Raw genomic sequence first — 72,089 nt, 5'->3', positions numbered from 1 at the left:
CCTGCTCTAATCGCGTCAATGTTTCGCGAGATCGTCCAGGATGGACGCTGATTGCGTCCTACCTCCGCCCGGACAGGGCTCTGTGGGGCCCACAGTGATGTAAATGTTTTATCCATGCCATTGATAGATATTTTCAGATCATTTTGAAGTAAAATCCAAAAAAGAGGAGATACAAGGCTTAAGTGGACCACAAAGTAGGGATTGAACTTCCATCATTCAAAACTTCTTAGGAGCTGGAGAAGTTTCGGATCAAAGCTTATATCTGTGTTTTCACTTCATCCACGTCCACATGACCTTATTCGAATAGGTCTGATCGTAAACAAACATCACGGTGGCCTTTAGAAAGGTTTCAACGGTGGGTGTCATTATCGCTGCATCTTACTTTGATGTGGTACACTTTGACATGACTCATTTTTAGGAAAATATCTTAAAATAATCCGAGAAAAGTGATGGACGGCGCGGATAAAATAATTACATCGCGGTATGCCCCACAGAGCCCTGCCACGGATTACGGTACGGGCGGGGGTAGGACGGATTCCGCGTCCGTCTAAGATACGAAGGGCGGGGATTAGGTACAGGCGGAGCTAGGCCTGACACAGTGATGTACAGTCCGTACATTATATTCGTATCATTTTAGATTACTGTACCAAAAATAAGACAGATGCAAGGGTCGAGTGTACCACTCCATAGGAACAACCGGTGCTAAGGACGCTCACCATTGAAACCTTCTTAGGGATCACCGTGTCGTTTATTTTCCGTACAATCTGTTGATATATTCATATACACCTGGATCAAGTATAAAAACAAGTATCATCTTGATCCAAAACTTATGTGATCTTTAAGAAATTTTCAACGGTAGGAATTTAATCCCCACTGTGTGGTCTATTTAAGCATTGGATATTTTCTACAAAAAATTTATAATAACTTAGAATGATATAAAAAAAATAGATGGACAGTGTGGATAAATTCCATACATCACGGTGGCCCATCAGTGACCATCGGAGCCTCCGCCCATCCCGAACTCCGACTAGGCGGGGGCAGTACCTAATGAAATCGCTGTACGCTCTTATTGTACTGAGTGAACTCTGTTGTGCCCACAGTGAATGTATATGGTTAATCCACACCGTTCATCCGTTTTTTCAGCTCATTTAAGGGGTTGAGACCAAAATTAAAATATATAAAAAAACTCAAGTAAACCATATCACAGGAAACAGTGTGAATAATGATTTGCACCATTGAAATATTTTTAGGCCCCCACAGTGATGTTTATTTGTCATCCAACCTGTTAATAAGATTAAAAAAATATGGATGAAGGGGAAACACAAATATAAGCTTGATCAAAAACTTTGGTGGTCTTCAAGAAATTTTCAACAGTAAATTTCCAATTCACACCGTTTCCCGTCGTGTGGTCCATTTAAGATTTGTATATGCTTCTTTTTGGGATAAAGCTCTAAAATTATCTGGTAAATGAATTGAAGGAGTAAATAAAATATATAAATTACAGTGGACCCCACAGGGTTTACTCAGTACGCAATCCATTTCCGTAACTAATCCGCGCCGAGAAAAGAATAAAAAGACGTTCCTATAAATGGGCGCAGTTTGGCTAGTGACCCTAGCACCAGCCAGCCAGCTGATGTCAAAGCTCCGTGGCCACCCCAAGATGTATGCGTTTTATCCACGCCGTTCATCTATTTTTCCTTCTCATTTTAGGCATGAGATCAAGAACTAGGCAGATACAGATACAGATCCCAGGTGAACCACACCACAGGAAACAGTGAGAGTTGAGCCTGCCTCATTTTGGGATCATGCCCTAAATGAGCTGTAAAAAAAAACGGATGGACGGCATGGATAAGAGACATTCACGGTGGAGCCGTAAAGCTTTTCCAGCACTGACCAGTACCGGGCTAGGTAGTGGATGGGTCACTACTGAAGCCGAGTCCGTTTGGTATACGAAAGCGGGGATGATACGCACATATGCGTAAGCATTGTAATTACACTCACCCGAGTTCAAATTACATACGCAGGTGGTCTCCGTGCCAAACTGGCACACGTACGAAGTATCAATGCTACATGTAAGGAGAGGCCCACCTTTTACATGTGTTGGCGTAGAAATCAGGTTAGTACATCAATTGGGCCTTATACGTACTAAAAATGGACGGTCGAAAACAGACTGGACAGACGTTTCACTTTTTGTAGCCGTCAGATCAGAGAGCTGACCTATTTTTGGCTTACGCCATCCACGTGGTGCAGACTATCTGATAAGAGGCTTTGATCTGCTACACGTGTGCGTAATTGGCACGTGGGAGTCATGAATTCCTTGCAAACCGCAGTCGCCTAGAACCCTGTGTTAGGTCAGCACCATTAGACACGCCTGGCCCAGCCCATTGAGGGTTTCAGGACGCGGTTTGGCTAGTGACCCCAACACCAGCCAGCTAGCTAGCTGATGTCAAAGCTCTGTGGGCCCCACCATGACGTATCTGTTTTATCCACGCCGTCCATCCATTTTTCCAGATCATTTTAGAAAATGAATCCAAAAATGGGGCATATCCAGATCTCATGTGGACCACACCACAGGAAACAGTGGGGATTGGACGGTAAGCTTACCGTTGAAATTTTTTAGGGCCCACAGAAGTTTTGTATCAAGCTGATATTTGTGCTTTCCCATCATCCAGGTTTGTGTGACCTTATCAACAGGTTGGACGGCAAATAAACATTACAGCAGGCCCTAGGAAGTTTTCAATGGTGGACATTCAGTCAACACTGTTTTCCTGAGGTGTGGTCCACCTGAGACTTGAATCTGCCTAATTTTTGGGCTCATGACTAAAATGGCTGGAAAAAATGGCTGGACGGTGTGGATAAAACAGATACATCACAGTGGGGCCCACAGAGCTTTGACACCACTAGCTGGCTGGTGTTGGAACAGCCCAGATGTTGTACAAAAGTGGTTGACCCCAGTTCAAGCTCGGGGCCTCTATAATTATTATGGGCCCGGCGTTTCTTTTTCACACGTCGCAGATCGGGCCGGGCTAGGGCCCACTTTACTTTTGGGCTATCTTGGACAGGGTCCATTAACAACGGCCCTAATGATTTCTAGGCAACGCAGACCGCTGATCATCTTTCAATCACTCTATGTGTGGCCTGAGTGGGAAAGTATACAATCACGTCCGACCATCAGATAGGAGGCGTCCACTCCACCGTTGATTGCCCATGGCCCCAATAGAAGCTCAAAATCCTCCAAACAAGTGGCTGCCAAATAGGCAGTAAGATTAAGCTTTACTATTACCAGCCATTTTTGTATTGCATGCCGTTGATTGTATGGCTACGATCATCCAATCAAGGTTTCTCTTGGGTCATTTCCAACCGACAGCCTAGTTAATCATAGGTGGGCCTACTTGGGCCCCACGTAGGAATTTCCACTGACACAAGGTATAAAGAATTCGTACCACATCATTATTCCTAAAACCACAATCTAGAAGCAGTAGCTATAAAAATAGAAAATAGCAGCAGCCTATTCCTGTATTCCATCAATATAAATACTATGCAAGGAAACTGCATTTTGGTCTAATGTACTAATTTTCACAATCCTATATGATAGTGCATCCAAACACAACCTAAACTAATTTCATACCCTACTCATATATCCTTGTGTAATAACAAGTTTATATGTTGTACTTGGGTCACGTCAATCTCATGATGGTCTATATCAGTATCATGAACAAGATCATGGTGGACCAATGTGATCAATGGTTTGGATTATCTGACTGTTGGATATTTAGATTGAGCATACCAGTGGGCCCCACAGCAGTTGTGATTGGTGCAAATGCATATGGGGTGGAATATGTGAAGACTCCGGAGGAAGAAGTTGTGATGATTTAAATTACTCCAAGCTCCTTGTCTTATGTTTGGTTCCTTGTCTTATGTTTGGTCCTTGAAAGGGTGCAAGTTGCTCATGTAGCATGCAGCTCCTTTGGATTGAGATTTATGGTGGAGGTTCTAGATGGGTGATGCAAAATCCAACAAGTTCATATGCAACTAGGTGCATAGGAAAGTTTCCATACACAGATCGCACCAGATCGTTTCTCTTGCTTAAACGAAAAGCTGAGATTTTCCCAACAAGAGGAAATGGCCAATGGTTTCATGCAGCTATTGTGATTTGCTGTTTATATAGGATTCCAGTTTTGTGTACTTGATGTATTTTAATCACAGATGAAGCTTGGAGTCCATTTAGATATCTGCTTGAAAATGCCATCTTCTCCTAAAATGCCGCTGCTGTTGTGGAAACTAATGAAACAAAATAAATAAATAAATAATAAAAACTAAAGCTTTGGATATGCTTCACTATTGGGCTAATGGCCTAAAATGAGCTGGCAACAGCATGGATAAAACAAATACATCACGGTGGGTCGCACATAGTCCTACCAACACAGAGGTGGTCACCACGCAATCTTGCATCTATGCATATGTAGTTTTGCACTATTCCAAAAAATTGAACTGACTTGGATAACAAATTTTTTTTTTTTTTTGGGTGATGTTAGATTGTATTGCAGGATAAAATGATTGATCTATGCATCGATAATGGATATTGCAATAAGAATCAAATCTGAATTGCATACTTGAATGGCAATAAATTGTTTGGATGTGAATAGATAAATTGATATTCCAGAGACTACATGTCTTTCAACTCTCCTACTCACTAACTACAAGAACCTACATTAGTGAATTGCTAAGATGAAAACATACTCCTGCATTATCCACCACAACCAGTTGTCGAGACAGGAAGCATGGACTATCTGTAGATTGAAAAGAGGAGATACAAACCCAATCTGTCGAATGACCCATGATACCCAAATGATTCAAAATTGGCAACGTACCCCATCATGTTTTCTACGGTAGTTCAATTTTAGGTGTGATCACTGCGTCCATGCCATATTTGAGTATTATAGCAAATAACTCCGCCAGTCTATGCATATGAAAATGATACTTCCGCATGAGAAGACGCTCTTGGGAAAGCTAGGATATCCTTCGAAACCTCTGAAAATACTCCAGACCATTTCTTAATCATCTTAAACTCGTGTTCGTTGCTGGCATAGATGGTCATTTTGTCTAAAACCATAGCATTCTTCAACAAAAATTTCACTAGCATGCCTTGTCTCATTGACCTTCTAAGAATACGATTCACTGACCAAGCTTTCTGCTTCTTGTATTTATCTCCCCCGCCGATGAAGCCAAATATCTTGATTGTCTTGAGGCAATGTTCAAGACAAGGAAGATTGGACTCTTGTGATGCCAAGTACTCTACTCCATGAAAATAATATTTCGCCATAAAATATTCAAAAGTTTCATCCCACTGAAAAATCAGAGAATTACCGTTAAGATCATGTGATATTAAAAAGAAGCTTGAAAGTTGAATATAAATGAATATCATAAAGATATGAGGGATAAAAGTAGAATGAAGTTATGTGGTACTCACATTGAGATAGAAAGTGGGAATTATCTTTATAACGAGTCTCAAGATAAGGGGAACTCCTCAACAAACCTACAATCCCAGGAAGATCCCATTTTTCTCAATCCTGTCTCTAGTATCAGACAATTGCAGCTAAAGATGGGAGCAGGAAACCTTATCAACTCCCATATTGACAACACCTTCTCAAAATAAAGCTAAGTTAGAACTAGAAAAAGGACATAATATAAATGTTATAAATCTGATTGTCCTCTCTAGATAAAATAATAAAAAAGAGAAAGCGACATATAAGTAATAAGTATGTGCAATTTAGCAATATGCTTGTGAAATGATAAAATGAAATATGTAAATTTTCTATGGTCTAAATATGATATGTTACCGTTTATTGGATTCAATTCAGCAATCTCATGTTGGCTATGCAAGATTTCTCTCAAAGAAGAAGATTAGAATCATCTTTCGCAAAATCTGAGAGGTCCCTTCTTCTTGAGCAAGACATGATAGAGCATGGATGGTCAGGATCATTTTTTTCTTTCATGGCCTTTAACTACTCTTTTTATGTCGATTGTGGTTTCCATCCTTGGACTTGCTAGATCCGGTTCGGATTCACCAAATCTTCCATGGTACAGTCCTTGCCACAATTTTCTTCCATTACATCTAGTAAGTTATGATGGGGGAACTCTCAGAGGAATTTCTGTTGATGGGTGGACCAGGATTATGTTCCTCAAGTCTACTTATGACAGCCTATTCTTACAGAGGCCACCAAATGACATAATAGAGGAGTTCTCTGCTTTTGGGTTTATAAATTCAAGTTCCCCAAAGGCCGGTTTGATTTTCCAATTTCCTATGCAATGCAAAGTAAATGAGCCATCATATCATTTCTAGGTGTTTGTTTAAACAGGAATTATGACTTATAAATCGAGAGTCAAATACAGTTGTAAAGGAAAGAGGTAAAGTAAATTGAATCATTGCATTTTCACATTATAAAACTACCATTTTTATAGTGATTTCTAGGTGAAATAAACATTGTAGCAAAATCATCATTGTAGACAAATGCAAATGATGTGAACGCACAATTACAAGAGTAAATAATAATTACCCATTTACAACCATTTACTGTTGTAATTGGAAAACCAAACAGGCTCTAAGGCCTAGACGTATGTACTTTCAACAAATTTAGTTTGATCAGGACTCAAACCACACATTCTATCAATCATGCATAAGAAGCTTGCACATTCAGAACAAGAAGTATAGAAAATCCGAAGAGATGTTGGTTATTGGCCAATACAAATTCATAAGAGCAAACTAAATGTATCTCAAACTTGTGAAAACTATGGAAGCACCAAAAGGAACATTCACAGAGGTGTTAACAAAGGTTTTCCTAATGGCTCTACGAAACTCCATATGTGGGTCCCAACACTCTTTTAACTTGACACTGGTTCATCCATCACTTGCTTTGAGCTTACAGTCATTGGTCTCTTGGAAGAAACAAATCTAAAATTGAGAGGATTTATGAACTCGCATCCAGATTTCTTTCAAAGCCAATAAATTCTTCCATGTTGTGGAATGGGTCAAAAGGGCTGCAATTCTTGTGAACCATCCAACTTTATTCAAAATATTCTAATTGATTCAACTTTGGAGCATTACCATACTAAGTCTTCAGCAAGCTTGCTATCCTTGAAAGGAAGCATTTTTCAATGTTTTATCTCCATCTTTTCTTTATTTTCTTAGCATAGCTTAGCTTAGTTTACAACTACTGACTAGTGGCTCCTGCTACAATACTTTAGAAGTAGAGATAGTCTTTCTGCGACCTTAAGTTGTAGACTATGATCATCTCCATTTTGGTTGATCACACCCACCTCGATTTGTCTGTTTTGATAGGTGTACCAGGTATTTATCATTTTTCTTTTGTTTATTCATTTGATTGTCTTGCAAGTTATCAATAGTAATAAACATCAATTCTGAATATTAATGAAATCGGCAACGTTTTGCCTTATTTAATTTGAATGTGTATCTTAGTTCATTTGAAATTGTTTTGAAATTAAGTATTGGTGAAAGGGCTTGTCCTTAAGTCTGTAGACTCATGTCTACTGTCACAAGGTAAAAAGAACTCATTTGGAAGGATTAACCTCCTTTCCTTTCACTAGTCGCCGGAATGGAGTGCAATATTAGTAGCCTAGAGGACTCGGAAGTAATGACAATGATTCGATCAAGAGGGCTGCTGCTGATTTTTACTCCTCTCTCTTGAGGGCTGAACTCCCTGTTACGCATGAGGATCTGCTCAACTGCATCCCCCCGCTCATCTCGGTTGATGATAATAAGGAGCTTCTCCGTGAGCCATCCATTGATGAGGTTCTCTCGGCTGTCAAAAGCCTTCCGCCCGATGGTAATTCGGGCCCCGACGGTTTTACCGGTGCCTTCTTCCAAGAATGTTAGGATACCATTGGGCAGGATATTGTCCAAGCAGCCTTATCGTTCTTCAGAGGGACCCCCCTTCCCAAGGCTTTTTCTACCACTTTGATATGCCTCATCCCTAAGGCCGTTAACCTGAAAAAGTTTTCTGATTTTTGCCCCATTAGCTTATGTAACCGTGTTTACAAAATTTTCTCCAAGTTGCTTGCAGATAAGCTAAGTAAAGTCCTCCCAAAAATCATTTCCCCTGAGCAAGGGGCTTCCGTGCAAGGGAGATCCATCGCTGAAAGTTGTGCTCTAGCGCAAGAGAATTTCAGGGATATCGATAGGAAAGTCAGAGGGGGCAACACTCTCATCAAGCTCGACATGGAGAAAGCCTATAACAGATTAGATTGACGCTTCCTCAAATCAGTCCTTCATTGGTTTGGTTTCGGGCCTGGCTGGATAAATTTGGTCGAGAAATGCTGGGCCAACCATTGGTTCTCTATTCTAATCAATGGTGAACCCGGAGGCTTCTTCCATTCTTTTAGAGGTCTTTGTCAGGGCGACCCGGGGCTGTTTATTGTGGCATCAGAGGTTCTAAGTAGAGGTTATCAACAACTCTTCATCAATGGCAACTGCATCCCCTTCTCCACGCACCGATCCTGCCCGCTCGTTTCCCACCAGCTGTTTGCTGATGACATGATCCTGCTGGCTAATGGTGGGAGGCCCATGTTAAGGAAAATCGCCTCATTCCTCCAGCTTTTTCAGTTTGCTTCTGGGCAGAAGATCAGCCCCACGAAAAGTTTCTTCATTCTCTCTTCGTCCTAATCAAAAGCCAGGGGTAGAGCTGCCCAATCCACGCTCGACTTCACGCGGGGTGCAGTTCCTTTCACCTACCTAGGCGTCCTGATCTTCAGAGGGCGATCCTTGAGGAGGTACTTCAGACCGCTAGTTGAAAAATTCCAGCAGCATATTTCAGGTTGGAAGGCCAAGATTCTATCCCAGGCTGGCCGAGCGACCCTTATCAATCACGTGCTGCAGAGTATCCCAACCTACATCATGGCCGCTACTGACATCTCCCTATCGCTTCTCGGGGACCTTGACAGGGCCTGCGCTAACTTCTTTTGGGGCTGGGAAGGAGATCGTAGACGATGCCACTGGTTGTGTTGGGATCGCGTGTCTCGCCCCAAGGATGAAGGTGGCCTTGGCATGAAGAATCTGGCCCATGTCATGGGTGCCTTTAAAATTAAGCTCGTCTGGATTGTTGGTTGCAGGGGAGATCACAGCGCCTGGGCAAACTTCATCAGAGCTAAATACCATGACAATCTCATTGAGCCCAACAGGACCAGCCGATCCCCCCATGCGTCCCCTGCTTGGAAACGGATCTGCAGTTACCTTCCGAAAGTGCTATCCAACTTGCGTTTGATCATGGGCCTGGGTGAACTTAATTTTTGGACCAACCTTTGGTCAGGGCTTGGTCCGCTCTCTGAATGGGCCCAAGCCTTGCCTCCTCCTCATCCCTCCAGGGTCCGCGACTTCATCGGCCTGCTCAACTGGATTGATCAGGACGCTGCCCGCGCCTTACTTCCCCAAGTGGTCGTGGACCACGTGGCTGACGAGGGCTTCTGCACCTCCTCCTATGTGGACAGACGTGTCTGCATTCCCTCCTCTTCTGGAGGGTTCCAGGTTAGCTCAGCTTGGAATTTATTGTGTCTAGCGGGCCCAAAGGTGCAGTGGGCTAAATGGGTGTGGCATCCAGCGATTCTAGAGAAGTTGACGCTCTTCTCTTATAAGATTATCCAGAAAGCGGTTCTGGTAGATAAGAGAACCCAAGCGAAGGGTGTCCAGATGGCGTCCGAGTGTTGGTGCTGACCCAATCCTCTTTGGCCAGATTCGGAATCTATTGACCATCTATTCTCGACAGGCCCCTTCGCGGCTCATATTTGGGAGCATTTCCAGCTATTTTTTGCAGTGCACTCTTCGACCTAGTCCTCCGCTGTGGCCAGGGCCACTCGTTGGTGGGCCATGCAACACTCTGGGAGTGTCTGCATACCCTGCGTGCCCTCATGCCCCCATTCATTTTCTGGGAAATCTGGGCTGAGAGAAACAGAGCCCGCTTCGACAATGCGATCTTTAGCTCTTCTAGGGTCATCCTCCAGGTCCACCGCTGGATTGAGAGGGTTGGACCGTCTCTTCCCTTGTCGAGGGTGATGTCTCGCCATCTAGCTTCCACGCTGGCTGAACTTCGTATCACCAGTCCGACCTCTAGACCAAAACACCCCTTGGTGGTGAAATGGGTGAGGCCCCAGAGGGGGTGGATCAAATTAAACGTCGATGGCTCGGCCTTGGGGAACCCAGGCCCTTTAGGGGGTGGGGGTGTCGGGCGAGACTCCGAGGGCCGTTTCCTCTTTGGTTTCTCTTCTAGCTATGGCTCGGGCTTCAGCTCCCGTGCTGAGTTCCGAGCAATCTATGAGGGCTTGGCCAAATGTGCCGAGATGGGATTCTCTAAGGTGGAAGTGATGTGCGACTCTAACTCGATTGTGTAGATCCTCTCCAAAAATGCGTGCCATTCTTGGTCCTTATACTATTGATTTGCGCGAGTGAGGGCATTGAGGGGCCATTTGGACATATCCTTCACCCACACCCCTAGAGAGGCCAACGCAGTAGCAGACGACCTAGCCAGGCGGGCCAGCGCAGCTCAGGACAGCGTGTCCTGCCCCTCTGTAGCCTCGCTTCCCCCCACCACCAGAGGTTTTCTATTCTTATACAGGGTGGGTTTAGGCTACCTGAGGGAGCCTTAGACTTTTCCGTTCTTGTTTTGTTGCGGCTCCATCCAGTTGAGCTCTTCCTCATCTGCATGCTGGTTGGGCATTTTTTGCTTGTAGATTTTTTGTGGATACTTAGGATCCCTTCAGTTCAGGGGTGGCCTTCGGCTTTTGTGTGACCCTCTTGTTATACTTGTACATCTACCCGATTTGAATGAAATCTTCTTTAACTTTAAAAAAAAAGAAAGAAGAGGACTCTGGATCTTCAATCCCAGTTTCCAATCTGTTTGTCTTGGTGAAGGGACACCAACAATTCAATCAACCTTTGAATCAGGCACGCTCTGGCATGCCCGTGCATCCTACTCACACATGTGTACCAAATCTAGACTCTAAATCACACCAATGGTCCAGTTTGATTGAATTGAGTGTAACACCCACTTACATAACTTAACATTATAAATGAGAAACATAGAGAAAAGAAGATGAAATCATTGTGGCTACTGAGTATAACACACACATTTGACATGGCAAACAAAGCATACCTGAACACACCAAGTGCAGACTTTAAGAACTCTAGCATGCCGAAGAGCGTCAAGAAGTGCCTAAAAAATATCATGATACTCGCTCTCTTCATAATCATCCCAACCGGTGTAAAACGACATTTGCAAATTGAGAGTTGCATTAACCAAAGCGGAAGGCTCTTAAAACGATGTCTCGCGGTGCCTATATCACCAGAAATATTCAAGGACATGACATTGGGACCCCAAATTTCCAACCCAAACTCCGAATCATAATCATTCACGGTCAACTTCCTAACATTCCGACCCCTGAAATCGAGTCGACTAATACCATTGCATTTGTAAAGAAACAATTCTTCGAGCACCGGGCACCCATTCAAAATCCGTTCCATCTCATAATCCGCCATACTGGTCTGTCCTAAAGACAACCTCTCCATGTTTTTCCAAGAAACAATCATGGGCGGATTGATGTTGACGGAATTGAGCCTCAGCTCTGTCAACGAATCGTTATTGAACGAATCAAGGGGCAATGAGTATGGATCAATCCCAACAAACTTCCAATAGCCCCAATTTGAAAAACTATCACCGGAGAGGTCGAGATGGAGTACTCGGGCCTTTTTCCACAATGCGAAGCGGATCCAGTCATCAATGATGGGGGTATAAAACTTACCTTTATAATAGAAGACGAGATGGAATTCCTGAATGGTAGGGCTTTCGTAGAGAATCAAAGCTTGGTTGACGAAGGATACGAAATCGTTGTCGTTTCGTTTGCAGAGACGGGATTTTTGGAAGTGTAGATTTGGGGTGGAAGTATACAAATGGGCCCACCTTTTTGATAGAAGGACCGTCTTCACTGCATCGGTGGCATGCAAGAAGGAGAGGATGCAGTGAAGGATGGAATCTGGTAGATTGCTGATGTGGTCAGGGTTTTGAACGGTGGAATCTGGTAGATTGATGATGTGGTCAGGGTTTTGAACGGTGATGATGTTTTGTTGTTGAAGCATGGTCGATGATTGGAGAAATTTGAGTGGAGATTTTGGAATGTGTTTGAGGCGAGAGAGAGAGAGAGAGAGTTCCAATGCTTATATGACTGCGGTTGAAACTCGCGGGAAAGAGAATGTAGAGAAGGACGGAGACTGGATGGAAGTTCCTACGCAAAGATGCTGGGTGGGGCCCACTGCAATATATGTGAGAAATTCATTCCGTCCATCCGTTTTGAGAGATCATTTTAGGACGTGCGACTAAAAATGAGGTGGATACAAAACTAAATGGGTCACACGAGAGGGAAAATTGGGGAAAGAATTACTACCGTTGAAACCTTCATGGGCTCCACCTTGATTTTTATATGCTATCCAAACCGTTTAAAAGGTCATTGCCAATGGGATGAAGTGAAAACACCAAAAATATAGCCTGATACAAAACTTTTATGGCCATAAGAATGACACAACGACGCTCACTGAATGAACACTTTTTCCTCTTGTGTGGCCTACTTGAGTGTTGGATACAAATAATTTTTCGTCTTACGTCCTAAAGTGAGCTCGAAAAACAGATGGACGGGGTGGATTTCTCAAAAAAATTTCGGTGGGCCCCACCCAGCATCCTTGCACAGGAACTTTCTGCCAAAGGCAGGAAATCCGCGTCCATGGAGACTGCCAGACTGGTCTGATGTAGGTTGGCCGAAATCGGATTGCGTACTAAGTAAACTCAGTTGGGACTATCTTGAATTTATGTTGTCTATCCACACCGTCCATCCATTTTTCCATCTAATTTAAGTGGTTGATCCCAAAATTGAAGAACATCCAAAGATCAAGTGGATAATACCACTGAAACAGTGGGGATAATGATTTCCACCGTTGAAACATTTCTAGGCCAACAGTGATGTTTATTTGTCATCCAACCTATTTATAAGATCATACAGATATGGATGAAGGTAAAAAACAAATATAATCTTGATCCAAAACTTCTGTGACCCCCAAGAATCTTCAACCGTATAGGTTCAATTCAACTGTTTCGAGTGGTGTGGTCCATTTGAACATTGGATGTAACTAGATTTTTGTTTCAATCCATAAATTTATCTGTTAAAATGGATGGACGGAGAGGATAAAATACATAAATAATGGTGGACCCCACAGAGTTTACTCAGTATGGTAAGCGTAGTGAGTTACTCACTAGGCAATCCGCTTCCGGGTTGGACGCGGATTTTCTGAGACGGCAATATAGATGAGGCCCACTATGATTTTAGTGAGAAATCCACTCCATCCATTCGTTTTTCCAGATCACTTTAGTTGGTAGAACTAAAAATGAGGTATAGAAAAAACTCAAGTGGGCCACGCGACAAGAAAAGGTGGTTAGGGAAATGCATACCGTTGAAACCTCCCTGGGTCCACTTGAGCTTCGAAAATACTTTATTGAATGCGCTCGCAAAACGGATGGACGGCGTGGATATAAAAAAAATACACCAAGAGAAAGAAGAGAGGAGAGAAGAGGGGATTGGAAGCACGCATCGGAACGTGTCAGATGTGTGAGAGATCCGGGCCACTCATTATGCCGGTTCTGGTGTAAGAATTCTCTGGGTCAAAATCAGGCTGGCTCATTCATTTGTGGGGGTCCAAATTTCAACGGTCACAAAAATATGACTTACGGTATACCTTCCTGATGAGTGGATAGGCTTAATTTTTACGCTAGGGAGTGATCACAGTGGAACAAGCCTGATTAACGGTCAGGATCTCCCACGCTTATAAAAAGACGTTGCTAAACAGCAGACTCCGACTGCCTAGTGTTGTAGAACATATCCCAAGAGCTTTTCAACGGTAGGCGTTCAATGCCTACTGTTTCTTGTGGTGTGGTCCACCCGAGCCTCAGATATAATTCAGTTTTCGGCTACTTCTCTAAAACGAGCTAAAAAAATGGATGGATGGCGTGGATAAGACATATACATCACGGTGGGCCCATAAAGTAAATCAGGGCCTGTCTCATTTGCCCGTCACCGATCCGGGTTGGGCTCAGGCCTTAGGATCAAGCATAAAGAGGGTCCATTGACAGCCCTGATGATTTCTAGGCAAGGTAGATCACTACTCATCTTTCAATCGCTCTATGTGTGGCCCAAGTGGGTGGACCTACAATCACGTCCGTCCATTGGATCGGAGGGTCCACTCCACCTTGGATTGCCCGTGGGCCCCAAGAGAAGATCAAATTCATCCAAACAAGGGCATGCCAAATAGGCAGTAAGTCTAAACTTTACTGTTACCAGCCATTTTTACATTGCATGCAGTTGACTGTATGGCTATGATGATCCAATCGAGGTTACTCGTGGGTCATCCGCAATCGACATCTTAGTTGATCATAGGTGGGCCCCACGTAGGAATCTACACGGAAACAAGGTATAAAGAATTTGTACCAGATCATGTCCTAAAACCACAATCTAGTAGCAGTTAGAAAAATAGAAAATAGCAGCAGCCAATTCCTCCGTCAGTATAATTACTATGCAAGGAAACTGCAATTTGGTCTAACATGAAAAGTGCTTAGAATAAGTAAGAGTTGTGTCTAACATGAAAAGTGTTTAGAATAATTAGAAGAATGTAAGTTGCAAATTCTAAGAGCTTTAGTTATAGTTTGCTTCTGATTTTTATATTATCGCTTAGTATCCCTATTTAAAGGGTTGTGAACTCATTTATTTCAATCTATCAATCAATCAACAAGTTTCTTTCATATATTTTAAAATTATTTCTATTTCTTTTCCTTGTGGATTCGAGAAGTCCCTGTAAGGAGTCCAGAAATGCTCTGTAGATTCAGAGTAGTTATCCTTGAGGAAGATGGTGATCGACCTCATCACGTTCATCCCTGCGTCAATTGATATTGGAGCGATAACTCCCCTCGAGTTGATGACAAACAACAAAAGGTATAAACAAAAATCCTATAGACGGTGATTCAGGGATTCGTTATCTTTCGAAAAGAATGAAAGCTTTTCACTGGGCGAGTGAGTTGACCATGCAAAGGCTGCAGGCAACCCTCAATCGTATTGCGGAAGTGCTAATTCTGCCCTGAGCTCAAAGTGATGCTCAACTACCCATTGTCGCTGTACGATACAATCCCGATTTATACAAAGCTATGGTAAATCGTACGCCACCACTTTGATAATGAGGAAGTCGTTATACATGCCGAAGATAGAAATAGAATTACAGTGAGACAACATCTTTTGAAAGAGGTGCACTATAAGTCAAAAAGTCTGTAATGTGATCATTGATGTTAGGCGTAGTGAAAATCTCGTGTCGAAAATAATGGTGGAAAAGCTGCAACTGAAAACGGAAAAGCATCCATCTCCGTACACGATTGGATGGATTAATGAGGTCAACAAAATAGAGGTAACCGAACAATGTACTATCTCGTTTTTAATTGGTAAAAATTATAAAGATTAAGTACTTTATGACGTAGTCGACATGAAAGCTTGTCATTTGTTACTTGGTCAACTATGAGAAAATAATATTGATGCTATTGCAATGCATAGTGTAACATCCTAGATTTTCACTGTTTTGGATTTTCAAAAATCCTTGAAATTTTTTATATTAATTAACTTATAATATCACTTAATGACCATTAGCACTTAATGTTAATTTATACACGAGTGGAACCAGTAAAGAACCGCACAAGCCCGATTAATCAACCGTAAGAAACCAACAAATCCGCCCGATCATTTGAACATCAAATTTAGCCTTATGATTTACTCACATAGGGCTAAAAAATCTAACCGACCCATTGCTAACTAATCAAGACAATCATAACTAAATTAAAGATCTAACCGAAGCCGAGTCAGATAAGGCCTGGATCTTGACTAATAGACCAAATCAACCCCATTACTCTTTTAGCCTAAAACCGACGGTTTAGAGTAAACATGACCAAATCTCTACTTTCATTAGCTATAAATAGGCCACACTATGAACATAGTTAATCCAAACCCTAATCATTACCCACGAGAAATCTCACTACCAAATTCGTTCCAGAAATACCCCGATTTTTCGAACAAGCTCTAGACCGCTCGTTAGTGGGCCACTAGTATCAAAACTATAGAATAATGTTCCTCTTACTGGGCTTGACGTCCATCACGGGAGTTGGACCTGGGTACTGTCCAGAACCACTCAACTTGAGCCAAAGGACGAGTGCATGAGAAGTGCAAATATCCTAAAGGAAGAAGCTGAAACTTAAGTGAATTGGATCGTCCACTCTTACGCAATGTTGAAGCTTTTAGACCATCGGTTTACAACCAAACTTCACATGTAGAATAAGGATATTTTTCTACTCATATCCGTATAGCCGCGACCCCGATCGACCATTGATAACCGTTGAACAGACTTCTAATCATATCCGTCAATCAGTGTATCCAAATGGCAGGTCGATCATGTCCATACGTAGATCATCATTAGGGCTAACGATCCTATCGTGTATATCGACATGTACGCCCCATAGTGAGCATTAAAGCTTAGAAAGACCCTCCCATAGGTCTAATATAGTAAAAACCTAGCCCTTAGAGCCATTTACACCAAATCTGGCATTATAAAAGGGCCTCATTTGGACACCCCCTCTCCCCATACGATTTTGCCCTAGAGAAAAGAAAGAGAGATAGAGAGGAAGAAAGAAGAGAGAATAGGGAGAAAGAAGAAAGGAAGAAGAGAGGAAGGGAGAGTGAAGAAGGGAGAGAGTATTTGTGTGGGTGAGGGAAATCTTGATGCTTATAGGGTTGGTATTTCCTCAACCAAACCGGTGGCTACTACAAAACCTCCACCAAACCCACCCATGCCAAGAAGCGGAGGTAAGAATGGTATATTTTTCCTTCAATAGAGCAACCTAGTGTAGATTTCTAGGCATTAATGTTGTCTTTCTTGATTTAGTTTAGGAATTGACGGTTTTACCCAAATCCCCAAACCCTAAGATCTCAAAGAATGGAAATGCCAAATAAAACTTATAATAGCAGAATTAAAAAAAATATGATAGCCAAAATAAATCACAATGCAGGTAAGTAAAATAACCTCAAAATTCAGATCTTGAGAGGTTGATATAAATGTTGTTCTAAGGACAACCTTACACCAAAAACCAGAGTTTATGGTAGGACAACCTTATTTCTAGAAAGATCTTTGTATCAAATCTCAAATCGAAGAGGAATACAGAAATAAATACAAACTGAATTAAAATAAATTGTAATCACAAATGTATTGTTCTAGGGACAGCCATACACCATAAAAATGGCAGGGCAACCTTGCTGGAACAACTTTTAAAGGAAATTGAATATCAAGCTGATAAAAGAATAGCAGAAAATAAATTCTAAACTATTACAAAATTCTCACAATGCTTGAATTAAATGATTACAACATTCACCACCATACATACATCCCACAAAAGAATAATTAAAGATCAGAAGTATAAATCATTCAACCACAACACAAGGGATTATAATGGTTCGCCCGTGTGTTCACCAACTGTTAAACAACAGACACACATAATTCTACTCCATTCCTATTATACTCACACATGGGATATTAGCGTTCACTAACTAAATAGGTTTTCCCTGTTTCACCCATAACCTTTACATTTGTGTCTTTGTCTGTGGGCTTACACAATTAAAAATCTCGCTTTCGAGTTTTCCTGGCTCTCCTCGGTATAACCAATACAACAAGATTTTTCCTGCAAATCTTGAAAGAAACCAAAAAGAAAGGAATTTACAATTAAATGTAAAATACCGATTATCTCCTTCGTTGTAGCGCCGGTAGAACGAAATCAAAGTAGATGATTGAATGTCCAAGTTCAATGTCCAATACTCAATTACAATGGTTCTAATTCTAATTGATTTTGAATTAAACTAAATAGGGCTTTCCTTAATTGATTTTGATTCCAAAGAAAGGGAATAACAATTCCTCTTATCAAATTAGATTGGAATAGCAGAAACAAAATCAATTAAATAAAGCTAAGGAAAGAGAATATTAAATAAGCACACTTAGCTTAGATGGAGCACAGAATTATCTCTTAGAAGTTCGACAAAGATTGGCTTGAATGGATTAATTAATTCAATGATTTCTTCTGAGATTCGTGCACTATTTATAGGTGAGCAGATCGCGTCTTCGACTAGTCAAAGCAATAACAGATATTTGAAAAATCAGGCGCGATAAGCTTTGACCGTTCTACGACTGGTCGAAGGTCTCCTTCGACTGGTCGAAGGTATCCTTCGATTGGTAGAAGAACCTGAAAACAACGCTGGATTTTGAGTCGAAGATTTTCGACTAGTCAAAGATGCAGTCGACACTGTTCCTTCGACTGCTCGAACATATTCCTGGACTAGTCGAAGCCTAACAGATTTTATCCGAAATTTGTAACAAACTCACGACTGATCGAGGAATTTCTTAGACTGGTCGAAGCAACTCTAGAACTAGTCGAAGAAGGCCTAGGACTAGTCGAAGAACAGACCAAACTTATGTAAAATAAACATCCGGTTTATGTATCCAAAGTGACCTACTTCTAAGGTCAACCTAAGGTCAGTCAAACCTTAATCATGAAGTAAGGACATTGAAACATTAGGAACTAGTGACCTTGAAGTATGAGCCTTGAAGTCTTGAGTTCTTTACAAACTGCCTTGTACTCTTCTTGAAGTCTTGCAGCTTGAGTCTTGTCTTGTGAGCAGTTCTTGCATTCAAGATTGATCCTTGTACTTGTGAGCTTTGCTTGTTGTGAGTTTAGCTTGTTTATGAATGTTGATCCTTGAGAGAGCTTCACTTATGCAAGTTATATATAACAGTGATTTTGGCACCACAAATTTGACAACAGACAGGGATATAAACTATAGCACTTACAATCTCCCCCTTTGTTAAATTAGTGACAAAACACATAACCAAGATAAACATAAAGTAAAACAACTGTTATGAACCAGGTCATATAAACTGGCTTGCATGCAAATCAATATTCAATATTCAACATTCAACCAGTTTCATTCAACTAGTTCAAACATACTCCCCCTGAGTAACATAACCAATGCTACTCCTCTCACAATCACATCGTTAAGAACAAACCATTCTCTCCCTTTTTGTCACAATATGACAAAGGAGAACTAAATAAAGGGATATATGAGAGTAAACATGAGGAGTTATGAGAGTATAGCAAAACAGTGATAGAGATACTCAGCATAGCTTCACATAAAATAAATATCCAGCATAAAACATAGATAGTATCCAACTCAAAATCAGTCAACCAAGTGCTAAGTTATAAAGTTATTACAGACCAGAAGTCTCATATAAACTAGTCAGAACCAGAACCAGTTGATGGAACAGGAATAGAGGGATCAAGTTGGTGCATGCCTTTGTTGAATCGCCTAAGATATTTGCGCATGTACTTGAATTGTAAATCATGAGCAACAGACATAGTTTTCAACTTTACATTTATATTCTCAACTTTACCCTCTAATGCACTCAGACGTGCATCAACATCAGATGGTTCAAAATCTGGATTATTTGTTGAGTCAGAATCTAGTTCCTCAAAAATGTCATCCATATTAATGTCATCAGCAGCTTCTTCATGACCACCACCACCACCACCTTGTTCAGGAAGTAGATCCAGCTTCATCTTATTGATATTAGTATTGTTGAAGATCAGATGATGGATTGGTGCCTCATCAACCGCATATCAACTAACATATGTGTAGCTAATACAATCATTAAATAGGCAAAAGGAATGTCACTATGACCAGGATGGAGTCTAAATCAAGAATGAAATGACAGATTAAGGATGGTAAACAAATCTCCGAGTACCATTGGAAATAGCATGGATAACACGAACCATAAACGAAGTCAAGTCGTTTTATTACCCGAACGAGGATACGATTAGACACAAAGATTTTGTAGAGAATTTCGTATTTGGGTAACAAATACCTTCAGGGAAGCGCATTTCCTTTTGAGTCCATTGAACATCCATATTGCACAAGTCTCTAGTGAGCATGCGTTTTCTGACATTGAGGGTTTATCAATTAAGTTATGGATAGAAATATCCTCATCATTCACAGGAATGTCCATAAGGGCTGAAATTAAATGACGATCAATGTCAAAAGGCCCTTCTCTAGTAGATATTTTAAAAGTTAAATTATCCTGTGAGAAAGCACTAATACATGTAAACATGGATTGGGCAATGGACCGGTATGCAGGCCCACCCCAATGTAATAAGTTAACCCAACCTACAGCTTCAAGCATAGGAAGGATGTCAAAAGGTGCAATATGATTAACATCAACAGGATGTTCAACAATAACATTACGTAATCTAATGTCCCTAACATATGATGGATCATCATTGGGAACAAGAAGATGATGCTTAGAGATAACGGTCGATCTGGAGGAAGAAGAAGGACCACGGGAAGTAGTTTTTCTACCTCTAGAAGCCATTTGCAACAAGGATATCAAGGAATTAAGAAGTTGCAAAGGATTGAGAAGTGGGTTTACTCAAAACAAATTTTTTAAAATCCAAACTCCAAATCTCAATGAAATTCAAAATAGAAAGCTTAAAGCTTGAAAAGAAAACAATCTAGACACAAATCTGCAAGAAAAACGTGATTTGGAACACTAACCTTGAAGAACATGAAAGATGGGTTCGACAAGTCGAAGCACGGCTCCTTAGAGAAGAAAACCGAAATGAGGAAGAAAGCAAAAATCCCCAATTTTAAGTGATTCACGAGTTCTACGACTGGTCGTAGGTCGACAGGTCGAGTATACTCACGACAGGTCGAAGAATGACCAAAAATTCATATTTCTTGCAAATTATACAAAAATTGGAATTCAATCTAGCAAATATATACACTATAATACAAGTAGGCATAAATAATCATTTTAAAATGCACATGCCAAGATCAAATTTCATCTTTTTGAACCTGCTTTTATCGAGAGGTTTTGTGAAAATGTCAGCTCGTTGATCTTCGGTAGGAATATATTCTAGAGATATAACTTTTTCTTCTACTAATTCCCTTATATAATGAAATCTAATGTCAATGTGCTTAGTACGAGAATGCTGAATAGGATTTTTTGAAATATTTATCGCACTGGAATTATCACAATGTAATAACATAGAATCTTGTTTAATTCCATAATCACTTAGCATTCGTTGCATCCAAACAAGCTGTGTACATGCATTACTAGCTGCGATATACTCAGTTGTTGAAAGTGATATAGAATTTTGTTTCTTACTAAACCAGAAACTAGACAATTTTCAATATAAAAACAACCACCACCGGTTGATTTTCTATCATCTAGATTATCAGCCTCAGCATCCGAGTACCTAGCTAATTGGACACCGGTCTCATGAGGATACCAGAGACCGAGATTTACAATATTTGCGACATATCTAATAATTCGCTTGACAAAGAATCAAGTGAGATTCTTTTGGATCGATTGATATCTTGCGCAAATACCAACACTTAGAGAAATATTAGGTCTACTAGCAGCTTAAATATAACAAACTACCAATCATACTCCGATAAAGTTTTGAGTCAACATTTTTACCATTAGAGTCTTTTGAGAGTTTCAGGGTAGTACTCATAGGAGTATCAAAATTCTTGCCATTCTCAAATCCAAATCTCTTGATTAGATTCAAAGCATACTTAGATTGAGAAATGAATATTCCTTCAAGTTGTTGCTTTACTTGCAATCCAAGGAAATAAGTCAATTCCCCAACCATGCTCATTTCGAACTGTGATTTCATCAAATCTGCAAACTCAGTAGTCAAGTCAGTACAAGTTGATCCATAAATGATATCATCAATATAAATCGCACCATTAAGATATGATCATTATGTTTCTTAACAAACAGAGTTTTATCAACTGATCCCATTTGAAAATTATGACTTAAAAGAAATTTCGTTAGTTTCTCATACCATGCCCTAGGTGCTTGTTTTAATCCATAAAGTGCCTTTTTAAGCCGATATACATGATCAGTATTTTTGGAATCTTCAAATCCCATTGGCTGTTCAACATAGACTTCTTCATGTAAATCGCCATTTAAAAAAGCACTTTTTACATCCATCTGATAGATCTTTATCTTTCTAAAACATGCAATGGATATAAATAGTCTGATAGATTCAAGATGTGCTACTGGTGCAAAAGTTTCATCAAAATCAATCCCTTCAATTTGAGTATAACCTTGTACCACTAGTCTAGCCTTGTTTCTAATTATATTTCCATACTCGTCAGACTTATTTTTAAAAATCCATTTTGTTCCAATGATGTGTTTATCTTTAGGTCTTGGTACGAGATACCAAACATCATTTCTTACGAATTGGTTGAGTTCTTCTTGCATCGCAACAATCTAGTTCTCATCAGCAAGAGCTTCTTTTACGTTAGATGGTTCTATTTGGGATGTAAAACATACATAATTATATATATACTCAAGTTGTCTACGGGTGCGAACACCGGTGAGAGGGTTTTCAAGAATTTGTGTGGTTGGATGATCTTTAATAGTCCTCAACTCAGAATCAGTCTGATTCGATGAAGTATCAAGTTTATCAATGATTAGTACTTCATCATTATCTGAATTAGAAATCGGCGTGTTTAAGTGATCATCAATAACAACATTAATGGATTCTTGAATCACATCAGTCCTTTTGTTCAGAACCCTATAAGCTCGACTGTTTAAGGAATATCCTAGAAAAACACCTTCATCACTCTTCGTATCGAATTTTCTCAAATTTTCACGATCACGTAAAATATAGCACTTGCTGCCAAAAACTCGAAAGTATTTAACAGTAGGCTTTTTATTGAACCACAATTCGTAAGCCGTTTTATTATTATCTTTGCTAGTGTAGACTCGGTTAATAATATAGCAAGTGTGTTGACTCTTTGACCCAAAGATTTTTAGAGAGCTTCATGCTATTCAACATGACATTAGCCATTTCTTGAAGCACCTTATTCTTTCTTTCTACAATTCCATTTTGTTGTGGAGTTTTGGGAGCAGAGAATTCCTGTAATATTCCTTGGTCGGTACAGAACTTCTCAAAATTATTATTCTCAAATTCAGATCCATGATCACTACGAATTTTACTGATTTGAGAAGATTTTTCAGTTTGAATCCTTTTGAAAAATTTTCTTACTTCTTCAAGGGTTTCAGATTTATCCCTTAAGAAGACTACCCAAGTGAATCGGTAAAGTCATCAACTATTACAAGGATATACTTTTTCCCACCACGACTTTCTGTTGGTAGGTCCTATCAGATCCATGTGGAGAACTTCGAGTGGTTTTGATGTGGTATTTGAATTCACCTTTTGTGTGAGTTCTTTGTTTGTTTGTCTCTGGCACTTACCACATATTTTATCTAATTTCTAAAGTTTGGGTAAACCTCTTATAAGTTCTCGTTTGCTCAATCTATATAAATTTTGATAATGTACATGTCCAAGACGTTTGTGCCATAAATCGTCTCGTCTGTATGGACCATGTAACATGTTTGATTAGATGAGCTGGATTCGCTAATAATATAGCAATTTTCAGACGTTCTACATCCAGTTAATATTACAGAACCCTTATTGTTTAGTATCTCACAGCTTTGATTAGAAAACCGAACATTATGGTTATTATCACATATTTGAGATATACTAAACAAGTTATGTTTTAAGCCTTCAACATATAAAATATTTTTAAATACAGGAAGATTAAAAAGTTGAACCATACCTTGGCCTATAATCTTGCAGTTGCTACCATCACCAAATGTGACTGAACCATCAGTCATATCTTTCAGATCCGTGAATAAAGCTTTGTCACCTGTCATATGCCTGGAGCATCCACTGTCTAGGTACCACTTTGAATGACTTGTTGCTTTGAAAGTAGTGTGAGCAACCAAGCAGGTAACTTTAGGAACCCATTTCATAACTGTTTTGGGTTTAGGAACATAGTTGGTCTTCTTTTATGTATATTTATTGGAATGACCTATAGAGTTAGATTTTAAGAGCTCCTTGAGTAAATCAACTATCTTTTCAGCTAGTGGATTTCGTTTCTGATTAAAGTTGACATGGCTGCTTCTAGGTTTTTGAAAAGTTTTTGAATTTCTAGAAAAATCTTGATAAGTACTTTTCACTTTTGAGTTTGAGTACTCTCCTTTAACAAACATAGGAGTATACTTTTGTTTAGGAGGTAGATTTTTATCATAGCCCAACCTGGATCGATCGCCACATTTTCTTGATCCGGATAAAAGTTTCTCTAACTTTGGATCACCTTGGGCATATTTCCATGTGTCCTTTAGACTCAAAAGAGAAGATACTTCAGTTTTAAGTTTCTCAATTTCAGATTTTAAATCAATAATTAGGGAGTTTTTGAATTCCAAATCGCATTTTGATTTTTCAAAACAATCTGAAATTTGTGATTTTTCTAAGACATGTGATTCAAAACATTTTTTGAGTTTAGAAAACTTTTCTTTTTGAAGTTTAAGTTTGACAACAATTTTACAACACTCCTTATATAGGGCATTGTAAGCATCTTGAAGATCATCTTCATTTTCACATTCACTACTTAGATTTTCTTCACTTATTAAGTCATTATCTGAAAATGTGAATTTGGCTAGTGTCATAAGAGCTTTAACCTCATTGCCCGACTCAGTTTCAGAATCTTCTGATTCAGAAGAACCTTCAGAATCAGATGATTCATCCCATGTAGCCAACATACCCTTCTTCTTAGGTTTGTCCCTTTTAGGACATCTATTTGCTAAGTGCCCATATTCTTGACAGTTGTAACATTGACTATCTTTCAAAGATTTTCGAGATTTGGGTCTAAACTTCTTTTTATCATTTGATTTTTGAAAATCAACCATTTTCTTACTTTTGAAAATCTTGTAAAATTTCTTAGCTAAAAGAGCCATATCATCTTCTGAATTAGAATTTTCTTCTGAATTACATTTAGAAGATTTTAGTGCGATAGATTTACCTTTAGGAGCTTTAAAGTTTAACTCGTAGGTTTGTAGAGAACCAACTAGTTCTTCTACCCTCATATTATCCGTATCACGAAGTTCTTGGATCGCGGTTACTTTAGAATTGAACCGTTCAGGAAGTGAGCGTAATATTTTTGCACACACTTTACTTTCTGGGATTTTATCGCCAAGACCCCACATTGAGTTTACAATGTCATTCAATCTAGTGTAAAAGTCCATAAACATTTCATTTTCCTCCATATGAATTTCTTCAAATCTGGTGAGGAGTTGGACTTTAGATTTTTTGACAATTGTAGTACCCTCGTGTGTCATTTCTAATATATCCCAAGCTTGCTTTGCAGTATCACAGGAAATGATTCTTTTGAACTCATCCGGTGATAGTGCGCAAGTAATTGCATTTAGTGCTTTAGCATTTGCACTACTCTCACTTTTCTGAAGAGTGGTCCATTGGTAATATGGTGTGACTTTCATAGATTTTGAACCATCAACCCCAGTAACTTCCATGATAGGAGGTTTCCATTCAGTTGTTGTGGCTTGCCACACACTCTCATCCATTGATTTGAGGAAGATCCTCATTCTGGCTTTCCAATAGGCATAGTTGGAGCCATCAAAGGGTGGAGGCCTAGTGACTGAAAGGCTATCAAAATTTGACATCTTAAATAGCTTAAATCGTTAGCTTAGGAATTAAATCCAAGAATAAAAAAGAGCTATTAGGCTCTGATACCACTTGAAAAGGCCTAGCTATATGTCCTAGAGGGGGTGAATAGGACAATGCCAAATAAAACTTATAACAATGAATTAAAAAGAATATGATAGCCAAAATAAATCACAATGCAAGTAAGTAAAATAATCTCAAAATTCAGATATTGAGAGGTTGATACAAATGGTGTTCTAAGGACAACCTTACACCAAAAGCCGAGTTTATGGTAGGACAACCTTATTTCAAGAAAGATCTTTGTATTAAATCTCAAACCGAAGAGGAATAGAGAAATAAAACAAATTGAATTAAAATAAATTGTAATCACAAATGTATTGTTCTAGGGACTATACACCATAAAAATGGCAGGCAACCTTGCTGGAACAACTTTTAAAGAAAATTGAATATCAAGTGATAAAGGAATAGCAGAAAATAAATTCTAAACTATTACAAAATTCTCACAATGCTTGAATTAAATGATTACAACATTCACCACCATATATACATCCCACAAAAGAATAATTAAAGATCGAAGAATAAATCATTCAACCACAACACAAGGGATTATAGTGGTTCGCCTGTGTGTTTACCAACTGTTAAACAACAGCCACACAGAATGCTACTCCACTCCTAATATCCTCACACAGGGGATATTAGCGTTCACTAACAAAATAGGTTTTCCCAGGTTCACCCAAAACCTTTACAATTGTGTCTTTGTCTGTGGGCTTACACAATTAAAAATCCCACTTCTGAGTTTTCCTGGCTCTCCTCAGATAACCAATACAACAAGATTTTTCTGGCAAATCTTGAAAGAAACCAAAACAGAAAGGAATTTACAATTAAATGTACAATACCTGATTATCTCCTTCGTTGTAGCAGCCCGATAGAACCAAATCAAAGTAAATGATTGAATGTCCAAGTTCAATGTCCAGTACTCGATTACAATGGTTCTAATTCTAATAGATTTTAAAGTAAACCAAATAGGGCTTGCCTTAATTGATTTTGATTCCAAAGAAAGGGAATAACAATTCCTCTTATCAAATTAGATTGGAATAACAGAAACAAAATCAATTAAATAAAGCTAAGGAAAGAGAATATTAAATAAGCACACTTAGCTTAGATGGAGCATAGAATTATCTCTCAAAAGTTCGACGAAGATTGGCTTGAATGGATTAATTAATTCGATAATTTCTTCTGAGATTCGTGCACTATTTATAGGTGAGCAGATCGCGTCTTCGACTGGTCTAGGGAGCTCTTCGACTAATCGAAGCAATAACAAATATTTGAAAAATTAGGCGCGATAAGTTTTGACCGTTCTACGACTGGTCGAAGGTCTCCTTTGACTGGTCGTAGGTCACCTTCGACTGGTCGAAGAACCTGAAAAACAACGCTGGATTTTGAGTCGAAGTTTTTCGACTGGTCGAAGATGCAGTCGACACTGTTCCTTCGACTGGTCGAACAGATTCCTGGACTAGTCGAAGCCTAACAGATTTTATCCGAAAATTGTAACAAACTCACGACTGATCGAGGAATTTCTTAGACTGGTCGAAGCAACTCTAGGACTAGTCGAAGAGGGCCTAGGACTAGTCGAAGAACAGACCAAACTTATGTAAAATAAACATTCGATTTATGTATCCAAAATGACCTACTTCTAAGGTCAACCTATGGTCAGTCAAACCTCAACCATGAAGTAAGGACATTGAAACATTAGGAACTAGTGACCTTGAAGTATGAGCCTTGAAGTCTTGAGTTCTTTACAAACTGCCTTGTACTCTTCTTGAAGTCTTGCAGCTTGAGTCTTGTCTTGTGAGCAGTTCTTGTATTCAAGATTGATCATTGTACTTGTGAGCTTTGCTTGTTGTGAGCTTAGCTTGTTTATGAATGTTGATCCTTGAGAGAGCTTCACTTATGCAAGTAATATGTACACCCCATAGTGGGCCCTAGAGCTTAGAAAAACCCTCTCATAGGTCTAGTATAGTAAAAACCTAACACTTAATGGAAATCCCCTCTTAAGGTGCGGACTATTATCCTTAGGTGGCCTAGCACCAATTGTAGTACGAGTCTAATGATTGTGATTGTTTGGATAATGTATTTAGAGAATCTAGAGAAACCCTACGAATTGTGTGTTTGTTGGAATTGTATGTTTGGTTCTCATATGATGTTGTTCTTGCCTCTCACATGATTTTGTGTATGGATGATTATATGCTCATGTCTTGTTTGATTTTTCCATATCGGGTTACTTCATAGTATGTATGATTCATTACTATTGTGCATTGATTCCATGCGGTATATGAGATGTTTAACATCCTCACTAACCCACACACCACACATGCACCTTGTTCATTATGATTGTTAGCTTGCTTGTAGAAAAATCTAGATTGTATGTGAGGAATATGGATACACGATATCGCCTATGTTAGTTGATAACGCTGATTTTTAGCATGTTATGGATGATTAACAACTCTTGGGTTGGTCAGGAAAATGAGGAGAGTGAGGGTGGTCTCGTTGGTGGGACCACCCTGGGGCTAATGTAACATCCTAGATTTTCATTGTTTTGGATTTCCAAAAATTCTTGAAATTTTTTTTATTAATTAACTTATAATACCACTTAATTATCATTAGCACTCAATGTTAGTTTATACAGCGTTGGTACTAGTAAAGAACTGCATAAGTCCTATTAATCAACCGTAGGAAGCCAACAAATCCGCCCGATTACTTGAACATCAGGTGTAGCCCCATGATTTACTCACATAGGGCCCAAATCTAACCAGCCCATTGCTAACTAATTAAGACGATCATAACCAAATTAAAGATCTAACCGAAACTGAGTCAGATAAAGCCCAGATCTTAGCTAATAGACCAAATCAACCCCGTTACTCATTTAGCCTAAAACTGATGGTTTAGAGTAATCATGAGTAAATCTCTACTTTCACTAATTATAAATAGGCCACACTATGAACATAGTTAATCCAAACCCTAATCATTGCCCACGAGAAATCTCACTACCAAATTCATTCCAGAAATGCCTTGATTTTCCGAACAAGCTCTAGACCGCTCGTTAGTGGGCCGCTAGTACCAAAACTATAGAATAATATTCCTCTTACTGAGCTTGACGTCCATCGCGGGAGTCAGACCTGGGTACTGTTCATAACCGCTTAACTTGATCTAAAGGACGAGTGCATGAGAAGTGTAAATACCCTAAGGGAAGAAGCTGAAACTTAAGTGAACTAGGTGCAAAGTTGTGGATTTTGGACCGTCGGTTTATGACCAAACTTCACACGTGGAGTAAGGATATTTCCCTTCTCATATCCATATAGTCGCGGCCCCGATCGATCATTGGTGATCGTTGAACAGACTTCTAATCATATCTGTCAATCGACGCATCCAAATGGCGGGCCGATCATATACATACGTAGATCATCATTAGGGCCAACTATCCAACGGTGTATATTGACTTGTACACCCCATAGTGGGCCCTAGAGGCTAGAAAAACCCTCCCATAGGGTTAGTATAGTAAAAACCCAACACTTGGGGCCATTGGCACCAAATCTGGCATTATAAAAGGGCCTCATTTGGGGCACCCCTCTTCCCATACGATTTTCCATCTTCAAAGGGGAGAAAGAGAGAAAGAGGGAGAGAGTAAAGAGAGAAGAGAGAGAACAAGGAGAGAAAGAGAGAGTGAAGGAGAGTGAAGGTGGGCCATAGATCAAAGTGGGGCCTAATGGAGTCCCATCTTGCAAAACCCTACCTCTCCCTCAAGAAAATCCATAATCCACAAACGGGAGAACCCTTATCCGCCGATTGGGTAAGTAAATCTCTCATTTTTTTTTGGAATCCCTCATGTTGAGGGAGGTTTTGCATGGGATTCTAACATGCAAATGTGTGCTTTAGGGATTTCGGCCGATCGACCCCAAATCCACCCTCCTAGGTCGTTTACAAGATCTCAACGATTCATAGGTGTGGACTATTATCCTTATGTGGCCTAGCACTAATTATAGTAGGAGTTTAATGATTTTGTTTGTGTGGGATGTTGAAATGAAGAATCTAGAGCAAACCTAGGAATGGTATGTTTGTTGGAATTGTATGGATTGCATGTTTAGTTCTCATTTGATGTTGATCTTTCCCCTCACATGTTTTAGTATATGGATGATTACATGCTCATGGTTGTTTAATTTCTTCTCATATGTGTTGCTTCATAGTGTGCATAATTCATTACTCTTGTGTATTTGATCCGTTGAGGTATAAGAAGTGCTTAACTTCCTCCCTAATCCACACCACCCACATGCACTTTATTCATGATGTTGTATCTTGCTTGTTAGGAGTATTTGAATCATATGTTGAGATGTCTGTAAACATAATACTATTATGCTAGTTGATAACCTTGATGGTGGGCATGTTATGATTCGTTCTCAAACCCTTGGGTGGTTAAGAAATATGAGGAGAGACGGCAGCCCCATTGGTAGGGCTATCTAGGGCTAAACTCATGGGTTTGGGCGGGTGCGCATGGGCGACAGTAGTTCGACTACATGGGCCTCTTGCGCTCGATATCTTCCGTTACATGCTTGCTTGACTCGTACGGTCTGGTCTATTTATTGTCCAACCATGTTTGTTAACCATGTTTGCTCGCTTATGTATGGAATCTGGAACACCCTACCATCGTTGTAGCCCATCGATAATGAATGAAATATTGATCCACACTCTCGTGAGCCCGGCATGGTGGAATGGGACACTGTCCGAGCTGTCGGCCTACACTGGGGTAACGCGTATCCCCGTAGTGACCGCGAGTGATCCCACATTTCAACACCCTCATGTGCTTGAAGTCGGGGATGGGGGAAACCCAACAGGATCAAGGATCGCGGGGTCTCGGCCTCACACGTTGGGGGGCTTTGGCCTCGCAACCAGTTTAGGGCATTGATACGTGGGGTGTATCAGATTTCTCAACCTGTTGGGTGAATGGAATTAACTAAGAACTTGGCTAACATGATCATTGCATCGCACTAGCTAGGTTGGCGACTCGGCAGTTGAAGTCGCTCTGAGGGAGTGTTAGTCATACGTGATCGTTAGATGGAGTCGCTCGAGGGAGTGTTATGGCGAGGACATGCATCATATCATCTGTCATGCATACGCATTAATAAGATTAGTTAGGCATTTATGAATAATTATTTTTCATTAAATTCTTATTATAACTGATACTTGTTACAACTTAAGACTAATAGTACCCACTGAGTTGATCACTCACTCCCACTCTGGGACGGTGTTTTAAAACACCAACCAGACTCGCTCGTAGATGCAGGTGATACAGATTACGTGGAGCCTGGCGATGCGAGCCTCGAGGAGGAGGACGAGTTCTCTAACTTCCAACTGATGAACGGTTCTCCACCGGCGTAGTAGATAGATTCGGATCGCTGGGTGTTGGACTCAGCCTATTATTCATTTTGGACATATTTTATGATTTTTTTGGGCAACACCTTGTGCGACCCTTTTGCATTCTTTTAGGCATGTATATATATTTAGCCTATTTCATTTCAGTAGACTAGTTGTGGTTGTGTTTCATGTTCCAAGAAATTCCATGTTACGCATTTAAGTCTAATTAATCATAAAATAATAAAATTGATTATAAGTGACACCCGGGAACTTGCGAGTCGAGTGTATGCACGACCCTCGATTTTCAGGGCATTACAAGATGGTATCAGAGCAATGGTTTGGAATTAATTGGGCCATGGACTATGAGGAAACGCGACAAAGACTTTGAATGCTAGGAACCATCACAAGCTTTGAGCCGACAATTGTAGACGGAGGGTAGGACTTCTAAGGCGTTAGGGTTCGGTAGCGAGAGGGAGTAGTAACGTTAGCGAATGAGATCCGAGAGTCCACCTAATTAGGAAGTTTAGCTAGTCCAGTCCACCTAATTCCTAAGGGCCCATTGGACCAACTGAAATAGGTGAGATTAGGGTGAATGGAATTATAAGAGCAACAATAAATGCATGTGTAAGGTATTGTCCCTGGATTGTCTGTACCCCATGTTTTTCCAATACCATGTTTGGGATGCATGCAATTAAAGGTAAATCCCGTAATTTCCTTTCAAATTACACTTGGAATTTCATCATCACGGGATTTGGAAATCCCATCTCACACCTTCCAACACAAGGCTCATTTTTCAAAGCCTATAAAATTAATTTTAATCACATCCCACACTCATTTCAGACATGTCATTCCCAATCTTAAGCTGGGATTGACATTGTAATCTCATTTAGTACAATTTAATATCACTGGCCAAACTGGCCTAAGTCCAAATTCCTCTCCCCCACCTGTCCCCTTAAAATCTTCACCTACCAACACTTTATCCTTTAGTTTTTCCAGGACATTGAAAAAACGAGCCGGAGACTGAAAGATTTGATGGTCGAAACCATTGTCCTATACTAAACGAGCGAATATCGGGCCAAATTTGATAGTTTCGACCCATTTGGGGATAAAGAGAAGGGGAGAATGAAAATGTACCAAAAATAGTGAAACAGGCCCATTACGTAGACTAGCTTCTCCTACCCCAAAATCATATATGGCACATTCCGGGGGGCCTTACCGGCCCCCGGGAAACATCAAATAAAGTGGGCCATGCCCGCAATGCAGAGGCTTGGCGGGACCCCGCCCACACGACCTGCTCGGCCACATGACCCCGCCTGCCCGACCACATGACCCCGCCCGCTGACCCCGCCCAACGGCGTGGCCCCCGCCCGGGATAAAAAATGGGTGGCCACCTCTCTCTTCTCTATGTACACACGTGTGGGGCCCATTTTTCTTGCTATTTGGGGATACTTAGAGCCATTCCCTCTACTCCCACTCCATTACTCTCACTCTCCCATCCTCAAACCCATCTTTTTCTCCTTCACAAGACCCATCCCCTCTCAACACCCATTCACAAAATCCAACACCATTCACCCACACTCTCTTTCACTCCCAAAACCCACTCACCAAAATCCCACTTCATTCATTCATTTACTCTCAAACACATTCAAAACCCATTCACTCAATCACTCCAAACTCCATTCCCAAATCCCCTTTCTTCAAACCCACTCTCAAATCCCTTTCCTCCAACAAACACCCATCTCTTCTTTCTCACATCCAACCCAAATTCATCTTACTCAACATCACCTCCAACCCATTTCCAAATTTCATTTTCCAAAACCCATCTCCAACCATGGCACCTCTATGTAATATGATCTTCAATGAGTCTTGTCATACAATTTTAACTGAAGATGTGCATTGTGCTTGATACTATTTTTGTACCAACTATTTTGTCAATATTCTTTTACTAGATGAGAATCATAATGCCCTATTTGCTTATGTGTCGAAGTGTTTGTTTATTAATATCATTATATATATATTAAATTTTTTTTTTTTAGAAGAAATGTATTATGGATTCAATTTTCTTTTCAACCATGTTTGGAGAATAGCTTACTGTAAATCACGCAACCTCCAAAGAGCTCTGGTAAAATAGGTAGGATTCAAACTGTCAAAAATTTCAAGGCAATGGTGTCACTGTCTCACTTCACCGGATTGGCCAATCATGCCTTGTATATTAGTACCTATAGTCTGTTTGGATTCATTTAGTTTTTCGAGAATCTTTAGCAAAACCATCAATCAGTTTATAACATCTTTCCAGAATGGATCTTTCACAAGAACCCCATCACGAGTAAACCACTTGGTGACACTCTTTGTGAACTGGACTAGCCTTCTAGAATAAATTGGTTTCGGATCAGCACCGGCAACAGAGGGTGTATACATGTCAGAGAACCTTGGTAGCTTAAAAGAGACTACCAGCTCAGTGCTGTTGAAGGATCCTGGGAGAGGGTAAGTAAAAAGGAGGCATTAGTCTTTTCGCTTGTATAAATTCTGGAAATACACATGACAACAATGAGCTCAGGTAAATTAATCATTGAAGAAACATGAGCACGACCAAAACAGCCTATGAAATGAGAAATGAATATTTCTAAAACACTAGAGGGGCTGTTTGGATTGGTGGAAAGGTGTTGCAAGTGACTAGATATCTCTTAAATAGAGAATGTGATTGTGATTATATACCAAAAGCACACAGTCTAAGGAGTAAAGCCAACTGAGTATAGGAGTATGTCGATGCTTGGAGATTTATCCACCTAAAGATTACAAATAGAATAAGTGCACCCGGGTGTCATATACTTCTTCCTGATATATATATTGAAGAAGATTTGATAAGAGTAACAGCAAGAAAGTAATACCTACTAATGTCCAGTGGATCTGGTTCTGGGTATTGGTTTACTCAAGTGAATGGAGTGAGTGCAACCTCAACAACTCATGTTTAACACATTTCATCAGTAGTAACATGAGCCACCAATTCGTCTTCATCCCCATGCAAATCAATACAGGTCAACAATTTGTAAATTTGATCTTATATACTTGGGTCCAGATTGATCATTAGATTGTTGCAATTGAAATTTTTATATGAGGTTTGATAATAATCAAGAGACAATATTTTACTGTCCATTTTTAACTTTATTTTAGCCCAAATATTAATCTTTTCCATTCCCTTCCTTTCATAGGCCAATTGGTGTTGTTGCCACCAATCGATCATACCCTTTAAGTTTTGTGGCCGCAGACCTTAATTTCTTTCCATTCTCCAAAGCTTTTCAGATAAAGAAAGTTGCTAAGGATGCTATATAGTCCACATAACCAATGAGATTTAAGTTGCCTCTAGGATCCAAAACATCGACCTAGATGGTGCGATCTGACCCTTGAATAGCTTTGGCTAGGTATTCCAACCGATAAATTGCCTTTGTTGTCCTATTAGAGCTGTAGCAGAAGTTGAGTCTTGATTGACTCCATTAGCTCTCTCCAAATCACCCTTTTCACTTCCTGAGCCTTGATTTGCCACAGCATAGGGGAGGAGGCACCCCCGTCCTCGTCCGACCCAGAAGAATAGTAGCGTAACTTTACCGAAATTTAGTAGTTGTTTTGAGTCAGTTAGGACTACTTCCATTTATTGAAGATAGTTAGAACATTTGCTCAATTAGTCTGTTTTTTTTCTTTATGTTTAGAGTATCTAGCAATACATGTAAATCCATACTATAGGATGTAACTGGCCATAATGATGACACTTTGAATCCAATATGAATGTATGGATTGCCTTAGAATTTTCTTGTTGCCTGGTGAATGCTTGTATGTATGATTGCCTTACTACATCCAATATGAATGTATGTTACTGACCAATCCAATATGAATGTATGTTACTGACCAATCCTGCTTGTTAACCTTGATTGCCCACCTATGTATGGAACCTGGAATACCCTGCAATCATTGTAGCCCATCGATAACTAATTGAAGCTGGGTCACTGCCTCATAAGCCGGGCATGGTGGAATGGGACACTGTGTCCGAGCTGTCGGCCTACACTGGGGTGACAAACCTCCTTGTAGTGACCACGAGTGATCGCAGTTCTCAACACTCCCCATGTGCTTGAAGTCGAGGATGGGGAACTCGACGGGATCAAGGATCGCAGCGCCCTGGCCTCGCGCGTTGAGGGGCCTTGGCATCGCAACTAGTTGAGGCATTGATATGTGGGGTGTATCAGATTCCCCAACCTGCTGGATGAATGGATTTAACTAAGAACTCGGCTAACACGACCACATTATATCGCACTAGCTAGGGTGGCGACTCGGCAGTCGAGGTCGCTCTGAGGGAGTGTTGGTCATACACGATCGTTAGATGGAGTCGCTCGAGGGAGTGTTGTGGCGAGGGCATGCATCATATCATCCGTCATGCATGCGCATTAATAAGATTAGTTAGGTGTTTATGAATAATTATTTTTCATTAAATTCATAATATAACTGATGCTTGTTACAACTTGAGATTAAAAGCACCCACTGAGTTGATCACTCACTCCCACTCTGGGACGGTGTTTTAAAATACCAACCAGACTCTCCTGTATATGTAGGTGATGCAGAGTACGAGGAGTCTGATTGCGCGAGCCTCGACGAGGAGAATGAGCTGTCTTACTTCCAGCTGATGGGCGGCTCTCCATCAGCTTGATAGGCAGGATTTGGATCGCTGGGCAGTGGGCTCAGCTCTATTCTTTTTGGATATATCATTCTTTTTGTGAGTTTTGTTGGGCAACGCTTTGTGCGACCCATTTATATTTTTAGACCTGTATATATACTAGATCTCTTTCATTTCAGTAGACTTGTGTGGCTGTGCTTCATGTTTTAGGAAATTTCAGGCTACGCAATTAAACCCGATTAAACGCAAATTAATAAAAATTAGATATAAGTGATGTCCTGGAACTCAGGAGTCGAGCCTATGCATGACCCCCAATTTCCAGGGCGTTACACATAGAGGTCAGGATAATGTATTTATATTTACTAAAGACAGTAGAAAGATTGGCCTTCTCCCTATGGGAAGGGAGAACAAACCCAAGATTTCTAAAGTGGAAGGACAATCTCTCACAACTGAACAGACTTTTATTAAACAATTCGAAGAAACAAGAGATATATATCCATTAGTTGAAAAGAATGAATATATAGAGCCTGCGAACATTTCAGGGGATTTGAAACTAGTGTTGCAGGAGTTCAAGGCAATTATGCTCGATGAACTCCTTAATAAATTGCCTCTCATACGAGATATACAAAATCACATTGAACTTGTCACAGTGATAAGTCTGCCTAATTGCCCACATTATTAAAAAGAATGTGAGATCTTGAAGATAGAAGTGAAGGAACTAATAGATATTAGTCAAGTCAAGGAAGACATACGTAAATGTATTGTGTCAGCTCAAGAGCTTAATGCCAAGTAGAAGAAAATGGCTAATAAACATCAACATCAGAAGTTATCTCAGAATCATGATCTAAGTACCTTGAGTAACTTGAGGACAATTTTTTTAATATTTTATTTTTCAAGTGGAGAGGTCTGATGTATAACGTGTCACAAATACATTCCTAACATAGTTGGACTAAAAGAAGGTGGACCGTAAATTGATCATAACTTTTGATCCGGGTATTGTTATGGCGCATTAGATCGAGTATCAAGAACTGAAGAAGCACGAGAACTCGAGGATGAGTTCTTTTGAAGTGGAGGAGACTGATATAGAGCGAGTCGTGGACATTTTCATGGCTAAGATGGATTAGAAAAGGCCCAGTTGACGACAAAAATCATTAAGATTGTTAGAATCCTAAAATAGGCATATCTCGCAAACCGGAATGAGTTACTCGACGTACTATGTATGATTTTAGGGTAGGACGAGCTAATTTAGCCATATGCCGGGTTGCCCATACTGAATTTGTAAGATTCCATCAGATCGACGATCAAATTCTATGTTTAATTTCGTTTTTACTATAAATAGTAAGTTTTAGTTTTATTATAACTCTTCATCTGTTGGGCTTTTGGAGTTGTGTCCAACATGAAAAGTGCTTAAAATAATTAGGAGAATAACGTCGTTAAGCCACATACGAAACTTACTATAAAAAGTAAATTTACTATTTATAGTCAGTTGCGAATTTTAGGAGTTTTATTTATAGTTTGCTTCTGATTTCTCTATTATTGCTTGGTATTCCTATTTAAAGGATTGTGAACTCATTTATTTCAATCTATTAGTCAATCAACAAGTTTCTTTCATATATTTTAAAATTATTTCTATTTCTTTTTCTTCTAGATTTGAGAAGTCTCTGTGAGGAGTCCAGAGAAGCTCTGTAGATTCAAAGATGGTGATCGACCTTATCACGTTCATCCCTGCGTCAATTTTACAATCCGATATAATAGTGCATCCAAACACAACCAAAACTAATTAATTTCATACAAGTTATAATAACAAGTTTAGATGTTGTACTTGGGCCACATCAATCTCATGATCATGGCAGACCAACTTCAGATGTGGCTCATGCCGCATTGGAACATGTGAATCAACTCTTCAATCTCCACTTCCAAATGGCCTCAGCACATCTCTACTTGACCAATTCAAACGTGAATAATATCTGTGCGCAAGCTCGAGTTAAAGCTAGCATTTTCTGACAAAGATCCAATAGACCCCCCCACCCCACCCACCCCCTTCTCCACTCAACAGCAGAAATAGTCATTTTCTCCATGTGCATAGTATTCTTGAGCAAAAATTCCACTAACTCCATATCATTTTCAGACTCCTTGAACACAGAGTTGAATCAAGCAAAATACTCACAATCATACAACTAAACCTAAACAAGTACAATCCAATTTTTATATAGAAAAATCTTTGTGAAAAAAAAAAAAAAAAACAAAAAAACCACGTCACAAAGCAAGCAATATGCACTATGAGTAGAAATTACAAAATTAAAAGGGTAACACGAGAGGAAAAATCAGGGAAAGAAATTCTTACTGTTGAAACCCTCCTGAGCTCCACCTTTATGCTTATATGATATCCAAACCGTTTATAAGGTCATTCCCAATGGGATTGAGTGAAAACACTGAAAAGATAGAATGATACCAAACTTTTATGGCCACAAGAATGCTTCAATTGTGCTCACTAAATTTCCACTATTTCCTCTCGTCTGGTCCATTTGAGTATTGGATACAACTTGATTTTCGTTGTATGTTCTAAAATGAGCTCAAAAAAATGGTTGGATAGGCGGATTTCTCACAAACATCTCCGTGACCCCACCCAAAATCCTTTGGCAGGAACTTACTTCGAAAGGCCTTCACAGTAAATCCGTGTCCGCGGAGACTGGTGTGATGGGAAGCGGATTCCGTAGCGAGTAACTCACCATGGTTAGAGCCAACTGAGTAAACTCTGTGAGGTACACCATATTTATGTAATTTATCTGCTCCGTCCATCCATTTTAACAGATAAAATTAGGGCTCGAGCTAAAAAATGAGAAATATCTAATTTTCAAATGGACCACACCACAGGAAACAATTCAATTCAACGTATACCGTTGAAAAATTCTTGGGGGCTACAGAAGTTTTGGATCAAGCTTATATTTGTGTTTTCCCTTCATCCATGTATCTATGATCTTATGAACAGGTTTGATGACAAATAAACATCACTGTGGGGCCTAGAAAGCTTTCAACGGTGGAAATCATTATCCCCACTGTTTACAGTGGTACGATCCACTTGATCTTTGAATATGCTTCAATTTTGAGATCAACCCCTTAAATTAGATGGAAAAACGGATGGATTGCGTGGATAGACCACATACATTCAAGGTGGGCCCAACTGAGTTTACTCGGTACGATAAGACCGTACTGAGTTACCCTCAGAACACCCTGAGAGCTACATAGCAGAAAAACCCAAAATGGATGGCCTGAGATGGCCGCCAAGAAACGCAACAGAAGCTTATACATTCTCAGCAAATGCAAAGCTTCTGCAGCCTCATTGGAACATATCACCAGCTCTAGCTTGCCGTTCAACAAACCAAAAAGCACCCATCCAAACAAACCACAGCACACTAGCTCCTTTTAAAAAAAAACCAGGACTACTGTCTATTGCACCACACCAAAGAAGCTAGGCGACACTGCTACACTCCAAAAACAGATTCAAACCATCTTGTTGGTGGTCTATCTATATATGGATATTTGAAGTAGAGCAATGTTTCCATTCATCAGGCAAAACAACATAATTTTTTAATGGGACTCATGAATACTTCTTCAGGTTACTCTCCAGTTGCTACTCCAATTGCTGAAGCACTTTCATTGGAATGTGATGGCATTTTGCGAAGGGTTGAATAAAATGCTTTAGCTATTAAACATCTCAATGACCCAATAGTATTTTTATTGTAATAAGATGATGTCTTTGACTTGGTACATTCATGTTAGCTGAACATGAAATAAAACAAAGAAAAAGAAAAGCATAGTCATATATTCACCATCAATACAAGCGCACTCCTAGGCCAAGAGTCTAAAAAAAAAAAAGAAGAAAGATCTAGAGCTTGTTAAAAAAAGTATCAAACGAACACTTTTTATTTTGAAGTTTTTCTTAATATAACTACCAATAACATCTCAGTAATGACTGAGATAAGAAGGACCTTCACCTGACAACCCCGACCTAACTTGTATGTCTCGGTGAATCCTGGCCCCGAGATATAAGTCCTTGATTGCGTGCATTTTATTGACAACATCTTTCATCCCCATTCGTTCTCTTGGAGATTCTGCAGAACACAACACACCGATTTTGGCCATTGAAATCAAGCAGTCCTGCATTTTATCTTTTGTATTGATATCATTTCTGCTGTCTTGAGTAACTTTGGTTTCTTCCAAGAGAAATGGATCTACAATCTCCAGTAGCTGTTCAGGCAAAGCCAACTTAGCAAAATGATGAAGGCTTAGATTGTCCGTAAACATATCATCAGTTGGTCCCTTCCCAGTGATCATCTCCAATATAAGGATTCCATAGCTGTAAACATCTCCTTGTGTAGATGCTTTACCGCCCATCGCATACTCTGTAATTCATACATCTCATATTGAAATGTAAGTGATCATTCATATATGAATAATATCAAAGGTTGAATTTTGAGAGAGACAGATGAGAGTGATAAGAAATATACTATTCAACCAAGTAATTGGCATTTTTTTTAATATCTAAATTGCTAACATCAATTGCTATTTTGTGAACTTGTAAGTCCTTGCAAAGATATTCTACATTGAACAAGGCTCTACTACTCAAATGAAAGAACTCAATACCCCAGTTTTATATATATATACACACACACACACACACACACACACACACACACAAGTTATTGTTATGATTTCACATCTTAACTAAAGGCATTATCAGAAAAGAATTCTTCATACCTATACCTTATTATGGTGTTATTCATGTGGGGTGCCAGTGAGTACCACTTTGTATATCTAGATCTTTAAAATCAATGAGATTTTGATGCCATCAAGTTTTGAATCTTGCTGGGTGTGGGTCCTTTAAGGACTTTTTTTATGACCTGGATTTGGATAAATTGGGTTCAGTTAGGCATCAGGTCATTGGACCTTCATTTTGATATGGGCTCACGGCTCTTTAATGCAGCAGTGATGATGTCATTAGCGATGACTTGGTCCAATCAAAATGCAGGGAATTAGAAATTTCTGTTTCACAGGAACAGAGGATCACGGCTCTTTCCACACAAATGATACAGGAATGAGAATGCATGAAACTTTTTAAATAGAAAAGAAAGCATGGCATGTGAAAGTTGACATGCAACATCCTATGTGAACATTGCTTATCTAAATAAATATATATTCACTATGTTAATTGATATGCATTCTAGTTGAAGCCTTATAACTATATATTACAAATTAGAAGTTTGACCCACAGGCAAAATAGTGCTAACAAGGTAACTTCGTGGGAGAAGTGAATGTGGGATGCTCCCCAGGTATAAGATGTGCAGGCAGTCCACTCATCCGGGAGGCGACATATGTCATTTGAATGAGTATATTTAGCATGCCTCTTAAAATTGCTCGAATGATTTGATAGGCCTACTTTTGCATATGGTTCATGCTAAGAGCTACCTGTTCCACATGCCAAAGTAAGCATGTGTGGGGCTAGAAAACCATTTGGAAATGGTTGACAACTTCCCATCCTCAAAAGCTTTAACATGACACCTCCCCTGTCTAGCATGGCCATCCACCCAAAAAAAAAAAGGGAACTCCGAAAATTAGGTTGATCCAACCATTAAGTGCACCTCACATAAATGTGTGTGTGTGTGTGTGTGTGTGTGTGTGTGTGTGTGTGTGTATCATTGTTTTCTATGGCATGATCCACTTACTAATTAATTAGATCCACTTGATTTTTGGTCTCCACTTTCTTTGTGAAATAATAATAAAAGGAAATAGATGAATACCTGGAGCAATGTAGCCAATAGATCCCTTTATGCCAACCGAGCTGGATTGAGCAACTTCAGATATGAACTTCGCTAACCCAAAGTCACTCACATGAGCAATCATGTCATTATCAAGAAGAATGTTACTCGGTTTTAAATCACGATGAACGATTGGTGTCTGGCAATGGTGATGTAGATAATCCAATACAAGAGCTACATCAATAGCTATATTTAGCCTTTCGATGAAATTTAAATTCCTTCTCAATTGGTCATGCTCATCTTTGTGCAACCACTTCTCTAGACTTCCATTGTGCATGTACTCAAAAACTAAAGCCTTGAAGTCGTTTCCCTTAAAATCAGTGCTCGAGCAACAAGTTAAGACTTTAATAAGATTGCGATGCTTAATGTTTCTCAAGGCTTCACATTCAGCCATGAAGCTCCCCAGAGCTCCTTGTTGCAGAAGGTTGAGGACTTTGACGGCGATAAGAGTTCCATCTCGATCTAGCATTCCTTTATACACAGAACCAAAACTTCCCGTGCCAATCAGATTTGAAGAAGAGAACCCATCTGTTGCTTTAAAGAGCTCTGCATAAGACACGTTCATGAAAGGATCCTCCACAGAAGGCACAGCAGAAGATTTTCTTCTCGACTTTCTTACCCAATAAAGACTGGTAAGGAAACATGATAATGAAATAAGACACAGGACAGCGACAATTATTGAGATTTTCACTTTTGAAGCAAGTGACATCCCACGTTTCTTGAAAGCTTGGCTAGGGCATGGAGGCAATTGTAATTCTGGAACGCCCCCACAAAGCTTACTATTTCCGAGCACTGAAACTTCACTGGCATTTCTGAAGACCCCTTGTTTTGGTAATTCACCCTCAAAATTATTGAAAGATAGATTTAGATAATTCAAAGCTGAAAGGTTCTCCAGGTACTGTGGAATCTTTCCAGACAAGTTGTTGCGTGAAAGATCCAGATATTGAAGGCCTCTTAGAGTACTAAATGCTGGAGGAATTGATCCTTGAAAGAAGTTCCCATCCAACCGGAGATACTCTAGGCTGAGACAATTGCCTAGCCAGCTTGGAATTTTTCCCGAAAATTTATTATTAGAAACATCCAATCTTCCAAGAGCTTTCAAGTCACCGGCTTCATATGGCATATCAGTTAAAAAATTGTTTTGAGCTTGGACTTCAATCAGAGATATAATGCTGAAAACTTGTTTCGGTAAGCTACCGTTGAAGTTATTATTTCCTAGGTACATGAATTGCAAGTTTTTGCAATTACCAAGAGTTGAAGGTATGCTCCCCGATAGATTGTTTCCAGATAAACTGAGTAAGTATAATCTGGTGATGTTATCTAAGGAAGACGGAATTTGCCCTGATAATTCATTTCTACCGAAGGAAAGAAATTCCACCTTTTTAAGCTTCACAACACCAACAGGAATCGTACCTGTTAACAAGTTATCTTCCATACCCAACACTGTTAAGCTGACAAGATTCTGAATTCCAGATGGGATGCTTCCAAATATCCTGTTTCTTCCAAAAGATAGTATCGTCAGTTGAGTTGAAAGATTAGCAATGGAGTCTGGCAACTCACCACTGAGATGATTTTTGCTTATATCTAGCGCTCGTAAGCTACTGCAATTGGTTAAAGAATCGAGAAAACCCAAGTCACGTGCTTTCCCAATTCCAAGCTCATTTCCCCACAAACTTAACAAGGAGACACCCTTGAGGCTTCCAAAATTCAGAGGCACAGATCCGCTAAAACTATTGCGATCAAGGTCGATAAGTACGAGTCCAGAAGCATTGGGCAATGACACTGGTATGGGTCCTGTGAAGTGGTTTGCTCTGGCATAAAGGTTTTGGAGATTAGGAAGAGTGAGGCCTAAGTTAGGTGGGAGGTTTCCATGCAATCTGTTCTCTCCCACGTCGAAAACATAAAGAGATGAGAGATTGTATAGGCTTGGTGGAATCGTACCTGACAGTTCATTTTCACTTAAGAGAAGAAAGTTTAAGTTAACCAATCGATGAAGTTCATCTGGTATACTGCCCTCCAGACTATTTTCTGAGAGATAAAAAAGAAAGAGAGACGAAAGGTTTCCAAGTGAAGGTGGGATGCTTCCTATAATATTATTCTTACGAAGACTTAATTCCGTGAGCTTCAATAGAGAGCCAAGCTCAGTTGGAATCTTCCTTGTGAGTCGATTTCCGGAAAGACGAAGGACTTGGAGTTGTGTACAGTGGGTCAGATTTGCTGGAATTTCTCCAGTGAATGAGTTATTGACCAGACTCATATACCGCAAGCGGAACAACTGACCTATCTCCTGAGGAATCGCGCCATGAAAGTTGTTGTCTTCAAGAAGGATTCTCCTGAGGAAGGTGAGATTTGCTATGAAGGGAGATATGGTGCCCACCAAGTTCTGGCCAGTTAGGTTCAAGGCAGTGACCCTTTCAGGATGCTGGCGACCGCATGTGACTCCTCGCCATTGACAGAAGTGGAGAGTATGGTTCCACGAACTCATGGAACGGTGAGGGTCGTCGGTTATCAGATGCTTGAAGTCGAGCAACGCAAGCCGATCGGTTTCGTTGGAGAAGTTAGCAGCAGATCCCAACAACCATGGTACTTCCACGGAAGAGAGAAGGATCGTGTGGAAAAGGAAAGACCAAAACGCTCTTACGCTCATTGGCAGTAGCTCCATGATCGAGTTCGTGAATGCAGGAATGACAAATATAGAGTGGATCGATTCTCCTTTTATCTACAGACCAGGACTCATTGATGACTTGCTCAGCCAACAAGGGGTGTCAATGGAATTTTGAATGGGCGGGCCCGAAGGCCCGGACCGAATGACTTCAAAATCCGTACAGAGACCCACCTATGTCCAGCCCGTTGAAAGACCTACGGCCCCTATCTTCTACTCTTTTATTTGGAAGGGGTTTTTCTTTGGCACCGTTCATTTGGAAGGGGTTTTTCTCTGGCACCGTCCACGACCTGTTTGATTTTTGAATGCTCGTGTAAATGGGTAATTATTACCATTTCATCCGTGTGAAAATCACGTTCAATTTCTACCTTGAAAATCTGTTTAAAAGTATTAGTTTAAATTTTTGGACATTTAGGTGATAGATATGACATATCTGTTCCGTCCATCTATTTTAGCACAACATTTTCAGATATAATCTAAGGACGCGGATTTCCTGCGAAAGCCTTTCGCAGGAAGTTCCTGCGCTGGGAATGCAGATGGGGTCCACCGTAATGTTTGTTGGGAATCCAATCCGTCCATCTATTTTGTGAGCTAATTTTAAAATGAACTCACAAAATGGATGGACGGTGAGGATTTCTCACAAACATCCCAGCGGGCCCCACGTGCGTTCCCAGCGCAGGAACTTCCTGCGAAAGGCTTTCGCAGGAAATCCGCGTCCTAAAACATATAAGCACCAAAAAGAGTGCACGAGGAAATAATTATTTAGCATTCATACCGCGTTTACCATTGACTTACAAAATCAAGCAGTCGGGCGTGTTTGGCGTGTTTGGCGTATGGGACGGGATTAAAAAAACGTAATTATTATATATTTCCCCTGTTACTGTTATTTCATGCTATATTTGTAATACACTACCCACTATCATTTGAAACTATTGAGAATAACGCGTATGTATTGTATTCAAATTATTCATCTATTTTGCAAGCTTATTTTATACAATGAGCCTAAAAATGAGGCAAATCCGATACTTATGGGGCCCCAAAAAAAAGGTTCCTATGCAAGGATTTTGGGTGGAGCCCACTACACTATTTGTGAGAAATCCAACTCATCCATCCGTTTTTTAATCACATTTTAAGATATTTTATCAAAAATAAGGTGGATCCAAAACTAAAATGGTCCACACAATAGGAAACTTTTTTATGAAACAAATACCCTTTTTCTAAATTTTTATGTTGCTTGGAAGGTATTTGATAAAATACCTGAAAAAAAATTTGATGTTGTTTTACCGACAATGGGATTTTGAAGATGCAGTCTAAGCGTTTGTGGAAATGCCACATAGGCAAACTCGACTCGAACTCGGCCTGAACTGGCCCAAGCTGTTGACTAAACCGAGCCGAGCTAGCCAGTCAAGCTCGAGGACCGAGCTGAGTCGAGTTCGAGCTGAGGTCAGCTAGTGGCTGAGCCGAGTCAAGCTGAGGCAAGCTCAACTCGGATCGGCTCAATGTACACCCTTATGTTTGAGGGACGGGAGATCGAAGTAAAATTTTAAAAAGAGAAATACATATATCCAAATACTCCGACTGAACAACTTTTGACCCCCAAAGTATCTAAATAGACAGATACATCCAACTCAACATTTAGCATTCATACCGCGTTTACCATTGACTTACAAAATCAAGCAGTCGGGCGTGTTTGGCGTGTTTGGCGTATGGGACGGGATTAAAAAAACGTAATTATTATATATTTCCCCTGTTACTGTTATTTCATGCTATATTTGTAATACACTACCCACTATCATTTGAAACTATTGAGAATAACGCGTATGTATTGTATTCAAATTATTCATCTATTTTGCAAGCTTATTTTATACAATGAGCCTAAAAATGAGGCAAATCCGATACTTATGGGGCCCCAAAAAAAAGGTTCCTATGCAAGGATTTTGGGTGGAGCCCACTACACTATTTGTGAGAAATCCAAATCATCCATCCGTTTTTTAATCACATTTTAAGATATTTTATCAAAAATAAGGTGGATCCAAAACTAAAATGGTCCACACAATAGGAAACTTTTTTATGAAACAAATACCCTTTTTCTAAATTTTTATGTTGCTTGGAAGGTATTTGATAAAATACCTGAAAAAAAATTTGATGTTGTTTTACCGACAATGGGATTTTGAAGATGCAGTCTAAGCGTTTGTGGAAATGCCACATAGGCAAACTCGACTCGAACTCGGCCTGAACTGGCCCAAGCTGTTGACTAAACCGAGCCGAGCTAGCCAGTCAAGCTCGAGGACCGAGCTGAGTCGAGTTCGAGCTGAGGTCAGCTAGTGGCTGAGCCGAGTCAAGCTGAGGCAAGCTCAACTCGGATCGGCTCAATGTACACCCTTATGTTTGAGGGACGGGAGATCGAAGTAAAATTTTAAAAAGAGAAATACATATATCCAAATACTCCGACTGAACAACTTTTGACCCCCAAAGTATCTAAATAGACAGATACATCCAACTCAACAGTAGAAGATTGAGAATTGCGACCACTCGCAAATTGTTTAATATATTCAGGCATGTAACGCTCCGATTTTTAAAACCCGAGTACGAGACTCGTTTCAGAAATCCGGAAGTTTATAAATCAGAGAATCAGCGAAAATGCAAACTCAGAGTGCGATAGCAAAATAAAGCATAGATAATTATATGAGCCCAAATATTTGACCCACCCAGCTGGGGGTCTTAGTTACAAAATTCCATAAGTTCCAAAATACTAAACCACTGAAATTAAAATAGTAAACTACTGATTAAGCCCGAAATACGCCGCTGCTTCTTGTTACGGCTCGCCCTTATAGTACTCTTCCTCGGGCTCCACGGTCCCGCCATCAAGGCCAGCATCGTCATTTTCTACATCCGTCCCTGCATATTTTGTATGGTTGGATAGTTGATGAATGAGTAGCCGGCTCAGTATGAATTTTTCTCAAGATTACACATCGCTGCCTTAGCAAATATAATTTAAAGGAAAACAAAGCAATAATCCTAAACAGGCAATATGCAGTATTATTAGATGCATTGATGCATGAATGCACATCGACCTGGGGATGCACATCCAGTTGGACTTAGGCTCGTCACCCATGTAATCATCGACCTGGGAATGATCATCCAGTCGGAATAGGGGTCGATAGTCGATAGTCTGGGAGCTAGCGAAACGATACCCCAACAACTTTAGGGCATGTGTTACAGCATCCAAAATTAGCCATCCATCATCGCCAATATGTTATGAATGCATGATTAGCTAACCGTTATTAATTCAGTTACAATCAAGCAATTTAAGTAACTCAAAGGTCACTATGGGGGACTCGTCACCCCGCGTAGGCCGACAGCTCGAGCATAATGTCCCATGACCATCATCTTCGGCTCATGAGATTCTCTACCTTGGAATGTTTTAATAAGATCCCTTGATCACAAATGACACCAGTTTAAGGGTCCTATTTTCCCACACCTTTTGTTTAATCACATCCCAAGTGTGGCTTGCATACAATTATGGAATCCTCCATGTGTAGCATTATGAGGTTATAAAGAGACAATCATGTTAACATATGACAACATATGACTTTAAATAAAACATCAACGGAGGCATCAGAGTTTTAAATAATGATCAAGACATGTGAATAGTAACCATTTTTCAAGGGTTAGCTTAGCATGTGAGTCTATCATATGGAATCACTTTCAGATATTTGTAATGAACATAACGACCTTAAACTAATGATGGCAATCTAGCACAAATTATGTTTAGCTAGCTTAGATATGGAAAGCCCAAGGGGAAAGTCATCACCTTATGGTAGTGTTCACGAACTCGGTCCGAGTCTTCTTGTGGCTCGGGGTCACTCAAGGAATCTCTTAAAATTATAGTTTATATTTGTCAGGTATTTCCATGGCTTGGATTAACAGATATATCACAGTGAAGTCTCATGGGTGGTGTGGGTATGCAACACATCGTGAGGTGGGCCCCACCCGTCCATAGGGCTGGACGGTGTGGATGAAGAACACATACATCAAAGGTATGGCCCACAGCCACATGGTCGGTGTAAGTAAATACTTACGTTAGGTTGGAATCCACTGCCTAAGGAGTGTAGATAAAACACTTATACTATGGTGGGGTCTACTGCAAAGATGGGCAATTTGGATGAACCACGTACATTAGGGTGGAGTCCACATGTGTGGCCCACAGAAGTTATAATGACCAGAAAGTATTTTGGTATTTCGGTCATCTATGACCATCATGGGGGCGCATCTAACGAACGGTTCAGATGGCATTGACGCCACCCATGGCAGTACATACGCTCCATGTTAGCCACCCTGCTAGGGATCGACACCAGGACCTCAAGTGTTTGGAAACGAGGCATCTCCTCTTAGTCCGTCAGTTGAGCTATGGACCTAGGTGTTTAGATCCAGCACTGGACGTCCACTGACGGACGGTCTGGAGACATCTATTGATGGACAGAGTGGATTGTTCAGTAAGGTGGGCCACGTCCAGACCTTGGATGGTCTGGATTAGAATAAACTTATCAAGGTGGGGTGAACAAAAACATCAGGGTGGGCTCCCACGTGGTGAGGCCCACATAGAATATGTGTGTGTGTGTGTGTATATATATATATATATATATATATATATATATATATATATATATAGTTATATTTTACTTATTATTATATTATTATAATATATATATATTTTCCCTTCAACAGACATGTCAATCGTCCAGCACTGGACGTTCATTGGACGGCCTGGACATGACGTTCGTTGATGGACGGTCAGGATGAAACATGGAGGTCCAGGACTGTTGAAATGGATGGACGGTTGAGAGGCAATACGTACCTCAAGGTGATATTCCAGCTTGCTGTCATCAAAGGCAGCTCAAGCTGCAGGGGCCCACCGTCCCCTGGACAACATTTCATAATAGTGGACCACATAGATTCTCCTGATGTCAGTCAACAATGGAATCCACTGTCCAAAAGAAAAACGGGTGGATGGCAGAGATATATTATTTACTTCAATGGGGTCCTGCCTGTTCCACGTGGGAAACAGATGGACGACTAGATGTAATTACGCGTGGGTGGACCCCACTAGTTGTATATCTACCTATGTATTATATTTTATAATAAAATATTATTATTATTATTATTATACTCTCTTTTTCCTTTTTTTTCTTTTTGTTTTTTTTTTGAAAACACGTCCTGCATGTGAGCAACCCACCTGGAGTTTGGTGAGGCCCACCAACAATGGTGCTGGGCCCATGGTGGCGTGGTGTGGTCCACCTGGTCTGAGAGAAACCCAGGTGCAGCCCCCTTTCAGTCGTTGCAAGGTGCGGCCCACCTGCAATTTGGTGAGGCCCAACACAGTGCAGCCCACCTGTCAACGGAAATGGTCTTCCTGCTGCATCCATTTCGAATCCATTTCCGGCCCTGATCCTAGGCTCAAACATGGCCCATCCCTGGGCTGTTTTTCAACCCGCATCACCGCTCAATCGGAGGAACGGTGGCTGCCGTTTCTTCAGCCAAAGAACGGCCCGAACAGAGCTTGTTTCCGGACGGTTTTCAGCCTGATTTTTGGGGCATGTTGCAGCTTAAGCGGAGCTTGTTTGCAGGCCGTTTCTGGACTGTGTTTCAGCCCTTAGCTGGGGTTATTTGCATGACATTGTTTGGCCTCAAACCGGGCCTGAATTCAGGCCATGTTCGGCCTTAAAACGGTGCTCCAATCACAGGCTATTTTCCGTTTCAAAACAGAGCCTGTCTTTTGGCTATATGTGCAGTCCCCGCTGATGGTTGTTATTCAGCCATGAACGCGTGTGGTTGAGGTGTGATGGTCCATAGTTTGGGTTTATTTTAGAGTTCTAAAAAAAATGGAGGGAAGCTTCTACCTCTTTCAATCGGGTCCGACCCGAGCTTGGGCTGACACGCACACACCCACCTCCTTCTCCTTCTTCCTCTATTTTCTTTCTCTCTCCCACTCAAGTGGCGTGGCCGTGGGCTCACACTGACTCGGCTCGGTCCGTTTCTCACGGATTGAGTTGGGGCAGTGAGTGCCAGGTTCACCAAAACGCTCAATTTTCTTCTCTCTCTTCTCTCTCTGTTTCCTTCCTTTCTCACCTCTCTTTCTGTGTGAAATCTGAGAGGGCTGAACCTTCCCTTTTATAGGCAGGGAGAGAAGAGATCCAGTGGCTGAGATTTGCTCTGCAAATCTCGATGGCCGTCGGTTGCAGTCCCTGCTTTCCTGAAATGGAAGGTGCGGCTTGTAATTCCTCGTGGTCTGGTTATTTTTTGTTTGAGAGAGAGAGCTCTCCCAGGCTGGCGTGAGCACGTTGTAAACCGACGCTGCTCATCCCATTACGCCGGCGGTCCGATCGCCCTCTACGGATCCCGTTTTCTATGATAAAACGGACGGCCAATATCAATCCCCTTCGTTTGTTTTCGGGGGGACCCAGCCTTATATAATTTTGTTGGGGTGGACCACGCCGACAAAATGGACGGTCTGGATTTCCCGGAAAACGGTCGGGGTGGCTCACTTAAGGGTTTGAAACCCATCCGTTTCAAATGATGCAATGGCGGGAGAGAATTTCTCTCAAATTTACAAAGAGGGTCGGTCAACAACCCTTTGACCGTTCCTCCTTATCCAGTGCACGTCGTGCACCATAGTCCAATGTGTACGCGTGCCTTGTATGGGGTCTAGGACGATGTTTGTGATAGATCTATACCGACCTTATGTTTAGGGTTTCTGGTTTAGGGGCCCCGGCCCAGTTTGGGCCATATGTGATATACAGGTGGGCTGTATAGTTCTTTTTGGGGCGAAATTTGGCCCATTCATTGTGATCCAATGGTCAGATTGGTCTGGTGGGTGGTTTCAACGGTTTAAGGTGGTCCTAGAGTACACCAATCGTCCGGTTGGCCATAAATAACTCTTTAAGAGTTGCTAGCAGGTGTATTGTGCCAATGTAACCTAGTTACTTGTTCAAAAACTGTGCTAATCTAGGGGCTTGTTGAGTCTTACCTCCTGGTTTGATGTTGGGTTTGTCTAGGCATCTCTCGTTCTGGGTGGCTTTTATCATTGACTGGGAGTCCCAGCCTATACGTGTAAGGTTTAGGTTGGTTTAATTTTCCTTAGTCCTTATAACCGGCGTCCTCAAGGTTAACACCCGTGTATCAAAGGCACGGGTGTTACAGGGCACAAGACAAAAAAAAAAAAAAAAATTACAATCAACCTTGAGGAGCAGCTCCATGACCACCTTTCCACCACAAGGATCTGCCTCATTCTTTCCCTCATGTCTTAAAATGATCTCTCCAAATGGATGGACCATCATGGTGAGGCTCACAAACCTCGGTGATATCACTTCATAGGCACACATGCATGTACAATTAATGTTCCACACATGTGACAACATATTGCAAAATCTAATCCATCCATTGGGCAAATTTGACCTTGTGCATGTTTTTTCAAAAAGAAGATATGTTGGAAATTTTATTCTATCCATCGTTTAAGTTTTTATACATTAGATTAGGAAATGAGCCCAAAAATGAAGCATATCCAAAACTTAAGCAGGGCGCCCTGCATGACAGGAAATAGTGGGCGAGGAAATGTTACGTTGAAGCCTTCTTGGGCTCCACCATGATGTTTTGATGCCATCCATACTGTTCATGAGATCATTCCTACTTGGATGAACTGAAAGCATAAAAAAGTTAGTATAATTGTAAACTTTCGTGGCCCTACCAATGAGAACTTTCAATCCTTACTGATTCATGAGCTGCAGCCCATTTGAATTTTAAATCTGTCTCATTTTTTGTTCCATGTCTTAACATAGTCTAAAAAAACAGATGGACGAGGTGGATTTCTAACAAACATCTCAGTAGGCCCACCTGGTTCTCAAGCGGATTGCCCGTTACCTAGGCATGCATATTCCAATGCCCGAAGCTATATGGAGCTTGCAAAGATGTTCATGACAAATCCACTCCATCCATCTATTTTTCAAGATCACAATAGAGCAAGATTCTAAAATTAACACAGATCAAAAACTCATGCAGGCTATACCACACGAAACAATGGGGATTGAATGCCTAGGGGTGGTAGAAGTATTGTATCGAGATGATATTTATGCCTATAGTTAATCTAAGTGGTAAAAGCCTTATGAATGGTTTGGATAGCATATAAACATCATGGTCAACTCCAGGGAGGTTTTACTTGTGGATGTTTCTATTTCCATGTTTCGTTGGGATGTAACTTGCTTGATTGCGATTAAAATGGACCCTCGATCTAGTGGTCATTATGTATTGAACTAAATGGATTGTTATTATGGTCTAAATCTGAAAAACATGTAATGGTGTTCTTGATTATGTGCATTCTTATATATGAGAGCTGTCACCCGTGGTTTCTGGTGGAGGTTTATCATGGTATATATGGATGCTGTAGCACGTGTCGTTAGTCATGATATCATTTTACTAGCTCCTAAACCATCGACTATTGAACCGCGTAGGGAATCTGGCTACTCACACTGTCAGTGGCTAATCTGCGTCCCACTTGTACGATACAAACAAACAGTTAGAGAAGTTGACCATGACTTTACCATGTGCGATTATTGTAGACCTCTCCTTCTAGTGTCACTCGTGGAGTTGCCGCGGGCTCAAATGCCGTTTCATGACTTCAAGATTACATTCCCAATGTAAACCCGAGGCTGGTGACCTTGCCATGGAGCGTGTATGACCTGTAACCTGCTGGTGAAGGTCATCCCACCGTAAAAGGATGCTCAAAATCAGGTTGATCCAACCATCATGTGGATTTGAAGGCAGGTGGATTGCCTGTGAGCGCTGACAACCGCATGAACTTTTCAACGGTGGGGCCCACCATGATGTTTGTGAGCAACCTATTGTTACTCGATTTCACAATTCGGTCACGTGGTTGATACAGGTGTGCCAAAATTAAATGTGCAGTTCAATTCAAACCGAACAATTATGACCCAATGACCAAGATAGGTAGATGTGTCGGAATGGATTGTGTGTGACCGATATCAAATAAGATCGGTTTAATTGTTGAGTTTCAATCGCCACAAATCTCAAGAGGTTGGCCCTTGAGCTTGATTGGCAGATTGATTCCTTGTAAGGAGCGTCGTTCAAAGATGAACTAAAAACAAAGCCATTGAAGCGCGTTGTGCATTGTTTTGTAGAAATACAACCTGTAGAAGATTGATGCAAGCAAAGCAAAATTACAACAAAAAAAAGAAAAAGAAAAAAGAGAGCCAAATCAAAATCTAAAAGTTAAAAGAGAAAAACAAGATATGAGATACAAAGATTTACATGCTTTGGCCATTCAGCTAAGTCCACGGAGCCACAATACAGAGATTTCTTCCACAAAAACAAGAGACCAAGGGCATCAAGCTTACCTCCCACTCTTTCAGTGTATAAGGAATTTCTCACTAAAGAATTTCGGCAGATAAAAGAATTGTCACTCTCCCCACATATATTCCCCCTCTATTGACAACACACCTAAAGAGAGAGCCCTGGCTTCCGGCCTACAAAAATAGGATTCACATGCACACGGAAAGGGGCAGAGAGGCATGTCATTTGAGGAAACCCTTACATGCTTTCAAGCGTATGAATCTCCACCACATCAACCTTCTGCAGTGTTAGAAGAAAACCAAAATAGACCCATATGAGGAGGCAATACATCAACCCAGTCTTCAATAAAAAGACCTATTGCCCTTGTTGCTGTTAGACAACAGGCCAAGCCCTCAAAATTAATGTTGAAGCTTCCATGTCCTATCTATAGATGATTCATGGGGCTGTAAGAGATTAATGGATTAAAAGGAATTACATACAGAAGAAGGTTGGCTAACCATTGTTTTCATACACAAGGGGCATGTTCGACAAGAATCAAGGCCTGATCTCTGGGCAGAGTTACATTGGAGCCCACCTGATGCATGGCTCGGCCAATGTAAAGCATTATTGGCATGTGGACTCAGCAAAATTATCCCTGCAATTTTGATACCATCTCCAATACAAATTCACATATAAAGGCAACAATACTATAATCAATTTGTTGAAGAGATGCTAATTCCAAATGCCTCATCTTCCTACTATGCTTAGGCAGAGCACGCGTACGGGATTTGGGACTTCATAATATTTTCCCCCAACAAACATGCTGCACCCAAAAGATCAGAACCACCCACTGATCAAGTAAGCAATGCATGCAGCTTGAATGTAGACCATTGAATACCATTTTTCTAACCAACAGTTTCTTTGCAAGTTGGGACCACATGATAAATATCACAGGCTGTGTTCGCGCTAAGGAATATTCACATGGGGGCTGTCCTATATCCTGCACACATTCTCCACATTTGTACATATGGTGCATTTCGCTTGAAGATGAGGCATCCCGAATTAGCATATACATCATTGTTCAATTGTCCACCATGCAACTAGTGCAGGGGACAAAGGTTAGATTTGACAATCATGGTTACAAAAGGAATCTTAATGGTTGGTAGTTTTAGTTATATAAGGAACCTTAATGGTTAATAGTTTTGGAGTTCTCAAGACTAATATGAAGACAGATGAGCCCTAATAAGAGACATGGATTTCAGCTTTTGGAGACGCTCTTGGGAAAGCCAGTAACCTCTCGGTAAGATTGAGCAGGAACTCCGGCTGGCTGCAAACTTCCTCTAGAATGCTAATATCCATTTTTTCCATCACAGTCGAGTTGCTGAGCAAAAATTTCACAAAGTTAATTTCATTCTCAGGCTCATCAATCACAGATTTAACTTTAACATCGGTAGGAGTGGGCTCGTAACCATTCACAGGAGTGGGATAGGAACTCAAGTCATAAATGATAACAGTTTTGAGGTGCTCAAACAGCTTATAGAAACAAAGCTTCTGTGACTTCCAATACACCCTTTCATCAAAATCATACTTGTCCTCCCAATTCAACCGTTGTTGGCTGCGGTAGTTGTGGATCTGGAAATTTCAACAAACGAGAGAGAGAGAGAGAGAGAGAGAGAGCCACATCATAAGAACATAAAAATTCAATATTTTGAAGGTGAAATTTGGAGAGAGAGAGAGAGAGAGAGAGAGAGAGAGAGAGAGAGAGAGCCACATCATAAGAACATAAAAATTCAATATTTTGAAGGCCAAATTTAGAGAGAGAGAGAGAGCCACATCATAAGAACATAAAAATTCAATATTTTGAAGGCGAAATTTGGAGAGAGAGAGAGAGAGAGAGAGAGAGAGAGAGAGAGCCACATCATAAGAACATAAAAATTCAATATTTTTAAGGCCAAATTTGGGGGCTGTAGATAGGCCGGGTTTGGGTCTAGGAACACTATAGGAGGTCCCGGATCCGATCAGGTTTGGGTACCCATTGTCTTTGGACCTTGGTTTCTAGTCTGGTCTAGGTTGCTTAGAGGCATCTGCATATTCAGACAAAACCTGATGGATGAATTGGATCTCACAAACATGCGCCAGGATGACACATGCGTGGTGTACATGGGCTCTCTAGCATGGGTGTGGCCTATGTAGATCTTAATCAATTGCCAGACTAATTAATATATATACAGTATTTATCAAAATAATTAATTTATACGTTAACATATAATGTTACTATTAAAATTAATCAGTACTGGCCTGCCTAGAATTTTAACCGGGTCCAAGCAGGTGGACCCAAACCCGAACCCAACTGATGCGGACACAGGTGCATTCAAGGTGTACCAACGAAGAAAGCGCCAACCACAAGTGCCGTCCTTGTGGATAGGCGAATATTGAGGAGCTGAAGACCTTTCACATGTGATTGGACATATAGAAGACCCCACTTAGGGAAGACACATGTGAAGGAAGATTGGAGAAAGAGGATCGAGCGCCCAAACTTTCCCATACTTATGTTATTTGCACGTTTTTTGACTTAGTTAGGGGTCTTTTAGTAATCTTATATCTTTATTTGCTTATCCTAGGGGTATTTTAGTAATTTTATGTCTTTATGTGCTTATTTAAGTGGGGTAAAGCCCTAAACACGAATTTGAACTATTGATGAATGAAAAGCAAACCCTTTGGTTGCCTCCTTCCTCTCTTCTCTCTAATGGTGCTTCTTCTCTCCCCTTGATCTTCTTCTTCTAATTTCTTCTTGTGCCCCTCCAACTTCCTCAAGGTAATAACTTTCTTTCTTCTATTTTTTTTGTTTTGGCTAATTCCTCTACGATCAAAATCTTGAGAACCGATCTAAACCCTAAATCCCCAAATTCTCAAATCCCTAATCCGAGAAACTTCTTGGTTCTTCGGACTAGTGATCTTCATTGATCGATTGGGTGTGACCATGCAAGATCGGGAGGTCTCATCCCTCGCCGGATCCAACCTAAGTAGTAATTGAATTCCATACTCCATGGTTGTAGTGATGGCCCGCTCCATTGCATGTTTCCTTTATGATTTTCTCAGTTATGATGATTATTGTTAGAATTTTAGATCATTTATTCCTTTTATTTCCGCTGTTTAATTATCTCCATGAGCATGCATCATAATTAGGGTTGTCCTGCGTCAAATTTGGTATCAAAGCCTAGGCTTGCATGGTTTTTGTCTAGATCGAGTTATCAAATTAGGGTTTTGATTTTTAAGTTTAACTTAGGAAAGTTTCAGGTTTAGAAAGTTTTCAATTTTAGAAACTTTCCAATTTTAGAAAGTTCCTAATCTGGAAAATTTTCAAATTTGAGTTGTTTCCTGTTTCAACTTAATTGTGTCAGTTCATAGTAGTTTTGCATTCATCGCATTCATCTTGAAAGTCATAACACCTAGTAGTCTAGTTAGGTAGAGTTTGGTTCAAGTCTTCATTGTATGCCCACGAGAAGAGGTAGAGGTTTCGGACTTCAACCTACCATGAATAACGAGCAGTTATCTGAGCAACTTGCTCAATTGATACAAAAGATAACCGCCCTAGAAGCGGGTCAAAGGCGTGAGTTTGCCCGCCTTGAGAACCAAATTACCACCACCATGAATAAGGTGGAGCAACTAGAGGCGTCCCAAAAGGAAAACCCCGCTGTAGGGGAAGATGCGCACTCCCAAGTGGAAGGAATCATTGAAGAACGTGCTGCCACACGTGGTGGTAGTGAGGATAGAGATCGTGGTAACGGTCGTGGTGTGGTGCGAGAGGCACGAGCCACATATGGTCATCAAGACCGTTATGATCCAGATGAGCGTGCGATGAAGAGTGTGAGAGTTGAGGCCCCGAGTTTTGATGGACGCTTGGATCCCAAGGCATTCCTTGACTGGGTTGCTGACATGGACCACTACTTTGAGTGGTATGGCATGTCAGAAAACCGTCAAATTAGTTTGCTAAGATGAAGCTTGTGGGTTAAGCCAAACTCTTCTGGACTAACACCGAGCGTAGGATAGAGAGAGTTGGTAGAGCCTCTATCATACATTAGTATGAAATGAAAGAGAAGTTGAAGGAGAAGTACCTTCCTCTCTCATACCGTCAAAGCTCCTTGACCAATGGCAATCCTTACGCCAAGGGTCAATGCCTGCCGCTGACTACATCGCTAAATTTGAAGAGTATGTGATGCGATGTGATATCCGAGAAGACCCTCTAGTAACGCTCTCGCGTTTTAAGACGGGCCTTTGTGCGGACCTTCAGCGCGAGCTTATTACTCGGCCCTTAACGGACTTAGATGAAGCATATCAAGTCGTGCAGGAGTTAGAGCAATATCTGAAGGCTCCTGTTGTTCGTTGTTTTGAGTCCCGAGACTCCAATGCTAGATCTAGTTCTCAAGGAACTAGACCTAATATTGGTAATCAACCTAGGGCACAGGCGACCATTCCGCCTAGGCCTAGGGAGGACAAGGGCAAAGGGGTTCTTGGTGCCGGTCCTAGTAACATGAGCCAAGTGAGGTGCTATGAGTGTGGCAACCTTGGCCACATATCTAATCAGTGTCCTACGAAGAGCCGTGGGAGAGCCTTAGTTATAGGCGAATCCCACGAGGGTGGAGATGACCAGGGTGATTATGAAGTTGAAGAGTATCACCCTGAAGGAGGACTTACTGATGAAGAAGCAACGCTTGCAGTAGTCAGGCGTGTGTTAGCTCAGTCTAGAAGTAGTGCTGACTGGCGTCGAAGCACTATCTTCTACACTATTGCCAAGTGTGGTGAAAAGAATTGTAAGGTGATAGTGGACAGTGGAAGTTGTCAGAATGTGATTTCCACTAGCACCTTAGATCGCTTAAAACTGAAATCCACACCTCATCCAGACCCGTATAAAGTTTCTTGGGTTGACAAGACATCCCTACCTGTCACCCAGCAATGTCTAGTCCCCATCGAGTTTGGGTCATACAAAGAGTCCCTGTGGTGTGATGTTTTACCTATGGATGTGGGGCATGTTATCCTAGGTAGACCGTGACTATTCGATAATGATGTCACGATCTTTGGCCGTTCGAATGCGTGTACTTTTATATATAATGGTAAAAAGATCAAACTTAATCCCATGCCACCTGAGAATACACTAGGGAAGAAGAAGGATGAGAAGGCAAGTGAGCCTAGAGAAATGGGGAAATCCAAACCTAAGTCTTTACATATAATCAGCGCAAGAGAGTTTGAAAAAGAGGCTAAGGAGGATTCTATGGTGTATGCCCTTGTGGCTAGAGAAATTACACCTGAGGTTCCATCAGAGTTGCCCTGTGAGGTGATCTCAGTCCTGAAGGAATACAGTGATGTATTTCCTGAAGACTTACCGAATGAGTTGCCACCTATGAGGGACATACAACATGCCATTGATCTTGTCCCAGGGTCTACTCTACCGAACCTTCCTCACCACAGGATGAACCCTGCAGCGCATGCAGAGTTGAAGAAGCAAGTTGATGAGCTTCTGCAAAAGGGTTTCATCCAAGAGAGTATGAGCCCGTGTGCCGTGCCTGCATTGTTGACGCTAAAGAAAGACGGCACGTGGCGCATGTGTGTGGACAGCCGTGCCATAAACAAAATTACTGTCAAGTATAGGTTCCCTATACCTAGACTTGATGATATGCTTGACATGATGGCCAGGTCCACTATATTCTCTAAGATAGACCTCAAGAGTGGATATCACCAAATTCGTATACGCCCAGGAGATGAGTGGAAGACGGCATTTAAGACGAAAGATGGGTTGTACGAGTGGTTGGTCATGCCCTTCGGCTTGACTAACGCACCTAGTACTTTCATGCGGGTGATGACCCAAGCTTTGAGGCCGTTCATGGAAAAATTCCTAGTGGTGTACTTTGACGATATTCTTATTTATAGTGCCACTAAGGAATCACACCTTGAACATTTAAAGAAGGTCTGTAGTGTCCTTAGGAAGGAAAAGTTGTACGCTAATCTTAAGAAATGTGCATTCATGTCTAGCCAAGTTGTGTTCTTAGGATTTATAGTGTCATCTGAAGGGATGCAAGCAGACCCTGAAAAAGTCAGGGCCATAGTTGAGTGGCCAGAACCAAGGAACATTCATGAGGTGCGAAGTTTTCACGGCCTAGCAACTTTTTATCGTCGGTTCATTAGGGGTTTTAGCACGATCATGGCTCCCATTACTGAGTGCATGAAAAAAGGAGAGTTCGTGTGGTCTAAAGCCGCTGTCAAGGCTTTTAAAGAAATTAAGGGCAAGATGGTGGAAGCTCCTGTCATGCGCCTACCTGACTTTTCTAAAGTCTTTGTAGTAGCGTGCGATGCGTCTGGTGTCGGTATAGGTGGAGTGTTGAGTCAAGAAGGACACCCAGTGGCCTATTTCAGTGAGAAACTGAATGAGGCAAAACAAAAATACTCCACTTACGACAAAGAATTTTATGCGGTAGTGCAATCCCTGAGACATTGGCGACACTACCTCCTACCGCAAGAATTCGTTTTGTTTTCTGACCATGAGGCTTTGAGATATTTGCATTCTAAAAAAAAACTCAACCCAAGGCATGCCAAGTGGGTAGCGTTTCTTCAGGAATATTCGTTTGTTTTGAAACACAAGGCCGGGGTTGAAAACAAACCAGCGGATGCCCTTAGTAGGAGAGTGGCGTTGCTCAACTCCTTGAGTGTAGAGGTAATCGGATTTGAGCAACTGAAAGATGAATACCCCATATGTCCTGATTTTGGGGGTACTTACGCGTCGCTCTCTAGTGACCACCATATTATGGGTGAATATGTTCTTAAAGATGGCTTTCTTTTCAAGGGAGACAGACTTTGTATTCCCCGTATGTCCCTTCGTGAATTCCTCATCTGGGAGCTTCATTCAGGAGGGATAGCTGGCCATTTTGGTCGTGATAAGACCATTGCCCTCGTGGAAGATCGTTTCTATTGGCCAAGCCTCAAGCGAGACGTAGCCAAAGTTTTAGAGCAATGTCGAACATGTCAGCTGGCAAAGCAAAGAAAGCAAAATACTGGGCTGTACACGCCATTGCCAGTGCCACATGATCCGTGGCAGGACATTAGTATGGACTTCGTGCTCGGGCTTCCCAAGACTATAAAAAAGCACGATTCCGTTTTTGTCGTTGGGGACCGTTTTTCTAAAATGGCGCATTTCCTCCCATGTTCGAAGACGTCAGATGAGTCTCATGTTGCTCATCTCTTTTTTGATGGTGTGGTGCGTCTCCATGGGTTACCTAAAACCATAGTGTCTGATCGTGATGTTCGATTTACTAGCTATTTTTGGAAGACACTGTGGCACATTATGGGAACTCGTTTGCAATTTTCTACTGCTTACCACCCACAAACAGATGGTCAAACTGAAGTGGTAAACCGTAGCCTTGGAAATCTTCTACGTTGTCTAGTGGGTGAACATGTTAAGACTTGGGACCTAATTTTACCAACTGCTGAACTTGCTTATAATGGGTCAGTTAATAGATCTACAGGGTTGAGTCCTTTTGAAATTGTAAGTGGTTATAAACCTAGAATGCCCATAGATCTCTTACCTATGTCTGTTACCCAAAGGTCTTCTGAGTCAGCCGATGCATTCGCACGCCATATTCATGATTTGCATACACATATTAGACAGCGGTTAAATAAGAGTAATGATGACTATAAAGTTTCAGCTGATTCTCATCGTAGAGTGCAAGAATTTCAAGAAGGAGACTATGTAATGGTGCGAATAAGGCCAGAGCGATTCTCTCAAGGATCAGCAAAGAAATTACAAGCGCGTAGTGCTGGACCATTCAAGATATTACAAAAGGTTGGGTCCAACGCGTATCGGATTGACCTTCCATCTGAAATGAGCATTAATCCAACTTTTAATGTGGAAGATCTAGTCCGTGCCCATACTCCCATTGTTGATACATCATCCCTTTCATGGCCTTTTTCTGAGTTTGCTACCCAACCCCTTCCACCCCCTCCTCCACCCATTACCCATAAAGAAGCAATTGAGGAAATCTTGGATGACGAGATAGTATCCACGAGAGATGGGGGTTTCCAAAGGTATCTTGTCAGGTGGAAAAACAAACCATCGTCTGAATCTACGTGGCTGTCGGGCGACGCATTGCAGGGTATTGATCCAGATCTACTTGAGCGCTACAAAAGTTTCAACTCGTCGGAGTCGAGTTTTTCTCACCCGAGGGGAATTGATGCGGACACAGGTGCATTCAAGGTGTACCAACGAAGAAAGCGCCAACCACAAGTGCCGTCCTTGTGGATAGGCGAATATTGAGGAGCTGAAGACCTTTCACATGTGATTGGACATATAGAAGACCCCACTTAGGGAAGACACATGTGAAGGAAGATTGGAGAAAGAGGATCGAGCGCCCAAACTTTCCCATACTTATGTTATTTGCACGTTTTTTGACTTAGTTAGGGGTCTTTTAGTAATCTTATATCTTTATTTGATTATCCTAGGGTATTTTAGTAATTTTATGTCTTTATGTGCTTATTTAAGTGGGGTAAAGCCCTAAACACGAATTTGAACTATTGATGAATGAAAAGCAAACCCTTTGGTTGCCTCCTTCCTCTCTTCTCTCTAATGGTGCTTCTTCTCTCCCCTTGATCTTCTTCTTCTAATTTCTTCTTGTGCCCCTCCAACTTCCTCAAGGTAATAACTTTCTTTCTTCTATTTTTTTTTGTTTTGGCTAATTCCTCTACGATCAAAATCTTGAGAACCGATCTAAACCCTAAATCCCCAAATTCTCAAATCCCTAATCCGAGAAACTTCTTGGTTCTTCGGACTAGTGATCTTCATTGATCGATTGGGTGTGACCATGCAAGATCGGGAGGTCTCATCCCTCGCCGGATCCAACCTAAGTAGTAATTGAATTCCATACTCCATGGTTGTAGTGATGGCCCGCTCCATTGCATGTTTCCTTTATGATTTTCTCAGTTATGATGATTATTGTTAGAATTTTAGATCATTTATTCCTTTTATTTCCGCTGTTTAATTATCTCCATGAGCATGCATCATAATTAGGGCTGTCCTGCGTCACCAACATGACCCAACTTTGAAGGCCGATACATTGGACACAAACCCCGTGGCTGTTCTAAATGGGGTCCAAATATCGGACTCGAAGCCATTTAGATCAAGATGGGTTCCCTTGACAGCCTACGAAATTTCAGTGGGTCCCTACTATCGTGTGGTCAACTACTTGAGCATGACATTTCATGTGTGGGAGCATCATGTGTGGCTGTTTGCTTGGTCTAAGTGCACTAAGTGCATTGCACTTAGATGGACTTAAATACACTAGATGAGACCATGATATAGTAGGGTATCTGAAATAGATCAATTAGTAAACTGTGTTTCGAGTATATACTTTTAATAATTCATAAATAAATAATAAAAAAGGAACATGTTGCAAACTTAGATGCATTTGGACACATCTAAATGCACTTGGATGAACTTAGACATACTGAGATCCATTTTCTACAAGTACAAAGCTTCATATTCAATCTGGGCCTCGTCACTTACCATGAGGCCCAATCTAACATAAAGCTTTGTCCGTTTAAAGTTGACCTACAAAATGCATATAAGTGTGACTAAGTTCATCCAAATCACTTAGAGGCACTTAAATGCACTTAAATGAACTTAGACACAGTTAAGATGCATTTTATCAAGCTTGACATACAAAGCTTTGTATTGGATCCAAGCTATTTACGTACATACATGTGCGTGTGTGAGGAAAATGATTCAAGTACCATGAAACTTCTTTCATTGAATCATTTGTGGGTCTCACTACGATATGTTGATGACATGCACTCTGGTGATCAGACGTGTCACCTTCCATTTGGACATGGGACCAAAAATCATACCAATCCACGAGTCAGGTGGGCTAGACGACAATGAAATGGTAGTGGGGAACACCCACCCTTGATTTCATGGGGCGCCCACCATATTGTGTGTATGCCATGCAATCCATTCACCTTAAGCATGTGCCCTAGATGAAGGGATCCTGCAACCATCAAGTCGTTTTGACACTCTTGTGGGCCCCAAAGATCAATGTTGGGTGTCCCCTGAATTGGTTCATACCATGTGGCCGACCTCAATTTTGGATCGGACTGATTTTAGGGACCCTGACCTATTGAACTAGCACACATCTGATTGATGGGTCGGATGTCATCAACATATCATGGTCGCCCCACACAACAGTTTTGCCATAATTTCGGTGAAAAGGTCTGCATTGAAATAATTTCAACAATTTAATGAGGACATTCATGCATGAGAGAGCCCATCTACACGCCAACCATGCCAACATGGCACACGTGTGAGACCCAATCCATCAAATGGATGGGTCCAACTATGTAGATGTCCTTATTAAACCTGAACCCATGTTCAGAAGACCCATGGGGTTCCCAAAGCGGATTCAAGTCCAAGACTTCAAATTTGGTACCCATAATTGAACCTGATAGGACCAAAACCTGATTCCTTAAGGCAATTCAGCCAGGTATGGGTATACCAAGACTCGACCTGAACCAGACCCATAAACAGCACGCATCATTGACCACATTTAATTGTTTGGGTAATTACATACCAGTGGGTTACCTACTAGTTTGTGCAGTTAGCTTCTCAAGCATGACCTTTCATGAGTGTAGCTGTGCTTAGTGATTTTCCTAGCAACTACCCCTCCATGACCTTAATTTGGCTGCTCACCCATTGGGGCGTGCATGCAATAACTAGGCTATAGGTCAATACTTGGTCAGACTGCGTTGGAAGTGAGTGGTGTCACTTGGGCCCCTACCATGGCCAGTTCCAAGAGCCCAAGTAAAAGAGTAGGCTTGGTGTCTAGTTGGTAGTCGACATAAAACTTTTGCCAATCTACTACTTTGAAGCCAACCTCAAATTGCTAGGAGAGAAATTAAAATGACGGTAATGGAATTCAAAATAAAGGATGAGCCACCTCATATCTAGAAGGGACTGATTTTGCATTAGTTCAACTTTAAGGTGCAGTCCACCTTATGCACCACTCAAATGTCCAACACATATTACACATTGGTATAGGAGTCAGGTTGCAAGTGAAGTTCACGCGTAGTTAATAATTCCTCTGGATTAGATTATTGTGATTGTTTTGTAGTACGCACCTCCAATAGAGGTTTCTTGTCCAAATGTTGAATAAGAGTCTCAAGGGAACAACAACTCTTTAGCAAGTGGGCAATCCCTGGGAGCTCCCATTTACTCAATCCTATCATCAGATCCAAACGTGTGGAATTCATGGATAAAGCATCTACACATTGTAACTCCCTTAAAGATAGAAGCTGCAGACAAGAACAAAGAAAAAAAAGAGAGAGTAAAAGAAAAGAAAAACAACAACAACAAACAAAAAATACAAACCTCAATGCAAGGTCTACGTCTAGTTGCCCACTTCCCGTAAGGCATCATGCAGTTCACTCATTCGAGGTGTTTATAACTTTAGTTTAATATACTTATGAACAATGAAACAACTGGCTTTTACAAAGAGATGAGAAATCCTACACACCAGGACTTAACATAATCAGTACTGTCAGCAGGCTGCAGCTTGGGCCAACCAAAATCAGTATTTTGAAAGGTCTGGGCAGGACCAGTTCAAAATCCTTGCTCAACTCAACCCAGGCCAAGCCCATTGAGCATTAATGTTCATCAATATAAGGAAAAAGGTATATGATGGTGGCAGCACTTAGTATGGCATGAAAGAAGAACCCAGGCTCCAAAAGAACTCTCAAGGATCATAATAATAAAATGTCCAAAAACACATACCTGAATACACCAACTACATAATTTAAGGTCTTTAACATGTCGAAGATCTTCAAGAAGTCCCTTCAATGAATTGATGTTGTGTTCATAGCACTCATGGCAACCATTATAAAGTTCTTCCTCATAATCAATGCTGGCCTCGACAAGAGACTGTAAGTTCTTTATACGATACTCTCTCCGCGGCTTGTTCCCAATTAATTTCAAGGACAACAGATTTGGGGCATAAATCTCAATCTTAGTAGTCATATATCCCATATCATCAAAACCATTTCCAAAAGCAATGTAAAGGTCATCATAATCATGATCATCATAAAAATGATAAAGGTCAGAGTCCATAACTGTTAAGCAATGAAGCTGCCGATTTTCAACAAAGATGTCGAGATTCTGTGCAGAGCTGCAGTCTTTGACAATAATGTCTTCCAAGAGTGGACAATTGGAAGTCAAATTTTTTATCTTGTTAGCAGACAATATAATCCGTGCGAGATAAAGAGTTTTGAGAGAGCTAAAACTCGTGGAAGTAGGTGGGTCGAGAGCAACATATGTCAATGATAGCGTCCTTAACGATCTACAGTTAAACATAAACGGAGTCAACTTACGTTCATCATAATCCTCAACCTCTACAAATGTATTACCTTCGCCAGCAAAGGCCAAATCAAGTTCCTCCACATTATGGTCAACTGCAAAATGGATCCATGAACTAACTTGCGGAGGATAGTGGTCTAGTTCTAGAGAATCGAAATGGACACGAAAATACCGAACCCCAATATGGAGAGATGTTGATTTATCGATAAAGGTGGTACTGTATTCGATAGGTCTCAAGATCCTCTCATGAGAGGGTCCGAAGTTGAAATCCATCGTAGTGATGGATGTCCATACATATCTCCATCTTCTCGACAAGAAGCTTGTCCTGAGCACATCCTCCATGTGAAGGAAAGATAGGATGTGAAGAAGCAATGAATCAGGTAATTCACTGATCCAATCACAACCATGTTCTTCAAAATTCTTTTCTAGGATGTTGATGTTATTCTCCATTGATTCGCATCTACAGTTTTCCAATTCATCTACATTTTTCTTTCAGTGAAGAAAGCCTGCTGAAAAGAGGAATTCCAAATTCACAAGGTGTAAATAGAAAGGTAGGGAAACATTCTACTGTGTGTTTGCCAAACAGTGTTAATGGCATACATGTCTAGAAATCCAACTGAGCATAAGCTGGTGATCAAACGCTGATCCAATGTCCTTAAGCCCCTGAATTTTCCCATAAAATTTAAATTGCTAAACTTTTTTCTTTTTAACCATCCATTTGATGGCCCCCAATTGGGCTTTTATGATTGTCCACTCAGTGTGATTTTTAAGCTGAGCTCCACCCACAATGCTAGGGCCCACAATGTGGACAATCTGGATTGGTGTGCTGGTAGATAAGTGACAGCCAATTAACATGGTGTAGCAAATGCAGACAAGAGCCTGACCATAGAGTTTAATGTATTTCAAAGCAAATAAAATAGGGAAATGAAATGCAATGTGACATTGAAGAAGATTAACAATCTTTCTTTTGTAAATAAACATATTTTCAACCTTGTTGTTGGATGAATTATGCAAATGGTACTGATTCAATACCTCTGAAGGCATGGGAAGTACCAAGCATCCATGTTATTGCTAGGGGTGGCAATGGCTCAAGTCATCCCGTAACCAGCCCACCTCACTTCCAAGGCAGGTTTTGGTAAAGCTAAATGGGTAGTCAGTAAGGTCCGTTTCAGAAAATGTGACCCATTTAAGTAAATGGGTTGGGCTCGGGTTAAACCCTATCCAACCTGACTTGTCCATATAATTATCAATGGGCTAGGCTAGATGATCCAGCCCAAACCGACCCGACCCGACCCAAAACCTGAAATAGATTAATAGAAGTAGACACATGCACATAACAATTAGACAGATGCACGTAATGTATGTATGTTTGTATGTATCCACTAATTGGATGAGGCTGTCATACTTTTAGCTCCATAATCTTTTTTGAAACTAAAGTGTGGTCATGCCACGTCAGATTGGTCCAGCCCGACCTGATTACAATTAATGGCATGTTTGGAATGCGAGATTAGGTGGTATTGAATTGCATTAGGTGGAATTAACACCATTATTACACAATGATTAAATATATGCCAATACAATGGAATTTTGACCGTCCGATCCCAAGTTTGGAATCAAATTCTCTCTTTGGGAAAAACACATTAATTGAAACCTTCGTTCGGTTGACCATGGAACTGTAATCAATGAACCAGATTTCACAACTGATGCCGCTCAAATATATGCAGACACAACTCGAGTGTCACATGTAAAGGGCGCATATTGATGACCAATGTGGATAAAACACATACATCAATGTGGGGCCCACAGGACTTCGGATTCCTCCAGAAATCCTGCCGTATCTCCCGTTGGAACCGGATGATATAATACCTGTATTAATCCAATCCTTCCCATTAATTCCAAACACGGGATGAAATTTACATTGGACCAACTGCAATTCCATACCACCAAATCTCAAGTTCCAAACAGGCCCTATGGTTCAGGTAAGTGGGTCGTGTCACGCCACAGGGTAAGTGGGTCGTGGGCCAGAATTCTTGGCCTGTTTAGTAAAATGGGTAGGGCTTTGGGCAGACCTTGACAAGATCTGAACCATTCATTTGATGACAAAATAGTAAATGAGCCATAGCACAATGATCATACTGTTTGGAGCCTGGACAATGACAACCCTTACAAATGGAGAGGAAAAGACAGAAGCCTGCAATGACCAATTTCAGACCGTAGATGGTGTTCCCTTGCTTTGGTTGAAGGAAGATCAACAGTAGTGTCCCCCCAGAACATGGCCCCATGTGAATCCATCCATGTGAGGATGAGACGAGGATTGCGTCGCAGGGCTCTGTGGGGCCCACCGTGATGTAAGTGCTTTATCCACGCCGTTCATAGTTTTTCTCAGATCATTTTAAGCTATGATCCAAAAAATGAGGCAGGTCCAAGGCTTACGTGCACCACAAAGTGGGGATTGAACGTTCACCATTAAAAACTTCTTGGGAGCTGGAGAAGTTTCTAATCAAGCTGATATTTTTGTTTTCACTTCATCCACGTCTACCTGACTTTATGAATAGGTTGGATGGTAAAAAAAACATCATGGTGGCCCTTAGAAAGGTTTCAACGGTGGGTGTCATTATAACTGCAGGTTCCTTTGGTGTGGTCCACTGAAGCTGTGGACCTGCCTTGTTTTTAGAATAATAGCTTAAAATGATCTTAGAAAAGCGATGAACGACGTGGATAAAAAATTTACATCACGGTGGGCCCCACAGAGCATTACCGTCCGGGCGGGGGTAGGACGCAGAAAAGGGAAAAAGAGGAAAATGGATTTTACCTGTAACGCGAGAGGAGAAAGGGCGGGAGTCGGAAAGGAAAGAGGAGAGAAGGTGGGAGTACGGGAGATGCGATGATTTTAGAAGGATTCTCGTTTCCCGCTTAGGCAAGTCGCGCGAGTGAGATTTCAGGGGGCCTCGCCGCACATGTGACGGACGTGACGTACACTTGCGAGATCCTGACGGTCCATTCCAGTCAGCGGGTGAGCCGCGAGCTCCTTTTGCCTCAGCATCCAGCACAGGCCAATCATGGGTGATCCGATGATCGAACCCGTCTAGGCACTATAATAGGAAGCGGATTGCCGACAGTAGCCAGGTAGCTACTGATAGTGCTCTGTGAGTCCCACCATGATGTATGTATTTTATCCTTGACGTCCATCTATATTTTTACAGATCATTTTACGGCATGAGCTAAAAAATGAGGCAGATCAAAATCTCAAGTGTTAATCGTTCGTTTGTTTTTCTATATTTTCATTTATTTTATCTGCCTATGTATGGTCATGCTAAACTGGGATTAGTGAGCTACATCCTTGGAAACAATTAATCATGCTAAAGGTGTAGTCGGTTAGCTTGTTCGACTCGACTCGACTCGGTTCAAAGCTGAGTTCGAGCCGAGCCGAGTTGATTTTTTGAGTTTGATAATAAGTTCGAGTTCAAGCCAAGTTCGAGCTGGCCCAACTAGACTCGACTCAGATTGAACCCAGTTCGAATCGATTTGGTTACTTTGATATTGATGTTGGTCACAAAGTTTTTGATAAAATGACTCAAAGAAGTGTTGCTGGTGGCAAGGGAGTTATGTATATGAAACCAAGACTTTTTTTTCCTTGATTCTTATGTTTCTTAGAAGGTGTTTGATAAAATACCTGTAAAATCATTGTTGTTGTCTTAAATACAGTGAGAGTGAGATTTTGAAGGTGCACTCCAAGTGTTTGTAAAAATGCTACAACGGCGAACTTGGCTTGAACTCGACCGAGCTGCTAACCGAACGAAGCTGAGCTGGCCAGTCAAGCTCGAGGACTGAGCCGAGCCCAGTTCAAGCTGAGGTCAGCCAATGGCCGGTTTGACTCGATGTACACCCACCCCTAGAAACAATTGAAAACGGGAAGTATCACCGTTAAAAAGTCTTCTAAATTGCATGTTGGGTTCGGATTATGTGCCTATGCCATCCACTCATTTGGCACAACAATATGATGAATTAATTTCCTAGAAATCAGGACATTCCAGTACCAACAGGCCACACCATGTGAATTTAGAGTTTCCAGAGTGATTTTAAACCATTCCTATGGTGTGGTCCACCTACGTCTTGAAATGGGCTGATTCATAAGTTCGATGCGGAAAATGTGATTGTGCACCGAATGGATGAGGTGGGTTTAATTCATGTTTGTCCCCATGCAGCTCTTAGTTAGCACAAGTCAGACTGCATATTGTCCCGACACAACTTTACTTGAATTCCGACTTTCTTGACATTAAATAAAATTTTAAAATAAATAAAGAAAAAGAAAAAAAAGAAAAAGAAAGGAAAGAAAGAAGTTTCCTAACCCTCCCATTACAATCATGTCCTATAAACGTCGTATTTGTATAATGATTAGAAACATCCATCGCAAGTGCTCCTCACTAACTGATCACATATAAAAAATGATTACAACCATACTTTCCACTAGAAGTAGTTTTAGGGGATTTTAATTTTTTTTTATAGCTATGCCCCATCTACAGTGGGGCATGCATTTTCAACAGTCTAGTTTGTCTGCACATGCAATGAGTAGAGTTATAGGTGGGCATCGAGTCGAGTCGGACCGGATTGGGTTCAACGCGACTCAGTTCGATTTTTCATGAACATAACTGGAACTCAATCCGATCAGGGACTGAGTCTAGTAGGACTGACTCGATCCAATCCGAAGGGTTAGAGTTCGTTCGGATTTCGGATCGGATTAGTCCGGATTGACCATGATCCAAACTCTATCTAATGTACGATCGGATCTGAGTGGTCCTACTCGATTCGCACCGATTCAAGCCTTCGGTTCGGTTCAAATCGGGTTGGATCCACCGGATTGGGTTGGATTCGCTGGATCGGGTCGGATTCTGCCCAGCTCTAAGTAGAGTCCATGAATGCATGAGCACGTACAATCCACCATGCCCAAGTGAGAGTATGATTTTGCTCCTCTAATTTAAATAATCAAAGTTAATCACAATCAGATTAATTCCAAGTAGGGTAAATGAAGAGCAAGAAATTTGAGTCCATTTGGTTTTCTAACTTTCTAATTTCATTTCCAAGTACTTGTTTAAACCAGAGTTTTTGTAGCTCATAAATCAAGCATAAGATACAATTGCAAAGAACTATTATTTTTATAGTGATTTTTAGGAGGAAATAATTGATATTACAAAATCATTATTGTATTCAAATTGTACATGATGTCACCACACATTTACAAGAGTAAATAATCATTAACTATTTATAGTTTTAGTTGGAAAATCAAGATGGCCAAAATCTCCCTCCCTTATTATTATTATTATTATTATTATTATTTTAACATTAATTGGGCGTCCGTGCCGTTACCAAGAGTTATTATTACGAACCGTAATAACGTGTATTCAAACTGTGTTAGCATGTGGAGACTCAACTATGGACCGGGTGCTTCCCTGTTCTGCAAGTGGCTCTCACTTCAAATCCCAACCGTCCAAATTGTGGGACAATCTATAAATTGTTTATATCGAGGATATCAGATTCATTAGACAATTCTATCTTGACTTCCGTTCTGCTTCTTCTGTAATCTATTCCATCCAAGTACCAAGGCCATAGAACAAGTCCTAATCTAGTGCACATCACTCAGATGGTCACATGACTCAATGATCCATGACCCATTCCGTTCGATTGGTGTGTCCAACCATGGATGGAACACTCAGATGGTCACATGACTCAATGATCCATGACCCATTCCGTTCGATTGGTGTGTCCAACCATGGATGGAACACCATCTTCAAATCAAACGGTTTGGACAGTTGTACCCCTCTAATTGGTGCATCTGATCCCGTTAAACACTGACCATCGGCTATTGCCAATGCTCTCTTCTACCATCCATTTCTAGATAGCCGATCAAATGGTTAAGATAGCACTTCCCATCCCCTTTCATAGCCAGCAGGACCATATTAAAGGTGTGGATCACTGACCCAGTGGGCCCCACTTGCACAAAATGAAAACCTAAGTATACTGTGCACATCTTCACTGACTTTTACTAGAATCCATTTTATAAAACATCTCTGATCACAAGACAACGTTTCAATGGAGGCAAGAACTCCAC

General features: G+C 40.8%; 3 protein-coding genes and 1 long non-coding RNA gene across 5 annotated transcripts; all 4 read right to left on the bottom strand.

Annotated features, from left to right (window-relative positions):
* Positions 1-4,618: 4,618 nt before the first annotated feature.
* LOC131233249 (uncharacterized) lies at positions 4,619-5,506 on the bottom strand. The gene is made up of 2 exons (XR_009166476.1): positions 5,471-5,506; positions 4,619-5,347 (listed from the first exon to the last, which is right to left on the bottom strand). It is a non-coding gene; the product is annotated as an uncharacterized LOC131233249 (long non-coding RNA).
* A 5,792-nt stretch (positions 5,507-11,298) lies between these two features.
* Positions 11,299-12,139, bottom strand: LOC131258245 (F-box/LRR-repeat protein 25-like). Its single transcript, XM_058259455.1, has 2 exons — positions 11,435-12,139; positions 11,299-11,340 (listed from the first exon to the last, which is right to left on the bottom strand). Exons 1-2 carry the CDS (start codon positions 12,137-12,139, stop codon positions 11,299-11,301), a joined length of 747 nt encoding a protein of 248 aa, XP_058115438.1.
* Positions 12,140-39,491: 27,352 nt separating this feature from the next.
* Positions 39,492-44,256, bottom strand: LOC131258026 (probable LRR receptor-like serine/threonine-protein kinase At3g47570). Its single transcript, XM_058259079.1, has 3 exons — positions 41,577-44,256; positions 41,245-41,346; positions 39,492-40,181 (listed from the first exon to the last, which is right to left on the bottom strand). Exons 1-3 carry the CDS (start codon positions 44,254-44,256, stop codon positions 39,742-39,744), a joined length of 3,222 nt encoding a protein of 1,073 aa, XP_058115062.1. The 3' UTR covers positions 39,492-39,741.
* Positions 44,257-54,736: 10,480 nt separating this feature from the next.
* LOC131236552 (F-box/LRR-repeat protein At3g26922-like) lies at positions 54,737-66,693 on the bottom strand. 2 transcript variants are annotated; one of them, XM_058233812.1, is made up of 3 exons: positions 65,405-66,692; positions 64,753-64,926; positions 54,737-55,230 (listed from the first exon to the last, which is right to left on the bottom strand). In XM_058233812.1, exons 1-3 carry the CDS (start codon positions 66,431-66,433, stop codon positions 54,838-54,840), a joined length of 1,596 nt encoding a protein of 531 aa, XP_058089795.1. In that variant the 5' UTR covers positions 66,434-66,692; the 3' UTR covers positions 54,737-54,837. The 2 variants fall into 2 exon arrangements, with proteins under 2 accessions (XP_058089795.1, XP_058089804.1); XM_058233821.1 differs by lacking the exon at positions 64,753-64,926 and having other exon boundaries at positions 65,405-66,693.
* Positions 66,694-72,089: the final 5,396 nt, after the last annotated feature.

Source organism: Magnolia sinica, chromosome 1 (assembly GCF_029962835.1).
Source record: "Magnolia sinica isolate HGM2019 chromosome 1, MsV1, whole genome shotgun sequence".
In the NCBI taxonomy this organism is placed as follows: domain Eukaryota; kingdom Viridiplantae; phylum Streptophyta; class Magnoliopsida; order Magnoliales; family Magnoliaceae; genus Magnolia; species Magnolia sinica.
Note: the sequence above shows the minus strand (reverse complement) of the source record. Positions and strands in the feature narration are given on the sequence as shown.

Coding starts and splice junctions, on each gene's coding strand:
- LOC131258245 (XM_058259455.1), bottom strand. CDS start 12,139: ATGCTTCAACAACAAAACATCATCACCGTTCAAAACCCTGACCACATC. Junction 11,341..11,434: donor TCGATTTCAGGGGTCGGAAT/GTTAGGAAGTTG, acceptor CTGGTGATATAG/GCACCGCGAGACATCGTTTT.
- LOC131258026 (XM_058259079.1), bottom strand. CDS start 44,256: ATGGAGCTACTGCCAATGAGCGTAAGAGCGTTTTGGTCTTTCCTTTTC. Junction 41,347..41,576: donor TATTGGCTACATTGCTCCAG/GTATTCATCTAT, acceptor TGGCCATGCTAG/ACAGGGGAGGTGTCATGTTA. Junction 40,182..41,244: donor TACTTTGGCATGTGGAACAG/GTAGCTCTTAGC, acceptor TATGAATTACAG/AGTATGCGATGGGCGGTAAA.
- LOC131236552 (XM_058233812.1), bottom strand. CDS start 66,433: ATGGAGAATAACATCAACATCCTAGAAAAGAATTTTGAAGAACATGGT. Junction 64,927..65,404: donor TATGTAGTTGGTGTATTCAG/GTATGTGTTTTT, acceptor TCTTGTCTGCAG/CTTCTATCTTTAAGGGAGTT. Junction 55,231..64,752: donor ACAAGAAACCTCTATTGGAG/GTGCGTACTACA, acceptor TGAAATTTCCAG/ATCCACAACTACCGCAGCCA.